This window comes from Silurus meridionalis, chromosome 26 (assembly GCF_014805685.1).
Source record: "Silurus meridionalis isolate SWU-2019-XX chromosome 26, ASM1480568v1, whole genome shotgun sequence".
In the NCBI taxonomy this organism is placed as follows: domain Eukaryota; kingdom Metazoa; phylum Chordata; class Actinopteri; order Siluriformes; family Siluridae; genus Silurus; species Silurus meridionalis.
Genome location: NC_060909.1, coordinates 11,547,746 through 11,619,834, shown reverse-complemented (window position 1 = coordinate 11,619,834; position 72,089 = coordinate 11,547,746). Strand labels below are relative to the sequence as shown.

The window sequence follows — 72,089 nt, the reverse complement described above, 5'->3', positions numbered from 1 at the left end:
TGTAGTTTCTCAAATCATCCACAAACATAATCAGCACAATATCACATAATATGCTTTTAGATTTTATAAAAAGAAATACCTTGAATCATTTTGATGGTGAAACCCAGCCCAGTTACTCGATGCGCAGTGAATCAGCTGAAATGATGCAAACACAGAGGAGGAATGAGGGAGGAGTCTCTGTTCCTTTTACTTTCACTTTCAGCTCTCTGACTGCAGTTGTGCTCTCAGGGGCAAAATAAATAAATAAATAAATAAATCTATAACTGGCTACAACTACAGCCTTCCAGAATGTTACGAGACTCAACCTCTGTTTCTCTTATTTAACAAAATCATAATATATTTATATATATATATATATATATATATATATATATATATATATATATATATATATATATATATATATATATATAATATAATATAGCGTAAAATGATTTTTATATTAGAATAGACATTAGAAATTTCAGGGATTTTCAAGATTTATATTTTGTAATTTGTATTTGCCAAGTGTGCTTCTTAAAATTGTGTGATTCATCAATGATCACTAGCTAGAATTTCCATTTAAGGGTACTATAGCAATTATAAAAAATAGATCAAAACCATATAAAACCATTTTAATGTTTTATTTTAGACTGTAGTTGTTTTATCACTCTGTATTGTATTAATCATGATTTTGAAAATGATTGTCTATACTGGGTATATAGTTTGAGCAAGTGCTGATGTGCATCTGACATTGGTCTTACATTAGTTGCACAGTAAACATTTTGTCCCCCCCCCCTGGTTTCTTCAAAATCAATACCACTCGTAAATACTCAACACCATCCTGTACAGCTGCCGAAGCAGTCAAGTGATTTACACAGACAGCACGTAAATGATCAATAGTCAGTACATTGAAGGGAACGAGAAATGTATTTATTTTTTTTTACTTTTTTTCGAGATGCATTTAAAAGAATGCAAACATTAACATGCAAAAATATTTTAAATTAAATATATTTTTTAAGCAGCAATTCACATGAAATTTTGACAAACATTGGCATTAATCAAGAAATGTACACAAATCGTAATATAACAACCCAAAGATATATTTACTAAGGTACGTAAATTGGCTCTGAAAAAAAAAAAATTAAACATGCTAGAAAAAAGCAGTTAATTTTACTAAGTAGTTTTACCTTCTACTTGTGCAAATTAAAATCAATTTCTGAAAGTGCTTGTTTGTTTGCTTGTTTATTTATTTACATGCAGCAGACATTTTCACACACATTATTACACAGAACTTCAGAATTTGTTGTATATTTATGTACATTTTGAAATTTCATTATATCATGCCCAACGGTGAACTACTTAATGGATGCTGTGAGTCTGAAAAGTGGCATCAATCAGCTTTATAAACTCTCCTGGATGGGTAGCTTTTGTAAGATAGGGGGAAATGTTTTTAGTTTGTGACTATTAAGAACACTGTACAAAGACACAGGAAATAAAAATATGGAAATGGAAACTTTGACGTACCGCCATTGCCTTTCTTTTAACAAATCCAAAAAAAATCTGAATATTGTTACAACAGCCCAACAGCTCTATTCAGATAAATAAAATTTTTTTTCTAACCCTAACCTTTAGCCTTAACATATCCTTCTAACCCTAACCTCAAACCTTAACTTAAACCCTAAGTCTATGTTATTTTAAACATCCTGTCAGTGTTAAACAAGTGACATGTGACTCTCTGCATCCAGGTTTTAAAGTTGTCACAAATATAATCATTTAATAAAACTATGTTATGTTTTAGACAATTTAGATGGAGAAAAATTTAGAAAATAATATTAAAATTATTATGTATTAGATAAAGCGTGACACAAGCTTATTACGCAAACCGCTACACAGATAAATACTTGCAACAATGAGGGCAACAATACCCAATACAATAAACACTCCAATACCATTTCCAATACCTTGCCCAAAACCCACACTGATGCCCACAACAAAAACCACAACAATAAGCAGAATAATCACAGCAATTTCCATAGCTGTCCATGTGCGTCTGTTGGATGTAATCTGTAAAAAGAAAAGACACATTGTAGCTTACATATATTGTTTTCTAAAGAAAAAATCCTGTCTTATAAAAACATACTGCAAATTCAAAACAAAGTTATTATTTTAAATGTGAGCGACCTAGAGTCCTTTTTGGAAAAGTGTCAGGTACATTCCCTCGTCCTGTATTCAGCAACTTACTGAATGCAATATTGTTGCTGACCTGTGTTGTTTTCTTCTAATGTTATACTGTATTACACATTCTTGACTTTTGATTTGTATATGTCTGCTTTTTTTTTTTATTAAAGCTCCTGCATGTCCTGCATTTGCACATGTCTGTGAAATCATTGTATGACAATAAATATGTTTAAATAAATAAATAAATAAATGCTTTGGGAACGCTTCTGCTTTGTCCACGCTCTGAATAACGTGTGTAATCCGGCCAACGGAGAGATGCGATGTCACCGGCAGCCTGACGTCATGACCAGGAAACATAAAACCAGCATGTAGTGGAGCCGACACTAGCTTCTGTTTGTTCAGGAGTAAGTGAGTCTCCATATGTGTTCCATTTTAATGTAATCCATTTTAAAAGGATTACATTAAAAAATTTACCTCGAAGGAGTCATCTGCTCCAAGGTGTATCTTCACTGCTCTGATTGCATCGTCATTGCGCAGACATCTCAGCAGCTTATGATCTTTATGATAGAGACAGTCTACGGAAAACACATCTGTCCGGTTCACACAGTATTTGCTGTCTGGAACCATTTCATCTGGATTAAATGTGTGGTGGAGAGCCACAAGAATGACAGGTTTACCCTCTGAGAGAGTGAGAGAGAGAGAGTGAGAGAAAGAGAGAGAGAGAGAGAGAGAGAGAGAGAGAGAGAGAGAGATGTAATAACAGAATTAATAACTTTAAACAGATCAGAGGTTTGCTGAATACAAGTACATAATTGAATTCCCAGTTTAATTCTCAGTTATTTATATGAATAATTAAATGCTATAAAATAAGTTCAAAAGATAAAAAAAAAAAACAAGATGTGTCTATGCAACAGACATGTACATCCTAAACAATAACTTCTGAAAGTGCTTGTTTGTTTGCTTGTTTATTTATTTACATGCAGCAGACATTTTCACACACATTATTACACAGAACTTCAGAATTTGTTGTATATTTATGTACATTTTGAAATTGCATTATATCATGCCCAACGGTGAACTACTTAATGGATGCTGTGAGTCTGAAAAGTGGCATCAATCAGCTTTATAAACTCTCCTGGATGGGTAGCTTTTGTAAGATAGGGGGAAATGTTTTTAGTTTGTGACTATTAAGAACACTGTACAAAGACACAGGAAATAAAAATATGGAAATGGAAACGTTGACGTACCGCCATTGCCTTTCTTTTAACAAATCCAAAAAAAATCTGAATATTGTTACAACAGCCCAACAGCTCTATTCAGATAAATAAAAATTTTTTTCTAACCCTAACCTTTAGCCTTAACATATCCTTCTAACCCTAACCTCAAACCTTAACTTAAACCCTAAGTCTATGTTATTTTAAACATCCTGTCAGTGTTAAACAAGTGACATGTGACTCTCTGCATCCAGGTTTTAAAGTTGTCACAAATATAATCATTTAATAAAACTATGTTATGTTTTAGACAATTTAGATGGAGAAAAATTTAGAAAATAATATTAAAATTATTATGTATTAGATAAAGCGTGACACAAGCTTATTACGCAAACCGCTACACAGATAAATACTTGCAACAATGAGGGCAACAATACCCAATACAATAAACACTCCAATACCATTTCCAATACCTTGCCCAAAACCCACACTGATGCCCACAACAAAAACCACAACAATAAGCAGAATAATCACAGCAATTTCCATAGCTGTCCATGTGCGTCTGTTGGATGTAATCTGTAAAAAGAAAAGACACATTGTAGCTTACATATATTGTTTTCTAAAGAAAAAATCCTGTCTTATAAAAACATACTGCAAATTCAAAACAAAGTTATTATTTTAAATGTGAGCGACCTAGAGTCCTTTTTGGAAAAGTGTCAGGTACATTCCCTCGTCCTGTATTCAGCAACTTACTGAATGCAATATTGTTGCTGACCTGTGTTGTTTTCTTCTAATGTTATACTGTATTACATTCTTGACTTTTGATTTGTATATGTCTGCTTTTTTTTATTAAAGCTCCTGCATGTCCTGCATTTGCACATGTCTGTGAAATCATTGTATGACAATAAATATGTTTAAATAAATAAATAAATAAATAAATAAATAAATGCTTTGGGAACGCTTCTGCTTTGTCCACGCTCTGAATAACGTGTGTAATCCGGCCAACGGAGAGATGCGATGTCACCGGCAGCCTGACGTCATGACCAGGAAACATAAAACCAGCATGTAGTGGAGCCGACACTAGCTTCTGTTTGTTCAGGAGTAAGTGAGTCTCCATATGTGTTCCATTTTAATGTAATCCATTTTAAAAGGATTACATTAAAAATTACCTCGAAGGAGTCATCTGCTCCAAGGTGTATCTTCACTGCTCTGATTGCATCGTCATTGCGCAGACATCTCAGCAGCTTATGATCTTTATGATAGAGACAGTCTACGGAAAACACATCTGTCCGGTTCACACAGTATTTGCTGTCTGGAACCATTTCATCTGGATTAAATGTGGTGGAGAGCCACAAGAATGACAGGTTTACCCTCTGAGAGAGTGAGAGAAAGAGAGAGAGAGATGTAATAACAGAATTAATAACTTTAAACAGATCAGAGGTTTGCTGAATACAAGTACATAATTGAATTCCCAGTTTAATTCTCAGTTATTTATATGAATAATTAAATGCTATAAAATAAGTTCAAAAAGATAAAAAAAAAAAAAAAACAAGATGTGTCTATGCAACAGACATGTACATCCTAAACAATAACTCCTAAAAGTGTACATGTGTATATATAGTATTGTTATTTGCACTTACCAGGAATTCCCTCCATTGCAGCTGAAATGTCAGTTCCAGCATGAGATTGAATTGAGACAAAAGCAATGATGACATCACTGTCCTTTACTGATTGTACTTCACGAATTTTATTTGAAATTGTTAGTTGATCCAGAAAGGTCTTGTGGGAATCCATGGTGTTCCCAAAGACTATGACAAAAATTCTCTTTTCTGAAACACAAGTTAAAAAACTAAATATAAATAAGAATGAGGTTTATGTAAAAGATTTATACAGTGCATGAAACTTACATAAAATTCTATATCATGAAATGATTCCTAATTATTTAATTTCATCCTTTTGTTAAATGTAAATTGCCAAGGGTGAATGACTAAATGGATAAAGCTAAAGGTATATCTGGCTAAGCAAATGCAAATGGTTAAACACAAATCAGCACAATATTATATAATATCCTTTCAAATTTAATAAAACAAATACCTGGAATCATTTTGATGGTGAAACCCAGCCCAGTTTCTTGATGTGCAGTGAATCAGCTGAAATGATGCAAACACAGAGGAGGAATAAGGGAGGAGGAGTCTCTGTTCCTTTTACTTTCGCCCTCAGCTTTCAGACTGCACTCTTGGATAAAAATATAAAATGACATAATAATAAATTAATAAATAAACAAATAAATACACACATACATACTGTCAGGGAACCACCAGTCACGCCTCCCTCCAATGCTCACACTCTCACTTAGCCTCTCCTTCCTACAAATCACCTACACCTGTCCTCCTCCTACTAATCACCTATTCCTCCATTTACCTTATAAGGTCCCCGTTTCCCTTCACTGATGGTCCGATCTACAGGTTACTCCATAGATCATTACGGACTACCTATTGATCTGTGTGTTTCCATGCTCCTGGCTCCACTTCACTGGAAGCACTCAGTTAAGTGTACCTTTTGCTAATAAAGAACATTCTGTACATTACTCCCAGTTTCTGATGCTTGGTCTATCCGTGACAGAAGATTGGACCTTAAAAAGTTACGCAGTGTCTGCCGCTAGCACCAGACCATCCTCGAGCACCAGATTTTGCATGCCTTTCCAAGACTACTCTAAAAAAATCTAATTCCCACTAGGATAAATCCCAAAAACGCATCCCTGTAGCATATTATATTGACACATTTAATACTGTAGTAATCAAAATGAAAGTTGTCTGACTTGAATGATAACTTGTGGAAACTGTTTCACAATAAATTAAAATATAATAAACTATAAACATACAGTCAAGATAACATTTAGAGAATAATTTATGAACACTTGAGCAAAGCAAAGCTAAGTTGAAGGACCAAGGGGCCAGGTTGTAAAACTGGACAAAGGTCAGTGGGGTGGACCAGCCCACAGCGTTGCAGATGTCATGGAGGGGCACTCCAGAGGACCAAGCTTTAAAAGCTGACACACTCCAAGTCAAGCAAGCTCTGACCTCGAATGATCAGTGATCTATTTGCTTAAAGTCTGCTGATTAGCAGAAAGCCTCTCCTCGGAGGGCTATAGCAGACGAGCAGTTGGTTGTACTTCCTCCAGGGACCCGTCCTGTAAACATAAATGTCCAGTGCTCACACCGGGCACAGCCGCATCAGCTTCTACTGGTCTGGGGCCTGAAACGGAAGAGGGTAGAATGCCTGTAACTTTACAGGGAGTGGGACAACCAAGGGCACCTTGGGGATGTAAACCTTTTTGGGTATAAAAGGCACTAGCCATATCTGGAGTAAACTCCAGAAAAGAGAAGACCACAGAGAGGGCCTGCAGATCTCCGACTCTCTTGAGATAGCAAATGGCAAATAAGAACACGGTCTTAATAGAAAGGTGCCTTCAAGATGCCTCGGTCAGAGATTTGAAGGGGGGCTCAGACAGAACCACCAACACGACAGCCAGGTCCCACCCAGGCACTTTAGGTTACACCGGGGGCCTCAGCCTCCAGGTGCCGTGGAAAAAGCGCCATACGCATAATATGCCAAAATTGCGGACACATTGACAAAAGACACAAAGCAGGATAGCACCTTAGCCCCTCTGGCTGACTTCAAAGGGAACTTCAAGCCCAAAAACAATTCACTCTCGAAACTCGGCTCCAGTATGTCCAAACAAGGTTGCATTTTATATGCCAGAATATAACTCTGTATTAACACAAGTTACCCTTTAAAAGCTTATGTCCCGGTATATTAATGTACCTCTTCTATAATGCTCTTTTCTTTTAATGCTCAATATCAAAATGATCTCAAAATTATCTGTTCTTTATTTTTCAAACAGCGGTGCAAATTATATGCCAGGATATAACATTGTATTAACATAGTTACCCTTTAAAGGCTTATGTCCTGGTATGTTACAGTTTTTCTCAAATGCTAAAACACATTTCACAAATGTTTCCTCCATGTTCCCCAATGTCTAAACACAACACCCTTTTCTAAAGCTACATAAACACAACCACACCTTCTCACTTCAAAACTCAAACTTTCACACCAAAAGAGCAGCTCGAAGCTTTCAAAAAAGTAAACACTATACACATCATTACACACTACAGCAAAACAAATGAAAACACAATGCTCAATTTGTGAGAAGGTTCTTTGTTTCATAACTGCCAATGCATATTTTTGAAACTTTACAGTAATGGATGTTCTTAGATCTCTGCAGAAGATTAGGCATTTAGATTTGAGAGTTTCATATGAAGAGTATAAATCTATAGTAAATTCTGCATGTACACTACTGTAACACAACTCAATGCAAAAACAGAATCTATTGCACACAACAGTACTCTTGAAAACATGATCAGGGTGTGAAGTTTTTTTATTTACTTTATTCACACCACACACACCACAATCACTGTGCGGCATCATGTCGCTGAGCTGCATCGGGCCACATCACCTTATCCACATCGCAGGCTATATTGTCTCTTGTCAGGCACTGCGGGAAAAACGCCCTGGAATGGCGAATCCATCCTTGGAAGACCTCCACTGGGATGTCAACACAGGCCAGCTCCATTGCCTTAGGAGGTTCTCTCTAGTGTATGGTTGTCTGTCATAAACCTTCCATCTCCATGATGAGAAGAACTCCTCTATAGGGTTCAGGAAAGTGGAGTAGGGTGGCAGACAGACGTTTAAAAAGTGGTTACTGTTGGTGGTGAACCACTCTCTGATTTGGTTTGTTTTGTGGAAGCGTACATTGTCCCAAATTATCACATAAATTTGATGTGCGGGCCCAGGATGGTGTTGTTGGCGGTCCAGGAGGATGTCTTTTAGCTCCTCTAGGAAGGTGAGGAGACGTTGGGTGTTGTAAGACCCAAGGACAGCATGCCTGTGGACAAGCCCCTCCAAACCCGTGGCCGCACAAAGAGTAATATTACCCCCCCGTTGGCCAGGAACCTCAGTGATGGCTCTTTGGCCAATGATGTTACGGCCTCTTTGCCTTCGTTTCTGCAGGTTGAAGCCAGCCTCATCCAGGAAGAGGTACTCATGAGGCCATCATGTCTAACTGTAATATCCTCTGTGAAAATGTGAAAGTGCACAGGTGTTCAGAACAACAGTCCATCAGGTAGCACAGTATTGTCCAGAAGTAATGTAGGCCACTGAGCAACACAGTATGTCCACTAACTGTACTGTGAACATGGATGTATACTTACTTGCACATACTCGTAACGTAGGTCTTTGTGTCGCGCAGAGTTGCGCTCAAAGGGAACCCGATAGACCTGTTTCATCCGCATCTTTTGGCGCGGAGAACTCGGCCTATTGTGGCCAAGCTGACATCATCAATGCTCTCAAAGTTGACATTATCGGCAATGAGTTTGTCTCTGATCTCCCGGAGTCTGATGAGGTTGTTCTCACGAACCATATCCACAATGAGGGTTTCTTGTGCCGCTGTAAATATGGCAACCCTCCCACCTCTATGTGGCATTCTTTCAACTCTAAAGAAAGAAACATGTGTTGTCAGATTTACAATACAGTAACAACTGATTTGAAACCAATAGACTACTTTCACAGGCTTGTAAAATTGTATTGTGACAAAGAAAGCAATAGAGTACAATACCTGTTGTGTTGTCTGAATGCCCTGATAATGGTGGCCACGGTGAACCTACTCAGGTTTGGCGGACTCGTAGTCCTGCTTCAGCCATTGTCATGCCATGGACAATGACATGGTCAATGACTGTTGCTCGCATCTCGTCCGTAATGATGGTGCAAGGTTGTCTTGCTCTCCCTCCTGTACCTTCTCCTCTCCATTGTTGGCCTGCTCCTCTTCCTCCTCTGATTTGAACTCCTCTTCCTCATTGGCCTGCTCCTCTTCCTCCTCTGATTTGAACTCCTCTTCCTCGTTGGCCTGCTCCTCTTCCTCCTCTGAATTGAACTCCTCTTCCTCGTTGGTCTGCTCCTCTTCCTCCACTGATTTGAACTCCTCTTCCTCGTTGGCCTGCTCCTCTTCTTCCATGGCCAGCTCTTCTCCCTCCTCTGACTCGAATTCCTCTTCCCCTGACTCTGCCTTTATCCATTGTGTTTGTTTGGAATCTTCAGCAAACTGTGCACTCTGAACTTGCATTTGTACATGTGGTCATTAGCAACAAGTTTCTTCAATTTTGAGTCGTTGTGTGTAATAAATGATGCCAGGTGTGTTCATTGTGTTCAAATATTGCTGACTATGGCAAGCATTTTGCATCACATGAGCTTTCATTTGAGAATATGAGTTCTTTTGCAACTTGTGTTTTAGCAAAAAAAAAATGTGTTAAGATTTATGAGAACGGAGGATTGTGTTTTGTGAATTGTGTCTTCATGTGAAATGTGTTTATGATATTGGAAAATGATGGCTAGATTTAGTAAATGTGTTTAGATAACTGGTCATTTGGTTTAGAGGATTGGCTTTTGTGTTTTAGCATTTGAGAAAAACTGTAATGTATCTCTGCTTTAATGGTGTCTTTTTTTAATGCTTAATATCAAATTATCTGCTCTCTATTCCTCAAATAATGGTGCACGTTGGATGATCATGAAGTGCACTATACTGTTTTTAATACACTTTGGTTAAAATTTCATTATTTCTCCAAACCAAGCAGAAACAGGTAATCTCCACAAACACAAGGACAAAGGAAGTTTCTCCCTCTGAAGGTTCATGCCTGGCATTGGCCATTCCACCAAAGATGGGTGTGGCTCAGGGACCATTAAATGTCCTGAACCCCCACCAATTGTGGCTCTTCGAGACGGGACTCAAACCCTTTGAGGCAGATCTTCCAGCAAGCTTTACCTTCAAAACTTCTCCTACTCTGATCTTCAGGAGAACCTGGAAGAACATCTAACTCCCTCCTAACGGACTCTTCAAGAATCTCCTTTGTCTACCGCATCCGGACTCTTGTTCAGCAACAAAGCCAATGCAGGTAACCATTTTACCAACCATTTAAATGCGTGATTAAGCTGGAGCCACTTTATTAAGGTGAATTTGAATTTCTTGATGAGTCTGATTTAGGTTGTGGTTATTTTGAAGTTAAGCTTGCCTTTCTTTTTCTTCCTTTCTCTCTCTTTCATTTTTTTTCCTTCTCTTCCTCCTTCTTTTCTTTTCTTTTTTTTTCATTTTATGTATGTTTGTGTAGTTAGTTCCACAGTCCCTGACAAAAGTCTTGTCGCTTATCTATTTTGTAGAAACACCTGCTATTAACCTGACTTTTAATTCATTAATTTGTGTTAGAAATAGCTCATATGAAAAGCTAAAACCCTCCCAAATGATGTTTAATGCACTGAAATAAATTAGTTTCAATGAAAAAAGATTTATCATTTAATCAAGACAGAAAGGTCAAATTTTGGCAAGACAAAAGTTTTGTCGCTTATACAGAAATTAAACAAATTTACTGCAAATATAAAAATATGTCAGCAAATTAAGTAGTGGTGCTGTGAGATCCAAATTTAATATCTTGTATGACTTCCATGAGCTTGAAGGACTGCATCCATGCGGTTTGGCAAGGATTCATACAATTTATTGATGAAGTCATCAGGAATAGCAAAGAAAGCAGTCTTGCATGCTTCCCAGAGTTCATCAATATTCTTTGGTTTCGTCTTCCATGATACTTCTTTCATCCTACCCCACATATGCTCAATGATGTTCATGTCTGGTGACTGGGCTGGCCAATCCTGGAGTATCTTGATCTTCTTCGCCTTGAGGAACTTTGATGTGGAGATGGAAGTATGAGACGGAGCACCATCCTGCTGCAGAATTTGGCCTCTTTCCTGGTTGGGAATATAAGAGGAAGATTTCTTGGTATTTTAGACTATTGATGTTGCCTTCCACCCTGCAGATCTCCCGCACGGGAGAAGGCTCAGGGAGCTCCCTGACAGCAGGAAACCTGAGTACCTTTTTTTTTTTTTTCAATTCATACATGAAGTTTTGAAAGACATTTGTATGAAATCACTAAATCTACACATATTAAAAAAACTAATTTTCAAGCCAAAGTTATATTTACTAAGGTGGAACTGCAGGAAAAAAAATATTAAACATGCTAAGAAAAAGCAGTACACCAATTTTATATGTTTGCTTGTTTGTTTATTCACATGCAGCAGACATTTTCAGAGACTTTATTATACAGTACTTCAGAATTTGTTGTATATTTATATATATTGAGAAATTCTATTATATCATGCCCTACAGTTAACTACTTAATGGATGCTGTAAATCGGAGCAGTGGCATTAAACAGCTTTGTAAACTCTCCTGGATGGGTAGCTTTTGATGTAAATTAGCTAACAATTCCTGGGGGAACTGGGAACAGTGTGTGACTATTAGGAACACTACAATAAGACACAGGAACAAATCAAATATAGACATGGAAATAGAAATATTGAGATATTTTCATACACATTTTCACAAATCATGAAAAAACTCTGGATATTGTTACAGCAGCCATACACACTTATTCATTGAAGGTAAAAATGTATTTAGTTTTCCAACACTAACCTTTAGCCTAACACTTTTCTCTAAATCTAACCTCAACCCTAAACTTAGTCCTATTGAACATGTAACATATGAATCTCTGTATCACAGTTTCCATTGAGGAGAGGAAACAAACCTGTTCTGGGTTTTAAAGTTGTCCCATATATTGCATATATTAACACTATAGGTAACATTGTTTTTTTTCTCATAAGTTAATTGCCAGCTTAAGCTGAATAACAATTTAGAAAAGAATATTGCAAAATTGTTATATATTAGAAACATGTGACAAGCTTGTTATACAGTTTGCTACAAACGTTCCTGTTTGCTACACAATTATTGCTCTAATATCTTCTCAAATATTCACCACAAAACCTAAGACAATACCCACAACAACAAGCAAAATAATCACAGCAATTCTGAAGCAATCCATTTGCAACTGTTGTAATTCTTCTGCAAATAAACACATACAAAGAAATAAATAAATAATAATTATTATTATTATTAATACTAATAATAATAATAATAATAATAGTAATGACAATAATTTCCTTTTAAAACATACTGCAAAAAACATACCACTATGCACAACACAGCTATTGATTTGACTAATGTAGTTTCTGACCAGTAGAGTAGAGTTTATGTTCTTTAATCAACACCCAAACCAAGCAAGCAAGAACTACATGGTTCAGGTGCACAGAGATGTACATGTTTGGAAAAGGTTTGGTTTACTAACTAAATAAACTCAATAGCTATAGACAAGGACATTTATTTCATGGATCATCCCTCCGTGACGGATCATACCCGCATTACGGACCACAATCACATGACAGTCCGTAACGCTCCATAACCTGTGTTAGTGTGCATATTTACTCATTAAACAATGATTGAGTTACTTCCCCATCCGACTTGTGGTCCGTACCGTGACAACGGGCAAAAGACATTAGAAATGAACCTGACAATAAAATTTCAGGATAAATGAAAAGACGCTCCAATGGGAAGGTTCAACGATATCAAGCATTCAAGCATTCAAGCATTCTTGGCAAGATGGCGTCGGTGAGGTCGGCTGCCGTCACGACTGCTCTGGCTACGTTTTCTCTTTTTTGTTTATTTTATACTTTTATTTACTTAGTTACCATTCCATCTACACAAGATGGACATCATTAGATTTGACAGAGACACTCTTATTTCTATTGTTGTACAATGCACTCACCTTTCGCCATTTTTAAACCCAGACCCATGCTGGCCGAGCGAGATCCTGAGGAAGAACAAGGGAGGCGACCCATACCAGCGGCCATGAGGGAAACAAGCCAGCGTCAGGAACAGGCTGAGGGCACGTGCACCGCGCTCCCTAGAATCCTGTTAGCCAACGTCCAGTCACTAAAACTACTGACCATCAAATGTCAGCCCTTTTATCTACCTTGGGAATTCAGCTCGGTTATAGTCAATGCCATTTATATTCCACCACAAGTGGACACAGACACTACAGTATGGGATTTACACAAGATGCCAACACTTCACCAAACACAGCATCGGGACGCTGCGCTCATTGTGGTAGGAGATTTCAACAGTGCCAACCTCAAGTGCGCACTAAGAAACTTTTATCATCACATCACCTGCCCCACCAGTGGCGAAAGGACACTGGACCACTGTTACACACTATTCAAGAACAGCTACAAGGCACAATCACTTCATAGGGAGGCCGTGCGCTGGACTGACCAATCAGTGGCCACTCTGCAGGATGCTTTAGATGACGCAGACTGGGACATGTTCAGGCGCAGCTTTGATGACGTCAACATGTTTACGGAAGCGGTTGTGGGATTCATTGATAAAACTATTACCAGGAAAGCAGCAGGACGAGATAACATCACAGGTCGGGTTCTGAATGCCTGCACTGACCAGCTAGCACTGGTGTTCACTGATCTATTCAACCTTTCACTGGAACAGTCTGTTGTCCCCTCACTATTGTTCCTGTCCCGAAAAAAACCCAGCCTGCCTGCCTTAATGACAATGGCCCTGTAGCCTTGACCTCAGTAATGATAAAGTGCTTTTAAGAGACTGGTCAGAGACTTCATCACTGCCTCACTACCAGACACACTGGATCCTCTACAGTTTGCGTACCGCCAGAACCATTCTACTTAGGACGCCATTGCTCATATCCTCCACACTACAATGAGCCACCTGGACTACAGAAAAGGGAATTACAGGTAGTCGTCGACTTACGACCACGATTGGGACCGACAGACCAGTCGTAACACGATTTGGTCATAAGCAGAGTAGACTATATGTACAGTACTGTGAAATTATGCCGGAAGCTGGTACGCACTGTCGTACGCCGCGGCTAGCGATTCTGGTCGTAAAGTTAAATGGTCATAAGTTGAATAGGTCATAAATCGACGACCACCTGTATACAAAGATGCTGTTTGTGGACTACAGTTCAGCATTTAACACCATAATTCCCTCCACACTCACCTCTAAGTTGGAGGTCCTGGGACTCAGCCTGCCGTTGTGCCAATGGATCTCTAACTTCCTGACAGACAGACCACAAGCTGTATGGGTGGGAAATCACACCTCATTCACCCTCACCCTCAGCACCGGAGCTCCCCAGGATTGTGTTCTGAGCCCCCTGCTGTACTCACTGTACACATACAACTGTGTGGCCACCTCCAACTCCACCACCATCATCAAGTTTGCTATTGACACTGTTGTGGTGGGCCTGATCTCCAACAACGACGAGACGGCCTACCTACAGGAGGTTAAAAACCTAGAGAGATGGTACCAGGAGAACAACCTTCTCCTGAACGTCAGCAAGACTAAGGAGTTGATAGCAGACTTTAGCACAAAGCAGGAGCGGTCATACCAACTGCTAAACATCAACGGGACCCCAGTGGAGAGAGTGGACAGTTTCCGGTACCTCGGTGTTTACATCACACAGGACCTGTCTTGGTCCTGTCACACCAACACCCTGGTGAAGAAGGCCCGGCAGCGTCTTTACCATCTGAGATGCTTAAGGGACTTTAAACTACCCTTTCAGGTGCTAAAGACTTTTTACACTTGTACCATTGAGAGTGTTCTGACTGGTAGTGTCATTTCCTGGTTCGGGAACAGCACCATGCAGGACAGGCGAGCCCTCCAGAGGGTGGTACGTTCAGCTGAACGAACCATCCACACCGAGCTCCTTAACCTGCAGGACATCTACAGCACACGGTGCTGGACCAGAGCCAGGATGATTATGAAGGACCTCAGTCATTCCAACAATGGACTCTTTTTCTTTGTTGCGTTCAGGGAAACGCTTCCGCTCCCTGAAAGCAAACAGAGAGAGAATGAGGAGGAGCTTCTTCCCGCAGGCCATTCGGAGTTGGAACCAGTAAACACCCAGGATCTAAAAGCTGGACACTCTTCATCATCACACTTCTACAAATATTTTTTTTTTTTGCACTACAACACTTTAAACTCTGGACTGTCATTTTAACTGTGGACTTGCACAGCACAGTGCACTTTATACCACACCACACCGCACATGGTCACTTTAGGGACAATCACATCAACCACCTTATGTGATTACTGTTTACTGTACATAAGCATACCTTGTATACCTTGTATACCTTATATTTTACATAGTTTTTATTACTTCTCCCCATCCTATTTCCTCATCCCGGACAGTCGCACAAAGCATTTCACTGCATGTCGTACTCTGTATGTACGTGTATGTGACAAATAAAATTTGAGATATTTTGATTTGATTTGAATCACATTTTGTGTCATTTTATTTAAATGTTGTGTTGTTTGTCCGTAACACTGACCTGTGTTAATCAATATATATAAAAAAAAAAATACAGTGGAACCTCGGGTTACGAATTTAATTCGTTCGGTACTTTATTCGTAACCTGAAAAGTTCGTATCCCGATACAAATTTCCCCATAATAATGAACAGAAACTTCGGTAATTCGTTCTGGACAACCAAAAATATTACTTAAATTAAAAAAATAAAGCCAATATTCACTAACATGTTTTTTACTTTTAACATGTTATATTAAAATCATACCACATAAAAACATACAAAAGAGGAAAAGATCTTTACTGGGTACTTTCCTTTGAGAAGACTCGCTGCAGGAGACGACGTCAGAGAAGGGGAGGAGGGAGAGTTATTGTTTGAAGGAGAATCTTATTATATTATATTATTTATATATTATTATATATTATATTATAGAATATTAAAGACAGTGTTATTAACACGAACGCTGAGACAATTGTTGCATTAGAGGGAAAATGAGAGCTGTTTCTTTAAGGCTACTATCAGTTGGTATTGAAGTCCAGAGTGAAATTCATTATGGGTATTGTACTGGAAAAGACTGTAACCCTGCTAATCTATCTTCATAAAAACAAGTAAAGTGGTTATGCATCGCCTAAAGTGGTTAGGCTAATGTTGTCCATCTCATCATTCCACGAGCATCACCAACGAGTTGTTACGCTGCCGCCGGGAAAAGTTCAAGCGGATAAGTAACACGATGCTCTCGCTAGGGACACAGGACGCTAACTGATGTAACGAGCTGCGTGGATAGAGCAAAAACAACCAACTTGCCTGCGATTTTTTGGTGAGCGACGTTCGTATCCCGATATATTGTTCGTAACCAGGGGCAAAAATTTTGATGAACTGCGATTCGTAACCTGAATTATACGTATGCCGGGGCGTTCGTAACCCGAGGTTCCACTGTATTGGGTAATAGATTATATACAGGTGCATCGCTATAAATTAGAATAGCATTAAAAAGTTGATTTATTTTAGTAATTTAATACAAAAAGTGAAACTTGTTTATTATATAAATTAATCACACACAGAGTGATATATTACTAGTGTTTAAATCTTAATATGTTGATGATTTTGGCTCACATTTAACAAAAACACTAATCTCAAAAACTTATATGGTGTTTATACTAAATACTTCATAAGACCAATAAAAAAAATGTTTTTAGTGAATTGTTGGCCTTCTGGAAAATATGTTCATATACTGTATATGTACTCAATACTTGGTAGGGGACCGTTTTGCTTTAATTACTGCCTCAATTCAGCGTGGCATGGAGGTGATCAGTCTGTGGCATTGCTGAGGTGGTATGGAAGCCCAGGTTTCTTTGACAGTGGCCTTCAGCTCATTTGCATTGTGTGGTATCTTGTTTCTCATTTTCCTCTTGACAATACCCCATAGATTCTCTATGGGTTTCAGGTCTGGTGAGTTTGCTGGCCAGTCAAGCACACCAACACCATGGTCATTTAACCAACTTTTGGTGCTTTTGGCAGTGTGGGCAGGTGCCAATTTCTGCTGGAAAATGAAATCAGCATCTGTTCTGTCGTTTAATAGGTACAACATAAACCTTTCATAAATGGACCACGCGACAGCCAGCCATGACTTCTTACCAGAACTTTTATTCTTCTTTCAACAGTACTGTAACACACCCAGTGTAGGTTCCTAAGCATACTTATTGTCTCATAACATTACCTTAAGGAACATAATACTACAGCATCTCCATAAAGCTGGTCAGCAGAGGGAAGCATAAAGTGCTCTAGAACTTCCTGGTAGATGGCTATGATGACCTCTACCACCTCTACTACCAATCTTCTGAACCAGAGACAACATCAGAGGTGTCTGGTTCAGAAGTGGCTTGACACAAGGAATGTGTCAGTTGTGTGTATGGATCTTGAAGCACTGACTCCAGCTGCAGTCCACTCTTTGTGAATCTCCTCCAATTTCTTGAATGGGCTTCGTTTCACCTTTTTCTACCACATTTTTCCCTTCCATTCAACTTTCCATTAATGTGCTTGGATACAGCACTCTGTGAACAGGCAGCTTCTTTAGCGATGACCTTTTGTGTCTTACCCTCCATGTGCAGGGTGTCAATGATCGTCTTCTGGACAACTGTCAAGTCAGTAGTCTTCCCCATCATTGTGTAGCCTGAACCAGACTGGGACACCATTTAAAGGCTCAAAAAACCTTTGCAGGTGTTTGGATTTATTTAGCTGATTAGAGTGTTATACCATGAGTCTCCAATATTGAACTTTTGTACAATATTCTATTTTTCTAAAATACTGAATGTTGGGTTTTCATTAGCTGTACGCCATAATCAGCAAAATTTAAAGAAATAAATACTTGAAATATATCAGTCTGTGTGTGATGAATGTATATAATATACGACTCACTTTGTATTGAATTACTAAAGTAAATCAACTTTTTAATGATATTCTTATTTATTGAGATACACCTGTATATGTGTGTGTGTGTGTGTATATATATATATATATATATATATATATATATATATATATATATATATATATATATATATATATATACACACAGAGAGAGCGAGAGAAAGCAAGAGAGCGAGAGATTAAGCCAGTGCTGATGTAAGTCTGATGTTGTTAAATAATAACATAATGGGCCAAACTTCCAGCAACAGTGTGTAAAAACCTTGTGGAGACTTACAGAAAACTTTTGATCTCTGTCATTGCCAACAAAGGGTATATAACAAAGTATTGAGCTGAACTTTTGTTATTGACCAAATACTTCTTTTCCACCATAATTTGCAAATAGATTCTTTAATAATCAGACACTGATTTTTTTCCTCATTTTGTCTCTCATAGTTGAAGTGTACCTATGATGAAAATTACAGGTCTCTCTCATCTTTTTAAGTGGGAGAATTTGCACAATTGGTGGCTGACTAAATACTTTTTTGCCCCACTGTATAATATACACTCACCGGCCACTTTATTAGGTACACCTGTCCAACTGCTCGTTAACGCAAATTTCTAATCAGCCAATCACAAGGCAGCAAATCAATGCATTTAGGCATGTAGACATGGTCAAGATGATCTGCTGCAGTTCAAACCGAGCGTCAGAATAGGGAAGAAAGGTGATTTAAGTGACTTTGAACGTGGCATGGTTGTTGGTGCCAGACGGGCTGGTCTGAGTATTTCAGAAACTGCTGATCTACTGGGATTTTCACGCACAACCATCTCTAGGGTTTACATGGTCCGAAAAGTGAAAATATCCAGTGAGCAGCAGTTCTGTGGGCGCAAATGCCTTGTTGATGTCAGAGGTCAGAGGAGAATGGCCAGACTGGTTCGAGCTGATAGAAAGGCAACAGTAACTCAAATAGCCACTCGTTACAACCGAGGTATGCAGAAGAGCATCTCTGAACGCACAACACGCAGAAGACAACACCGGATGCCACTCCTGACAGCTAAGAACAGGAAACTGAGGCTACAATTCGAACAGGCTCACCAAAATTGGACAATAGAAGATTGGAAAAACGTTGCCTGGTCTGATGAGTCTCAATTTCTGCTGGACATTCAGATTGTAGGGTCAGAATTTAGCGTCAACAACATTAAAGCATGGATCCATCCTGCCTTGTATCAACGGTTCAGGTTGGTGGTGGTGGTGTAATGGTGTGAGGGATTATTCTTGGCACACTTTGGGCCCATTAGTACCAATTGAGCATCATGTCAACGCCACTATGAAAATTGTAGAGTCACACTGAAGGCATCAAAACTATGAATTAACACGTGGAATTCTATACATAACAAAAAAGTGAACTAAAAATATGTCATATTGTAGGTTCTTCAAAGTAGGCATCAAGAGAATGCCAAGAGTGTGCAAAGCAGTAATCTAAGCAAAAGGTGGCTACTTTGAAGAACCTACAATATGACATATTTTCAGTTCACTTTTTTGTTATGTATAGAATTCCACATGTGTTAATTCATAGTTTTGATGCCTTCAGTGTGAATCTACAATTTTCATAGTCATGAAAATAAAGAAAACTCTTTGAATGAGAAGGTGTGTCCAAACTTTTGGTCTGTACTTTATATATAGCTGACATGATCAACAAAGTCTGTACATTGAAGGGAACGAGAATTATTTTTCACATTTTCACTTCAACCAAACAAAACAGAGACCTACTGTATATAGACAGCTATTTTGTTCAAAATACAGTAAAGAAATTAAGTTTTTAACATTTAGAACTTTTTTTTATTAAAATTCAGTTCCAATGCAGCAAATCACATGACATTCACAGGACATTTTTTACAGACATTTGTATTAACTGAAAAAATATACACAGAATTCTTTTTTTTTTTTACATCAAAGTCAAAGTTATATCCAAGTTGAAATGACAGGAATTTAACATTCTTAAAAATTCATCATGGCTATCCCCTAATCTCAACCCTAAACTTAGACCTAACCCTAAGTCTATGTTAATTTAAATATCCTTTCAGTATAAACAAAGTAACACAAGACTCTCTCTATCTAAGTTTTCAATTTAAGAGAGGAAACAAACCTGTTTTGGATTTTAAAGTTTATAATTTGTTTGTTTTCTTGTTTTCTTCTGCATAAACTTTTTTCTCCTCAATTTGAAGTTTGCAGCAATAAAAATGCAAATATACCCTCCCAAAATGCCTGCAACAAATAACAAAAAAAATGATATACCTGCAGTAACAGCCACAATAATACCCACACCACTAATCCCAATAGCAGTACATATGTTGGATTCCATCTGCAAAAAAACAAACAAACAAAAAAACGCTGAGTTACATAAATTATTCTCTGTGAAAAAATTCCAGTTATAAAAATGCAAAACACAGCTAATATTTTTCCAACAATATAGTTTCTGACCAGAAAATGACAGTAGAGAAAGCAAGGACATTTAGTACATGGTTCAGGCATACAGAGAGCTGTGAGAAAGAAAATGTAGACTTGGAGTCCTCGTTTGGAAAATGTTTGGTTTGCTAAATAATAGGCACATATGATAATTGGCAAAACAAGATAGTTGTACATATCTGTCTGTTGTATCTCTTGTCCCTGGTGCACATCCATATTTATCACATCCTCCTTGTTTAGGGCAGAACACAAGGCTTTGCAGGATTATATACAGGAAAAGGGGGCCCCTGAATGGAGTGGCCTCAGAACTGGTTTTGATTATAGGGGCCTTAACCACTATAAACAAAAGTGCCTTTACACTCTCCCCGTGGTTACTTTGGCAGTAGAAAAACTCTGCCATGCTAAGATGTACACTAAGCTAAACCTGCGTAGTGTCAAAAGCTTATTTAGTGAAGGGGATGAAGAAAAGACAGACTTCAGCACTATGAAGAATCGCCCTGAATCTCCAGAATGCTTTCAAAAACTTTTTAAGCTAAATCTTCATCTTCAGGAAGATGAGACAAATCGGGCGAGCAGGGTGGTTGAGGAAGTGAGATCATGTTGATTCTGACAAGAAACTCACATGTAAATAAAAGTCGGTGACAGGGAGTAATGTCTTGCTGTAACATTGACCATGATAAAAGTGCAGATGTTGCAGCTGTGCAGCCTTGTGCTTCCATCTGCTGGCATGTAAGAAACTAGTCCTGAAACTTTTTGACCACCTCATACTATGCCTTTTGTATCTAGAACATGGTTTGATCTGTGCCAGCTGTTGCAGGTCTCTTGATGTCTGTCTATCATTTGCAAACTTATGGTCTGGTAGAAAGGTTTAACCAGACAGTCAAAAGTTTAAGCATGAAGAACCTTCTGTTTTTAAATAGTTTTCTATGAGTTTCTTGCCTGTGTTGGCATTACAACTACATAGTTTTTTCATCAAATATTTCTTGTTTGTTTTTTGCTTGTGGTTTGTATGTAGCTTTTTCTGCTCTTGCATGACTGAGCTAGGTTAAAATAAGTAAACAAATCTTTAAACTAGATTCAATATTTTATATAACAAACTTTCAGCTTGTTTAGTGCTGAGTGTGTAATGTTTGTCATTCTTCCCCTGTATGTAATGTTTTAGTAGTTTATTTGTGATAAGTTTATATTTAGGTAGCTTTCTACATGTGAAGATAATAGTATTAGAAGGGCACATCCAGATGCTAGATAGGATTATCAAGACCCAGCAATGCCCCAGCCCTCATAGTGGAGCAAATAGATGATGACTTGGTGGCATAAGTGCAAAGCTTGCCCACAGGAGCAAGTCTCTTACTATCAAAGGGTTTAAAAAAAAAAAGAATTAATAATAATATTTGATACAATAAAATGTAATAAAACATTTGATCAAGAAATTGTGGTATAAGGAGAAAAATCAATTGTAGACTTGGGCTTATAGGAAAACCAACTAAATCAAATAAATTGTGGTAACAGCTTTATTTCATTGCTTTTTTTTTATTGTTATTAACTCCATTTCTGTAACAGCAGCACACAAAGTATTTTATGAGTTACATAAAAAAACAAGTTGTAATGTCGGATGTAATTTATAATGATTTAATTTGTATTTTGAAAGAATCTTTATAAGGGAGATGCTGCTAATATACTGCTAAAATGCTGTTAGGGTTCTCACTGTAATCCCCACTCCGCACCACCAGAGGGAACCATCTCCCATCTGTGTTTCAGACTCTTACACCATGCTAACGCTGTATTATTATTGTGTGAAGTGTTGTGTCTTCACGGTCATTTATTGTGTACTGACCTCTTTATTGTTTTAAACCCCGGTTATTCTTTGTTGTTTGTCGGATTTGCCTCGCTTACTGCCTTTATTATGTACTGGACCTGTGCTCTTCTGCTTGACTACGTTTCGGATTTTGCGCGTGGATTATTTGTGCTGTCTATTAATAAAACCGTGCATGGACTCAACACAGCCTGGGTCTGAGTTAACCTCACAGCTACCTTATTTTACTTTTTAGCTCCAGTCCAGCAATAAGAATATACAATATATCTATTAAAAGGCGTTTTTCTCCTACCTCAGCACAGTTAATACGACTGTTGTCCACATTGTGTTCGTCGATTTCCAGGTGCTTCTTCACCGCTCTGATCGCATCATCATTCCTCGGACATCTCAGCAGCCCTTCGTCTTCATGACAGAGACAATCTACTGCAAATACTGTGTTCTTGTTTACACAGAGTCTGCTGTCTGGAGCAATATAATTCGGATCAAATGTGTGGTGAAGCACAATTAGAATAACAGGCTTTCCCACTGAGAGAGAGAGAGAAAGAGAGAGAGAGTTAATAAATTACAGAGCTTTATACAAGATGCTTATTCCTCCTTTCTTCTATTAGTTGTCTAATCACTAATAGAACAGGTGTGCATGAGAACAGTGTATATGTCTGAAGTGACTGAAGGCAACTGAATGTTTAAAGATGTAAACACTTGATTGTTCAAGTACATTTTATTTGACCATTTACAGACATATTTAATTTCAATGATTTCTAAATGTAAATGTTAGTCTATAAGTTTGTTTATTTAGATTTTTACAAGTTGTTCGCACTTACCAGGGATCTTCTCCATAGCAGATAAAATGTCAGTACCAGATCGAGACACAATTGGGACAAAAGCAATGATGACATCACTCTCCTCCACCAAAAACACTTCACTAAGTTTTGATGAAATTGTCAGTTCATCCAGAATGGTCTTGTGAGAATCCATGGTGTTCCCAATGACCATTACAAAAAAATTGATAAATGATGTAAAGACTGTACAGGGAAAAAAAGCTTTTACGTTAATAATTATGTACATTAGGGGGTAATGGAATATGGCTGCACAAATGCTAATGCTAAATAAAGCATATGGTTGAACAGGAAGAGAACAATATCACAATATCGTACAGTAAAATTTTATTATGAACACATACCTGCCATTTTGAAACCAGATCTCAGCTGAGGTACCTGTGATGGAGTGACTTGGAAGACAAATGATATCCAAGCAACAGGGTGGACTGCTATGGTTTTAGATGATACTTTTACTTTCAGTTTTAAGACTCAGAGTCCTTGATCATAATGTTTATAAATAGTATCTCATGGAGCTCCACCTCTTCTTGCAAAGTGTGCAAATCATGAACATGATATGTGTAAGGCAATAGGAAAGACTGTTGAGTTCACTGTGGCGCTTCTGTTATTAGAAGTTATAGAATTTATAGAATTATATTTTTGTCAGCTGTCTCTTTTGTGTTTACTGAATATTGATGTCATTATGGATTTCCATGTAGTATAATAAGATCACCTAATACTATCATTCAGTATTTCTATTTCTTATAGTCTTTGTCAACTTTTTAAATGGTTAGCCAAAGGTGAGGAAATGGTTTCAGTAATTGTACCTGTAAATTGATTTGCTTGTGTTTTTGCAGTTTGCAATGCAGCGCTGAGAGACAGACAGTAGAGACATGTATAGTGCTTCTGGCTGTTCATAATTACTGTTCTTCAGTTCTTTATTACTGTGTTTTGTTTTTATTTATCTACATCCTAGTTCTAGTTCTTTATCTCTACTGTTCCTAAGGCAAAGTACATTTTAGATCATTTTGCCTACTGACCTTGACTGCTTCCTGCACTTCCATTTTTTATACTGATGAGAGGTTTGTTCCCTTGTTTTGTATTAAATCTGTTAATTTTTTAAAATCCCTGAACTTGGATCAGGTTTTGCCTGTCTCACATTCATTGAAGGATAAAGTCACTCTTTGATTCAACACATTGTCAATGTTATTAAGTAATTGATCACAAATAGCTGTACAATACTTTTTTTTTCCAAAGCAGTTGAGTTTTGTAAGTGCTTAAGTGCTTTGTACTAGCCTGAGCATTTGTGTGCAAATATAAAATAAGTAGCCTCTTGGGATGCTCACACTGCAACCCTTGTTACTTGTTACTTTTAAACTTGCTCTCTAACTTATTTATTATCAACTATAATGATGATGAAATAAAGTGTGGTGTTACTCCGGTGATGAGAAGGCCAAGCTTAATTAGTTGGGAGTGGTAAAAATGCACTTGTCATTTGATAAAATTTTTCTAAACAGTTTTCTAAAGTAGATAGCAACATCTTTTTCCTATAAAAAAAACCCCAAAACACTAAGAGTGTGCGTGTATTTACTTGGAATCATTTCAAGAGCAGCTAGAATGTCTGTTCCAGCTCGAGACACAATTGATATAAAAGCAATGAAGACATTATAATAATAATTTGTTACATTTATATAGCGCTTTTCTGCAGCACTCAAAGCGCTTTACATATGAAAGGGGGATTCTCCTCAACCACCACCAATGTGCAGCATCCACCTGGATGATGCGACGGCAGCCATATTGCGCCAGAACGCCCACCACACACTAGCATATTAGTGGAGAGGAGAGTGATATAGCCAATTAATATGAGGGGATGATTAAGTAGGCCAGCGGGCAAGGTTTTTTGGCCAGGATGCCGGGGCACACCCCTACTCGTTTTCGAAAGACATCCTGGGATTTTTTAATGACCACAGAGAGTCAGGACCTCGGTTTAACGTCTCATCCGAAGGACGGTGCTTTTATTTTATTTTATTTTTTTTTTTACAGTATAGTGTCCCCGTCACTATAGTGGGGTGTTAGGACCCACACAGACCACAGGGTGAGCACCCCCTGCTGGTCTCACTAACACCTCTACCAGCAGCAACCTGGTTTTTCCCAGGTGGTCTCCCATCCAAGTACTGGCCAGGCTCAACCCTGCTTAGCTTCAGTGGGCAAGCTGTCTTGGGCTACAGGGTGATATGGCTGCTGATCATTAGTTGAGTCTGTGTACTTTAGCTTCATTTCAGATTTGAGACGTTCTATAAAGAGCTTGTGGGAGTTCCTAGTGTTCCCAATAACTATGGAGATTATACTGGAGATTGTATACTGGAGATTAGAAAACAGAAAAAGAATGTAAGAAGCATACTTACTTTTACTTTTATTTTTACATTTACTACGATACAACATGCAAAAGATACACATGCACAGCGATACAAATGTATTAGCCATGCAATAGTATTTATGAGCTAAGAAAACATACCGTCAGACATTTCAAAGTCAAATTGAAGCCGAGGTTTGTGCTCTGTTTAGGATCAGTTTGAGACGCAGCTGCAGTTGGAGGAAGACAGGAAGTCTGCTGAATGCACTTTCACTTTTACTCTGTCCTGGCTTTCTGTTAAGTTATGAATTTACAGGAAAGCAAGTTTAACACTTAAACCTTTAAAGAAGCAACATGTTTTATTCATTGAATACATATTTATATATGCAGATCAACAAATCTTTCCTTTTTTATTTTATATATTTTTCTATATTTTCTGTTTTTATTTAATCTCAAAACAAATATTTCTTTAAATTCAGAAAATTCAAACTGAAAAAAAACGTTCTTTCAGCTTCTTCCGTTAGGGGTCACCACAGCAGATCCTCGGCATGTTTGATTGGGCACATGTTTTTATGCTGGATGCCCTTCCTAACGCAACCCTGCCCATTTATCCGGGCTTGGGACCGGCACTAAGAGTGGCACAATTCTTAGTGCATTTTTTTAACCCTTTTGTTGTGTTTTTGTGCAAATCCTACAGTAATGAAAATGCAAAAGTATAAATGGATCATGACAAAACAACTGTTTTCAAATATTTTAGCTAACCTTTCCTCACGATGTCCAACTGTTCTCAAAGAGAACAATGTTGCTTACTTTTGCTATTCTGTTACCACGCCTGCGATTTCATCATGGACAGCAAGTTATTACGAGCATACAAGAGCATACATGAAATTCTCATGAACTTTGTCAAATCTGTGACACAGATGTTTGACATGACATACCTTTGACATATGGTAATGCTACAATGAGTTGTTTGCGGTGTTTTAAGTGGCATGCACGCTTCAAGAGCAGGAGAACATCACTGAAAGATGACAAGCGATCAGAAAGGCCTTCAACATGCTCAACCCCCAAAAGCATTCAACAACTTGTGCATGATGATCATCGAACAAGCAACATGATTTCACTTCAGCACCCGCCCCACTCACCAGAGGTCAGCTCAAAGGTCACAGTTTTGATACCATTGTGGAGATTCAGCATCACAGAAGGTGCTTCACATGCTTTGAAAAGAAGACTTCCAGGACATTTTCCAGAAGTGGCAGGAAAACTGAGAGTACTGTTTAGCTGTGCAAGGGGACAATTTTGAAGGTGATAAATTAAGTACTTTCTTGTAAACAGAGCTAGTCTCGAGACTTTCTGATACCATAATTGTATCTGCAACTATATCAATTTCTTCTCTTCTGTCAGCCATCATGGAATGGAAAAACCACTACTGTATTAAATTCATACAAATATATTTAAGTCTATGCAGTTTGCTACATATGCTGTTTTTTAACTTTGACCATATAATCAAAGGATATGAAAATGCCGACGTGATTGGATGCCTTCTAGTTGGCACAGATGAGGTCAACTCGCAATATGATTGATCCAAGCAACAGCTTCATTCTCATTAATTTTATGCCACCAGCCGTGTACAGCGCTGATTTCTAGAAGCCTTATGGCAGATAGATACCTTTGACCCTGGCAACACATGATGTGGTGGCTAAAATCTAATTGGATAGAAACTCCAACATACACAAACACTTCTTTCAGCATTGCACTGAAAAGAAAAAAATCTATGAAATTAAGAGAATAGACTATTGGGAATAATTTAATACATATTAATGGATAAAAATGTATTACAATGAGTAATTTTTCAGAGACGTCCTTGATGACATGTGAGATTAAAAAGAATTCAAAGTCTTAATTTAAAGTGATGAAGTTTAAAATTATTCTTGCACCCTAATTGACTATGCTCATTGTGATCCATCTTTCGGTTATATACCCATGTTTTCTAATTCCTACCCACCAGCTACCAAAAATCTGTTTGTTATTGCCCACACTGATCAGGGGAAGGGAATGTGCATATAGTGATTGTTTTAAACATGTTAACTATAAAGATTTACAGTACAAATAAAAGTACATATGATGGCTGTAGCATTTATTGTGGTATTAGTGACTGTAATCATGGATGTTGTACATTTTACTTTCACTTATCCAGCTTTGCTCAAAGAATTATTTTAATAGTTTGTCTTTTTCTAGATGCTTTGTTACTTGTTTCAGTGCTTCAGTGACTCACGACTGTGTACAACGCACAGCTCGAATCATATCAGCAAGTTCGCCAATGACACGACCGTGGTGGGTCTCATCAGCAAGAATGACATGTCAGCATACAGAGAGGAGGTGCAACGGTTAACAGCCTGGTGTGGAGCAAAAAACCTGTCTCTGAACATGGACAAAACTAAAGAGATGGTTGTTGACTTCAGGAGAACACAGAGTGACCATTCTCCACTGATCATCGATGGATCCTCAGTGGAGATCGTCAAGAGCACCAAATTCCTTTGTCTTTTTATAGATGCTTTGTTAGTCATTTCAGTGCTTAATTATTGGAAGGGGATAATTTAAATAACAAACAAATAATAGCTTATTAATAATAGTAAACTTTTCTCACAGGTATTTAGACTTATAAAGTAGACTTTGGATGTTATATTGCTTTAGTTTAGTTATTTATCATGTAAATGCTATTAAATTCTAATTTCAAATGGTAAAGTAGCAGCAAGATAGTTTACTTAAACAAAACTGAAATTATATTTGCTAGTTTTGTTTGTTTTCCCAATATCATTTCAGTTTTTATGTCATACTTATGTTCATTCATCTGTTCCTCCCACAGTGTTTCATACTCCTTATCTTGTCCTCCTTTATTATAGTACTTTATAGTGCAATGGCAAAGGTCTCCTGCTTCTCTACAGTCTTCTGGTTCAAGCAGTAACTAATACTGTAATGCGTTACTTTTAAAAATTAAGTAACTCCGTTACCGTATGGTGCGTTACCCATTACTTTTATAAATGAATTAATTTCAGCTGAAGTGTAGACTACAGCCTAACTTGCTTACAGCAGCGTCGCATTGTAGGATTGATGGATAAACCACTGTAAACACGAAGAAGACGCACTGTGGGTGTGTCTCCGTTTATTCAGGTCTGTGCGGCAGTAATGGCGAGTCGAGGTGAGAGCAAGACGAGTTTCTCAAAGTGAAAATATGCTCATTATTTCACTTTAGTTGAGCATAAAGACAAAAACTTTTAAGTCAAATGTAAGCTGTGTCTTTCTGGTTCGAAGGTCGTATCTACTGCGATAAACAGCAACTCCAATCTGTTGAAGCTGCTCCAGGACCTCTGTGCTAGAAGCTAACCCGGTGTTCTCTTCTACATTGTTGATAGTTTTTATATTTCAGATGTGAAAGGAAAATTTTTAAGAGCTCAACACAACAGCAGAAGCCACTTTAGTTTTTGATTGTGAATATATCATTCAGCTTGTTTTGTTATTTATTTCAGAAATCCTTGTGATATTTTCAGTTTGTGCTGGTCTGACTTCAATAAAATAGTGTTTAAAAATTACTTTGTGTTTAAGTCAGTTTTGTGTTTGTATAGATCATAACGCATAAAAGGGCATTAATGGGAACATTAAAGAAGGTTCTTTAAAAAAAATAACTAAAAGGTTACTTTTAACAGTAACGCATTACTTTTTGGTGTAAGTAATCAACAAAGTAACAGAGTTACTTTTTGAATGAAGTAACGAGTAACTGTAACTAGTTACTATTTTTTAGTAACGAGCACAACACTGGATATCACCGTAGTAGGACTGCCATTTTTTTCCTTGATTTTCCAGAATAAAAAAGTAAATATAAAAGAAACAATAAAACAAAAGCAAAGACAGCTATATAGATCAAACATCTCTGTCTTTGCTGTGGTTGTGGAGTATCTCATATCTGTTGGAACAAAGGGAAATAAAATAAACACAAAAGGCACTGGATACATAAATCAAGAGCATTTACTAAAATACTACTTCATCATCTTCTTCTTTCGGCTTCTTACGTTATGGGTCACCACAGCGGCTCGTCCGTCTCCATTCACCCCTATCCTCTACTACCTGCATGCATTCCCTCACCACATCCGTTAGCCTAGTCCTTGGCCTTCCTCTTTTCCTCCTTACTGGCAGCTCCATCCTCAGCATGTCCTGCACCACCCTCACATACTTCTTTCACACCTGCCTTCCTCATACAATACCACAACTTCTCTCTCAGCACCCTGTTGTATGCTTTATCTAAAGCCAAAATCACACAATTCCTTCACGACTCCTTCTGACATACTTTTGCTCACAGACGGTCACCTCTTCTCTCAGCCTGGCTTCCACTACTCTTTCCCATAACTTCATGGTGTGACTGGTCAACTTTATACCCCTTTAGTTACTGCAGGTCTGCACATATCCCTTATTCATAAAAACTGGTACCAACACACTCCTTCTCCATTCCTCAGGCATCCTCTCACCTTCCACAATCTTGTTGAACAATCTGGTCAAATACTCCACTGCCATCTCCTCTAAACATCTCTAGGCTTCTACCGGTATCTGGTCCTACCGACTTTCCACTCTTCATCCTTATAATCTCTGCACTCACTTCCTCCTTACTAATCCTATCCACTTCCTGCTTTACCATCTCCACATCATCCAACTTTCTCTCTTTCATTTTCCTCATTCATCAGCTGCTCACAATACATCCTTCACCTTCTCAACACATTCTCCTCGCTAGTCAACACATTTCCATCTCCATTCTTTATTGTTCTAACTTTGAGCACATCCTTCAAAGCTCGGTTCCTCTGCCTGACCAATTGGTACAAATCCTTTTCTCCTTCCTTAGTGTCCAACTCCTCATACAGCTCCTCATATGCCTTTTCATAGGCTTTCACCACATCCCTATTCACCTGCTGTCACATCTTGTACCTCTGCCTACTTTTTTCATCACTTTGTTGATCCCAATTCTGTTTTGCCAACCTCTTTCTCCTTATGCTCTCCTGCACTTCCTCATACCACAACCTCATCTCTTTGTCTTCTCTTCTTATTCCGAAATTCACACCAAGTACCTTTTCAGCTGTCTCCCTTATCACTTCTGCAGTAGTTGCCCAATCATCCAGCACCTCTTCACCACCGACCGAGCCCCTGTCTGACCTCTTCCCTGAATCTCACACTACAGTCTTTCTCCTTCAGTTTCCACCAACTTATTCTTTTTTCAGTCCTCGATCTTCTACTCTTCTTTTTTTTTATTCCAAAACCATCCTACAGAACACTGTGCTATACTGTCTAGCTACACTGTCCCCTGCCAACACCTTACAGTCTCCAATCTCTATCAGGTTGCATCTCCTACATAGAACACAGTCCACCTGTATGCACCTTCCTCCACTATTATACGTCACGCTATACTCCTTCTTCTTAAAATACATATTCACCACCTCCATTTCCATCCTTTTAGCAAAATCTACCACCATCTGCCCTTCCACATTCCTCTCCTTAAGGCCATACCTACCCATCACTGCCTCATCACCTCTTTTCCCTTCACCCACATGGCCATTAAAGTCTACTCCAATCACCAATCATTCATTCCTAGGTACACTCTCCATCACATCATCTCACTACAGAATTTTTCTTTCTCCTCCATCTCACAGCCCACTTGTGGAGCATCAGCACAAATTAAATTTAGCATCACCCCTTCAACTTCCAGCTTTATGTTCATCACCCTATCAGAAACTCTCTTCACCCTCTACACTCTTACTGTACTCTCTTCCTCCTCTCCTTCTCCTCCTTTGGCCAACAGTAGCCCAATTTACACCGGTACCCTGTTGGCTAATAATACCTGTGGCGGTTGTTGGTAACCCGGGCCTTGACCGATCTGGTATGAAATTCTGGTTTGTGCCATGAAAGATTATTTGCTTTTATTGCACATTTGTCACGCTTAAATGATTCGGATCGTTTAAAAATGTGGTTACTTACAGTTTGAACAGCTTTTCTCCCTTAATAAATAAAATGATAACTTTTGTATTTACTATGGATATCTTTGTTTTATATAAAAATTAGCTTGATGATCTGTATTGTTTAAGTGTGACAAATATTAATAAAATAGGAGTTATTATGGAGGAAAGGGAGTTTCCAAACTCATCAATTCTAATAATAATTATATTGAATACCTGAATGGTAAATATACAATAAGTAATATAAATTATGAACTTAGTCATTTCTGGATGTAAAATGTGAAATTCTGTTCACACCAAAGTTTTGTTGATTGTGCTGTCTGATCTGAACTTTTGATCTCTCTTTTAACTATTTGTCTTTTGCCACAAATAGAATTTCACTTCCTGGGTCAAAAACTGAGAACTTCTTTTATAAAATGACAATAAAACACAATATATTTTGACCCAACATGTGAATTTTCTTTACCCATTTCCTTATTGTGGTCTGTATATGGGTAAATTGCACCACATGAAAGGAACTGAAATCATTAAAGCACAAAAATGACAATCTGCATATCTTTATTTGGTTTTACAAAAAGGATAGATAGATAGATAGATAGATAGATAGATAGATAGATAGATAGATAGATAGATAGATAGATAGATAGATAGATAGATAGATAGCAAGCAAAAGCAAGCTTTTGTCCTCAAAGTTGATGTGTTAATAGCAGAAAAAATGGGCAAGTGTAACAATATGTGCGAGATTGACAAGGGTCAAATTGTGATGGCTAGATAACTGGGTCAGAGCATCTCCAAACTGCAGCTCTTGTGGGGTGTATCTTGTGGTCAGTATCTACCAAAAGTGGTCCAAGGAACTGTGGTGAACCAGCAAATGGGTCATGGCACATTGATGCACATGGTGAGCAAAAACTGGCCCATGTGGTCCGATCCAACAGATGAGCTACTGTAGCTCAAATTGCTGAAGAAGTTAATGATGTTAATTCTTGAATAGTCAAGGCTGTTTTGTAGCAAAAGCGAGACCAACACAATATTATGCAGGTGGCCATAGTGTTATGCCTGATTGTACAAAATCCCTGACTTTGTGTGTGCAAGTGTAAGAATTGAAAGCCAAAGTGTGGTAAATATTGATTTGTTTTGGATTTATTTTTTGTTCATTTACTTTGCATTTTGTTAACTGATAAATAATTAACACTTTTTATGTATTGTCACTTTACAGTTTTCTTATTTCTAAAGTGCCTAAAACATTTTGCACAGTACTATAATCTATAATCTCTTGTAATGTGTAGATTAATACAATACTTGCAATAATGCTGATATTCTACAACTGTCAAACATAACCAATTTAAATATATTTAGGGCTACTACTTTTACTTTAACTCTATTATGCCTTGCTGTTAACTTATGCATTGATGGGAAAACAAAACTGGAAGTAAATTTCCAACTGATATCAGATTAGTCACATAATTATTATTCAGTTTATTGTTCTGTTCTGTTTCATCATTGTTACATGTATTGTACCATTCTGCTATAGAATGTTACAATACATGTTGGAGAAGCAGACCTTCCAGTTCTGCAACCTCTAAAGCAATGTTGGCAGTACTCATGCAGCTGTTTTTTTTTCAAGCCAGCTTCTGCACGTTGCACACAGCACAAAGACTCATTTTCTTTGTTCGACTCTTGCGAGGCCTGTTCTGAGTCAAACCTGTTTTGGAAAACCTCTGTATGACCCTGGTCACTGTACTGTAACTCAGTTTCAGGGTGTTACTGATCTTCTTATAGCCTAGGCCATCTTTGTCTAGAGCAACAATTTTAATTCTCAAATCCTCAGAGACTTCTTTGCCATGAGGTACCGTGTTGAAAATCCAGTGGTCAGTATGAGAGAATTGTACTCATAGTGCCAAATTTTCCCTGCTCTAATACAAGATACACATATTTGTATGGTCCTGCCAAGCAGACAAAAACATGATGAATAGGACATTTGACTTTGCATGGGTAAGCGCCGTACAGCTATCATTCAGGGTGTACTTACTTTTGTTGCCAGTTATTTCGACAATAATGGCTGTATGTTATTTTCAGAGGAGAGTAAATCTGTACTGCTTTACAAGCTGCACATACTCTAAAATATATCCAAGTTTTATTACAATAGTATTGTATTTTGAGAAGATATGCTAAAATGCAATTCTCTCACAGTCCTATAAACTTTCCCTTTCAATCTTGCAGATACCATTCTTTCACAAATCACTCCTGCCACTCCTCTCCACCCACTCCACCCTGCCTGCATTCTTTTCTTTACTTTTCTAGCACACTCTCCATTACTTTGCACTGTTGACACGGGTACCTAAACTCCTACACCTTCTCCACCTCTTCTCCCTGCAACCGCACCCCTCCACTGTACTTTGTCTTACTCCTACTGACTTTTATTCCCCTTCTCTCCAGCATGTACCTCCACCTGCTCCTTACTCCCATCACAAATCACAATATCATCTGCAAATATCATGGTCCATGGAGATTCCTGTCTGACCCTGTCTGTCAATCTGTCCATCACCAAACTGGAAAGGGCTCAGAGCCGATCCTTGATGCAGTCCCACCTCCACCTTGAACCAGTCTGTCGTTCCTTCTGCACACTTCACTGCTGTCAGACTGTCCTCATACATGTCCTGCACCACCCTCACATACTATACTGCCACACCACACTTATACAACACAATACCACACCTTCTCTATACTTCTCCATCAGGATTCTTAAAGCAAATATTGCATCAATACTGCTCATCTTCTGCATGAAACCATTTTGTTGCTTGCAGATGGTCACCTCTTGCCTCTGCCTGGCTTTTACTACTCCATCCCATAACTTCATGGTGTGATAGATCAAATTTATTCCCTCTGTAGTTAGTGCAGGTCTGCACAACTCCCTTATTCTTAAAAATCGGTACCAGCATACACATTCATCATGCCTCAGGCATCCTCTCACCTTCCAGGATCTTGTTGAACAAGCTGGTTAAAAAACTCAACTGCCATCTCTCCTAAACATCTACATGCTACCGAAATGCATTTGGGCCAACTGACTTTCCATTCTTCATCCTCTTAATTGCTGACTTACTAATACTATCTATTTCCTACTTCACATCATCCAACTTTCTCTCTCTCTCATTTTCCTCATTCATCAAATGCTAATAATACTCATAAAACTCTTATCACTAGTCAACACATTCATATCTGCATCCTTTATTGCTCTAACAGGTAGCATATCCTTCCCAGCTCGGTCCCCCTGCCTGGCCAGGTGGTACAAATCCTTTTCTCCTTCCTTACTGTCCAACTTCTCATACAGCTCCTCATATGCATTTTCTTCAGCTTATGCCACGATGTGAAAGTAGACAGTAAGTCACTTATGGTTTGATCAATAAAATACTAAAACTTTTTACATTTGTTATCTCGAACGCCAAGATAGAGGTTGGTTGCATTTGAAACACTGTTCACTGTGTAACATAAAATAAAATGAATATAAAAAAAATCTTTATTTACAAGTTATTTTGTCAAGGCTGCAGGGAACCACAGCAGGGTGGCTATAGAGCTGAATGCATCTGCAGACCCATGGGTTGGCGAACCTCAGCCTAGCCCTCCCTTCCCAGTGTTGTTTTTTTTTTATTTTTGTTAGCTCTGCATTTGCATTCACCTCCTGTTCTCATGGATCTACATTGTGGCAGAATTCCTCAATAAAGTCAGGATGCAGTGAAACTGTATCTGGCAGACTTTGGCCATTTCCTTATGCTGAGCCAACCCCAACTGGCAAAAGCAATTGCTGTCAGGAATCCACCTGCCACGCCTCCTTCAGAGGCTGCCTTTGCCGCTGCAAATCACACACAGCTGAAGCGCATTATGAACTCTCTCCCTGCCTCCATATAAACCACTCACTCACCCACACTCGGGGTCCGTTATTGTAGGTTCATGTGTGTGTTCGCGCTTCCGCTGCTTCCGCTGCTTCCGCTGCATACTCTCTCCTCCCGGACTCCGCGTCCTTTCCACTGCCGCGTTTGGCTTTCCCAGCGCACCTCGGACTAGAGACGCTTCCCCGTCGCTTCACCCCGTGCCGCGCTTCCTTCTTCACACACCGTGGTTGTATTCTTTTGAACTGCCGTTTGCCGGATTATCCCGAGTCTGCACGGGTATTTTGTGTTGGCTCTGCCTTTGCTGAATAAAGTTTATGTTTGCCGTTACTCCGGCTTCCGCCTCCGTACCTCGCATAACAATTGCTGACTTGGACAAGTATATCAGACAGTGGCAGGAGAGGTCCCAAGTCCTGATCAAGGATGTCATGTCCAACCTTATCCAGCTTATGACCCTATCCATGTCCACCTCCCCCAGCTATGTCATTTATAGCTCGGATATATTCCCTACAAATAAGACTGTTTTTTTTTTTTTTTTTTAACGTTAAGTAGCTACAGATATCTTTAAAGGTGGCTTCACAAACTCATTGCATTCTCTTATGAGATTTATGAAGTAGACACCTGGAATGGTGTTCAATTCACAGGTATTTCTTGTTAATTTATGATATTTCTTTCCTTTTTAATGTGCTTTATTTAGACCACTAGTGAAGGTCATTTGATCCAAAATAAATCTCAAGAACTAAATGTATCCCCAATTGCAAGTTAAAGTTACCTTTGCTGCAGAGGATAAGTTCATTAACAGCCTCACAAACAAAAAAAAAAACTTAAAAAAGACATTTCAACATTCACTGTTCAGAGGAGACTGCATGAGTTAGGCCTTCCTTATCTAAATGTGGCAAGGAAACCATTACTTCAGAAAAACAAAAAGCAGAAGAGACTTGCTTGGGCCAAGAAACATGTTCCTGAATGTATAGTTCCTATTGAGAAGCATGAAGTAGGTGGTGTGATGGTTTGGGGTGCTTTGATGGTGACACTGTGATTTAGTAAAAAGTGAAGGCACAATTAACTAGTATGGCTACCACAGCATTTTGCACCAACATGCTGTGGCAGCGGGGGCATGGCTGAGCTCCGGTTTGTGAGGGCAAGGCTGGAAAAGGACAAGCTGTAAGAATCACACACCTGTTGGGAATTTGTCTAATGAGCAGGGGAAAAGGATAGAAGGAGTGAGAGAAGGACGAGACAGGAAAAACGTGTGTGTGCCTGAGTCAAAGAAAGAGCAAAAGATTTAAAGAAATACAGCTGGTTCTGCCAAAACTGTCGCTCTTGGGCACCAAGACCAATCTCCAGTCTTCAAAGCACAGAGTGGACTAGCAGTACTAGGGCATAGGTATCTAAGTCCAAACCCCAGTCAGCACCAAATACAGTTGTTTGTCCCCTTCAGGTAAGTGGTAAATGTCTAAAAAAGAAAAAGCAAGAGATCGTACTGACTGCACACATTCAGCGCATATTTTCGAATATTCTGCGCACATTGCACCACGCACTTTGTGCTCACGTCTATGCCTCTCCCAATTAGTGCTCTTTGATGAGGGCCCACTACCTAGCAGCTATGGTCCCGCTGTTGCTGAGGCAAGGCGGCATCAGATGTCATCGGGCTCGCAGGCGGATCTGGAAGAGGGCTTGGAGACGACCCGCCTCACCTGCTGAGCCTAGCGCTTGCTCTCTGGTTCGAAGCACGCCATTTGTCCTCACGCTCCCTTCGGGGTCAAGGCTTACTCCACTCAGAGTGTGGCGGCCTCTACAGCATGGTCCTCTGGAGTCCCACTCCAGGACATTTGCAGCACTGCGGGCTGGTCCACCCCACTGAGTTTGGTTAGGTTCTATAACCATGACCTCAGACTCACCCATGGCTCCTCTGTCCTGGTCAGCGTGGCGTAATTGGCCTCTTACAAAAGCGGTGCAATGCTGCTTGAGTTCCTGAAAGGGAACGTCTCTAGGTTATGTAAATATAACCCCCAAGCCAAACTTTCTGCATCCCTGCCAGGCTTTATTCTCCTTTCTCTAAGCATAAACAGGTAATCCCCACAAAAGCAAGAAGAAAGGAAGTTTCACCCTCCTAAAGTTCATGCCTGGCATTGGCCATTAAAGGCAAATATGGATGCAGACCCTTAAAATGTCCCGAACCCCACCAATTGTGGCTTAAGAACTCGAGACAGGACTCAAACTCTTTGAGGCAGCTCTTCCAGCAAGCTTTACCTTCAAGAACTTCTCCTACTCTGATCTTCAGGAGAACCTGGAAGAACTTCTAACTGCCTCCTAACAGACTCTTCAAGAAAGACACTTTAAACACCATTTGAATGCGTGATTAAGCTTGAGCCCCTTTATAAAGGTGAATTTCTTGATGAATCTCATTTAGGTTTTGGTTATTTTGTGAGTTAAGCTTGCCATTCCTTTTCTTCCTCTCTCTTTCTTCCTTTTTCCTTCTCCCCCCTTTTACATATTTTTAACTCCTTTTCCTCTTTAATGTATGTTTGTGTAGTTAGTTTTATGTTGTGTTTGTCTCATTCATTAAACACAGTATTTTTCATAAGTGATTGTCTCTGAGTGTCGCTCACATTTCAAAGTTACTGCAATATTTGAACGTAATATATGCTCTATTACTTGTACGGTATAAAGTAAAAGGGGGGGGGGGGTGTCGTGATTTTCTTCGGCGATAAAAGATTATATGTTATATATAGATATATATGTTTGGTGGACGAACAGACCAAATAATTGTAACACTAATTCCATAACCGTAATTGAAAAACTTAATTTAAATATTTGAGTAATTTAACCTGTTATAATTACTTATAAATATTCAACAACTTAATTTAAATATTTATTAGTAATTATAACCTGTTATAATTACTTATAAATATTTCCCTTTTTGCGAGCTAAATTCGCTACACTGCTATGATTTTTTTAATCAGTACAAGTAAAGTTACCGGTCAAAAAAAATCTCCTCAATTAAAAGTAAAAAGTAGCTTTTTTTTATTTACTCAAAGTAAAATTCACTAAGTTTATTTTTTAACAGGAGGAGTGGGGTGGGTGATTTTATAATAATAAAAATAATATAATTTAATAATAAATATAAATAAAAAAGACGACAAATAAATCTTGAAGTAGTTGTTTTTAATTGAAGGAACACCTTTGCCGATTAAAATGCAAGTTCTAAAATGGGCTTGTATGAGGTATTTATGCCTAACCAGTGTATTACTTGCAGCACATAGTGCTCTGCACTATCCCTGTTTGAAAGAGCATAGAGATACATTGAGCATGTAGACAGCAACAAACTAGAAATTTTTTTAACATAAAATAAGTCTTTTTGCTGTGTTGCTGTCCCTGTGCATAGCACTGTAGCTCTCCAGCTATGTCCCTAGACTGCATTCTGGTCCTGCAGACTAGAATAGTGCAGAGAGTCTTCTATGGGTAACACACTGAATAGGAACAAGTATCTCATACAACCCTGCTTTAAATAACCGAACTATCACCTTAACATTCACATAGTAAAATTTTATTTAACAGCATTTTCCGCAGTCACAAACCAACCCGCTTTAATTGGACACTGCATTCTCAACAAAGGTTTGTGGTTGGTTACAGTAATGCTCAAATCTAATGCAACATCAGCAGATCTACTCTAAAATATAACACGCTTCATTCAGTTCATATTAAATCATGGCACTGGTAATAGAGATAGCTTAATTGTGCATTGACAGTTTCCCCCATTCCCCAGTGATTTCCAAATCGCAACCACAACTGTGCCACCTACATCATCTGGAGCATTTCCGAAACAATATTGTCTATTAACATGAAAAAATGTTAAATATTTACATAAAATACAATCTACTAACCATAGATGCATACTCAGAGGCTGTGTATCCAGCGGCTGAGATACGGTCCTCAGAGGCTGTGTATCCAGCGGTACCGCTCGTATTCACTGGTCTGGAAGTGGAGAACAAACCCTTTCCCGGGCTGAGACAACTTAGCTAGCTTCGGGGTTGGCCGAATTCTCCTCATGATGTCTAGCATTTTTTCAAAATGGATTTTTATGTATGTAAAAGTCTAGCTCAGATGTATTCATGTGTGCAGCACGCTACACACGTGCTTTGCCAGTCGACCTTGGCAATCAGAGGATGCGAATTGCCAAGTTCGCTGACGCTATTCTTGGCCAGGTAGAGGCGAATATGAAATCTGATTGGTTGAAGAAACAAAGCTATTTCTAAGACTATTAAAAAAAAAAAAAAAAGGCCAGCAGAATAGACTTTGCAGGCCCTGGGCAGATTAGATTGACATGGCAGCACATAGAGGCTGAAATTTAATTGGACAAAAAAATCTAACATTTGCATACATGTACTGGAAGCAAAATGAAGAGGATAAATTAATATATTAATTATAATTATAATAATAAATTTATAATAAATTAATACAATTTCATGAAATAAATATTAGAATTTAGGTTGTAAATGTAGGTCAGTGCATCTGATATTGTTTAGGCCACCAGGGTGGCCCTGACCGCCCCCCACTGAAAGAACTAAATTAAAACAGTATATTAATTCACTGAAATTATGCATATCTTATACAGTAAAGCAATTGACACCACTGTATCATCTCTCTCACACACAGATAACTAAAACACTGTTTGAATTATTATAATTAGAGTGATAATATGATAATAATAGTGAATAGTGAACAATAGTGAACATATTTTGTGTGAATATGTTTCACACAAAAGCAGCTCCAAAAAGAAATGCAGACATTAGCTTAAACAGCTACTGGATAGTTGAACCAGAATATTATTTTAAGAACCAAATCATTCTATTTGTGAATCATTTAGGATGGTTCTCTTTCAAACATTCATTTAGTATCTCACTTGGGGAATTGCCTTGGGCTGACCAATCCTGGAAGCACCAAATACACCACGTCTGTTGGATGACAGACCAATCACGATGCAGTCCCGCCTGTCTATATTCACTGCTGCTGATGGTCCCTACCTCATTCTCATTCTCTTTCCCATTAAGATCCTTTTAAAAATTATCCTCAGCAGATTCTCGTAGTAGTGTCTGCTAAACTATACACGGATGAGCCATTTTTAGGTACATCACTGAACAACTTCTTTGAGGGAAATACTCAAAAAGTTTGTTTTTTCTGCTCTCCTTGTTTTTCTTGAGCAGTTACAGCTCCTTTCCTCAATTATATTTGTTAAAAAACATTAACTAGTTAAATAAAATAGTCTGCCACTATTTTAACCAAAAACAAAAAGAGGGCACTCAAATGAATTAATACGACTCTCTCTTTCTCAGCAAAGCCTGGTATGGGAACTTAAAATTTATTAACTCTTTAAATCAAAATATACATAAAACCAGATGTTCATTTTAGTAAAAACATTTTAAGCAAAACAAATGTAAATTAATTTAATGTTTATTTAAGATTACCATAACAAATATAAAAATGGATTTTAAAAGTATATAATATCGGACTTAGCTATATGCGACCTTGTGTCCTCACTACTGTGAAATGTGTGCTAAAATTTGGGGCTTCTAGACCTATGTAAGAAAATCATTTTATATACTTTGAAATGTTTTCACGGGCAAAAGACATTTGAAATAAACCTAACACTAAAATTTCAGGATGAATGGAAGGTTCAACGATATGTACCACATTTTGCGTCATTTTATTTAAATGTTGTGTTGTTTGTCTGTAACACTGTCCTGTGTTAATCAAGATTTAAAAAAAAAAAGTGCATATAGATTATATACAGATATATAGATTATCTTTTTGCCGCTACCGGCATTAACCACCGGCACCAGTTCCTCGTTTCCGTGCCCCTTTATAAGCTCCCGTTCCGGTTACGGATCGTAACTCATCTAAACTCCTGTCTTGCTTCTCAAGGTTAATAAAAGATAATAGAGTTACTTCCACTTATTTCGCGTGGTCACTACCCTGACAGCATTTTTTAGAATATTGATTTATTTTAGTAATTTAATAGAAAAAGTGAAACTTGTATATTATATAGATTCATCACACACAGACTGATATATTTCTAGTGTTAATATCTTAAAATTCTGATGATTTTGGCTCACATTTAACAAAAACACACACTGTAAAAAATTATTTTGGTGGGCGGTAAATATTAATAGTGTTAATTGCCAATAGTGTACCGTTGACTTAATATGTAAGTCAGCACGTTTAATTATATAATAATTAAACCCACACTACCTAATTATTTATAGTAATAACTGCAAACTAAAAAAACTTATAATATATACCCAAAAACGTTGGCCTGTCTGTTAGAGCAAGAGCTATTTGGGGCACATGTTCGTTGGGCGAGCTGGATTGTGGAAGTTGACTACATTGTCAAGCTTCAGTGCTGACGGTAAGATAACTTTTTAGCCTGCATATTTATCATGTAATAAAAGAAAACAGGCACTTAGTTAGTTTTATCTGTCATAAGATTGTGGTCATTGTTCTATGTTAGACGAGGAAGCTTTAGCTACAGCATTTAAAATATAATTTTAAAGTTGTGCTTAGGAAATGACGTTTGTCACGACAACAAATGTTATTTTAATGTTAAAAAAAATAGACAAATGGATGTGAATGTCAGTTATTTAATGTCATAGCTGTTTAATTTTTAATTCAGCAATTGTGCATAAATTAAGCCTACAATTGTCCACTCCATTATACAAAAATCCTGAGTAGGCTTAATTTATGCACAATTGCTGAATACACTATAGTGTTGAAATCTAAAACACAGGGATTGCCACTAGCCTCCTTAACATGATTAAAATGTCCAGGGCCAGAGTTTAAATATATATATATATATATATATATATATATATATATATATATATATATATATATATATAAACCTTTAATATGAACTTCAGTGGTACTGATTCTCTAGAAAGTGGTTGTATATTTAAAAAAATAAATCAATAAAAAAAGATGAAATGATCAACAAAGTCTGTACATTGGAGAAAACGAGAATTATTTTTCATATTTTTCACTTCAACCAAACAAAACAGAGACCTACTATTTTGTTCAAAATACATTTAAGAAATTAAGTTTTTTACAGTTACAAAATGTTTTTATTAAAATTCAGTTCCAATGCAGCAAATCACATGACATTTTTTTCAGACATTTGTATTAACTAAAAAGATATACACAGAATTCTTTTTTTTTTTTTTTTTACATATTACAAGTCAAAGTTATATCTAAGATGAATGACAGAAAAAAAGTATTTAACATGCTAAAAAAAGTACATCATGGCAAGGCAGCAGCTGATTTTTCTATAGCAAATGTATAAGTACGAGTATATATAAGTAGTTCAACCTCCTACCTTCACAAATTAGAATCAATTATCCTTAAGGTTAGAACCTAAGCCTCACCCTATCCCATAATCTCAACCCTAAACCTAGACCTAAACCTACATCTATGTTAATTTAAACATTCTTTCAGTATTAAATAAGTAACACAAGACTCTCTCTATCCAAGTTTTCCATTAAAGAGAGGAAACAAACCTGTTCTGGATTTTAAAGTTTATAATTTAATAATGATACTATGTTTTCTTCTACATAAAGTTTTTTCTCCTATGTAATTGCAGGATTTATCTGGAGAAAAAAATATATATATAAAAAAAAATTTAAATTGCTAAATATTTGGTTGAATCTGCATGTACATGTGAATTATTATCCTCACTGCTACACGGATAAATACGTGTAACAATACATGCAGGAATAAGTAAAAAAATAAATGCTACAATACCTAAAACAACATTAACACCAATACCCACACCAGTACACACACCAGTGAGCAGAATCAACATAGCTATTCTCACAGCAGTACATCTGTTGGATTTCATCTGCAAAAAAATAAAATATAAAAACATTGTGAGTTACATAAATAATTCTTTGTGAAAAAAATTCCAGTTATAAAAATGCAAAACACAGCTATTATTTTTCCAACAATATAGTTTCTGACCAGAAAATGAAAGTAGGGAAAGCAAGGACATTTAGTACATGGTTCGGGCATACAGAGAGCTGTGAGAAAGAAAATGTAGACTTGGAGTCCTCGTTTGGAAAAGGTTTGGTTTGCTAAGTAATAAGCACATGTGCTAATTAGCAAAACAAGATAGTTGTACATATCTGGGGTATATCTGGTGTCCCGGGTGCACATCAATATTTATCACATCCTCCTTGTTTAGGGCAGAACACAAGGCTTTGCAGGATTACATACAGGAAAAGGGGGCCCCTTAATGGAGTGGCCTCAGAACCGTTTTTATTATAGGGGCCTTAACCACTATAGACAAAAGTGCCTTTACAAAAGACTCAAAAGTCTGAATTCCATGTGTTATTAGCCAAAATGGTATGACCATGGAATAGAACATTGTTTCTGCCATTGTCAGTTGGCCCATTTCTAAAGGCAAAATGTTTAAGCGATTCCTAGGGTGTTGATTATGGACCTTTAAAGAAGTAGATGCCGAACTCGCAAACATCCTGAAAAATCTAGGGACGTACCAGTGCCAATTGGATCCCACTACATGTGTGGGGTTTTGACATTGGACCTCCTGAAGTGTTTAAAGGCTCTGGCATGGAGAAGCTGGTGTTGGATCTGTGATGATCACAAATGTTGAGCTATTTTATGAGTTGCTCAGTAGCTCCTAGTTTTATAACCATAAAGACTGTATAAGACTGTAGAAAGATCATTACTTATAATCTTATACTCCAGTGCTCATGTTAGTTCTCTCTCTCCAGTGTTCTTTATTGTTTTGAGATTTATGATCACACTCTTGATGTCACCCAAATGAGGATGGGTTCCCTTCTGAGTCTGGTTCCTCTCAAGGTTTCTTCCTCATAACATCTAAGGGAGTTTTTCCTTGCCACAGTCGCCACGGCTGCTCATCAGGGATAAATGCACACTATTCACTTGACTGTTGATTTTTGTAAAGCTGCTTTGAGACAATCTCTGTCTGTTGTGAAAAGCGCTATAGAAATAAACTTGACTTGACGTGTGCCAACTCTTATTGACACTCATTTCTTCAGCCAAATTGCCCACCCACTTATCACTTTAATAAAGGGTCAGCCCAAAACCCTTACATAGAGGAGTGAGGCTATTTAGAATATTTAGAAATTGCATTGATGAGTTATGAATCTTGATATTCCACACCTGTAAAGGTGGATGGATTATCTCGGCAAAGGAGAAGTGCTCACTAACACAGATTTAGTCTTAGATCTTTGAGTTCAGCTCATGAAAAATAGGGGCAAAAACAAAAGTGTTGCATTTCTAATTTTGTTCAGTTTACCGTATTTTTCGGACTATAAGCTGCTACTTTTTTCCCAAGTTTTGAAACCTGCGTCTTAAACAACGAAGCGGCTTATTTATGGATTTTTCCTGGGTTTTTCCCGGATTCACAAACTTCAAGCCAAAAAAACTGAGCACCATAACATTAGACCAACAGAAACGAAAAAACGCACCTCACCTCACCATTCCAGCACGACGATGCCAAAAGATAAACTCCCCAGAGAAATACAGTGGTACCTTGACCTACGAGTTTAATACATTCCGTGGACGAACTCGTATCTCAATTTGCTTGCACATCAAATCAGTTTTCCATATTGAAAATACTTAAAATGGCATTAATCCGTTCCAACCGACAAAATGACACCCCGTTTTTATGTTTCATGTTATTAAATTGGAAAATACATTTCTAAATAACAAATATGTATAAAAACATAATAGAAAGAGTATGTAAAGATATAATAAGGTTTTATTCAGTGTATTTTCCTTGGAGATGAGACGACTAAGGAAAGCGCCGGTGTGTGTGTGTGTGTGGAGGCGGGGTAGAGGCGATAAGCAGAGGCGGAGGGAAAACTCACTTGATATCACTTCTGTACACTACGTATCCCTAAACTTTAACATTTTTACTTTTTCTTCTTTGCTTATCTTAACTTTCGTCACAATCTCCGCTTTCTGGCGTCGCTTCGCCATCTAGCAGCGGCGTCTCGAGCTCGTACCTCAATTTTTTGCTCGCGTAACAACCAAGGTGTTGGTATATTGTGTTAATATAATATATATATATATATATATATATATATATATATATATATATATATATATATATATATATATATATATATATATATACATATATATATATATATATATATATATATATATATATATATATATATATATATATAGTACAGACCAAAGTTTGGACACACCTTCTCATTCAAAGAGTTTTCTTTATTTTCATGACTATGAAAATTGTAGATTCACACTGAAGGCATCAAAACTATGAATTAACACGTGGAATTATATAAATAACAAAAAAGTGTAAAAATATGTCATATTGTAGGTTCTTCAAAGTAGCCACCTTTTGCTTAGATTACTGCTTTGCACACTCTTGGCATTCTCTTGATGCCTACTTTGAAGAACCTACAATATGACATATTTTCAGTTCACTTTTTTGTTATGTATATAATTCCACATGTGTTAATTCATAGTTTTGATGCCTTCAGTGTGACTCTACAATTTTCATAGTCATGAAAATAAAGAAAACTCTTTGAATGAGCAGGTGTGTCCAAACTTTTGGTCTGTACTGTATATATAATATATATAAACTTTTGGTCTGTACTGTATATATAATATATATAAACTTTTGGTCTGTACTGTATATATATAATTGTGTTAACAATATACCAACACATTTTAAAGATGCACCAAGTATCGAGGTAGGCCAAAATCTACCAGAGCAATGGAACATGCTTGTCATCATGGAATAGGCCACCTGGTATCTTGATGTTGTCATACAACAGAAAGCCATCTCCCAGAACATCTACAGAGAATTCTAGGCCTATATCAAAAGGTTTCATGACTAGCTCTGTTTACAAAAAAAGTACTTTATTTATTTATGTTTACACACTATCACCTTAAAAATAGTCCCCTTGCACAGCAATACAGCACTCACAGCATTCCTGCCACTTTTAGATCATGTCCTGGAAGTTTATTTTCGAAGTGGGTCAAGTGCCTTCTGCGAATCACCCTGAATCTCCACAATGCTTTTAAAAGATCTAAAAGATCATGTTGATTCCAGCAAGAAACTCACATGTAAGTAAAAGTCGGTGGCAGGGTGTATTGTCTTGCTGTAACATGTTGTCCATGATAAAAGCGCAGATGTGGCAGCTGTGCAGCCTTGTGCGTCCATCTGCTGGCATGTAAGAAACTATTCTTGAAACTTTTTGACCACCTCATACTATGCCTTTTGTACCTAAAACATGGTTTGATCTGTGCCAGCTGTTGCAGGTCTCTTGATGTCTGTCTAGCATTTGCAAACTTATGGTCTGGTAGAAAGGTTTAACCAGACACACAAGAGTCTGTTAAGCATGAAAAACGATTCTGTTTTAAAATAGTTTTTTTAGGAGTTTATTGCCTGTGTTGGCATTTGAACTACCGGTACATAGATTTTAATCAAATATTTCTTGTTTGTTTTTTGCTTGTGGTTTGTATGTAGCTTTTCTGCTCTTGCATGACTAAGCTAGGTTAAAATAAGTAAACAAATATTTAAACTATGATAGATTCAATATTTTATATAGCAAACTTTCAGCTTGTTTAGTACTGAGTGTGTAATGTTTGTCATTCTTCACTTGTATGTAATGTTTTAGTAGTTTATTTGTGATTTGTGGTAAGATTATATTTAGGTAGCTTTCTAAATAGTATTAGAAGGGCACATCCAGATGCTAGATAGGGTTATCAAGACCCAGCAATGCCCCAGCCCTCATAGTGGAGCAAATAGATGATGACTTAGTGGCATAATTGCAAAGCTTGCCCACAGGAGCAAGTCTCTAACTATTAATGGGTTAAAAAAAATAAATATAATATATAAATATAATAAAAATAATAATAATTTTAAATACGATAAAATGTAATAAATTATTTGATCAAGAAATTGTGGTATAAGGAGAAAAATCAATTGTAGACTTGGGCTTATAGGAAAACCAACTAAATCACTAAATTGTGGTAACAGCTTTATTTCACTGCACTGTTTTGATTGCATTTCTGTAACAGCAGCACACAAAGTGTTTTATGAGTTACATAAAAAAACAAGTTGTAAATTCGGATGTAATTTATAATGATTTAATTTGTATTTTGAAAGAATCTTTATAAGGGAGATGCTGCTAATATACTGCTAAAATGCTGTTAGGGTTCTCACTGTAATCCCCACTCCGCACCACCAGAGGGAACCATCTCCCATCTGTGTTTCAGACTCTTACACCATGCTAACGCTGTATTATTATTGTGTGAAGTGTTGTGTCTTCACGGTCATTTATTGTGTACTGACCTCTTTATTGTTTTAAACCCCGGTTATTCTTTGTTGTTTGTCGGATTTGCCTCGCTTACTGCCTTTATTATGTACTGGACCTGTGCTCTTCTGCTTGACTACGTTTCGGATTTTGCGCGTGGATTATTTGTGCTGTCTATTAATAAAACCGTGCATGGACTCAACACAGCCTGGGTCTGAGTTAACCTCACAGCTACCTTATTTTACTTTTTAGCTTCAGTCCAGCTATAAAAATATACAGTATATCTATTAAAAGGCGTTTTTCTCCTACCTCAGCACAGTTAATACGACTGTTGTCCACATTGTGTTCGTCGATTTTCAGGTGCTTCTTCACCGCTCTGATCGCATCATCATTCCTCGGACATCTCAGCAGCCCTTCGTCTTCATGATAGAGACAATCTACTGCAAATACTGTGTTCTTGTTTACACAGAGTCTGCTGTCTGGAGCAATATAATTCGGATCAAATGTGTGGTGAAGCACAATTAGAATGGCAGGCTTTCCCACTGAGAGAGAGAGAGAAAGAGAGAGAGAGAGAGTTAATAAATTACAGAGCTTTATACAAGATGCTTATTCCTCCTTTCTTCTATTAGTTGTCTAATCACTAATAGAACAGGTGTGCATGAGAACAGTGTATATGTCTGAAGTGACTGAAGGCAACTGAATGTTTAAAGATGTGAACATTTGATTGTTCAAATACATTTTTTTGACCATTTACAGACATAAAATTACATTTAAATGAATTTGAAATGTAAATGTTAGTCTAAAAGTTTGTTTATTTAGATTTTTACAAGTTGTTCGCACTTACCAGGGATCTTCTCCATAGCAGATGAAATGTCAGTACCAGATCGAGACACAATTGTGACAAAAGCAATGATGACATCACTCTCCTCCACCAAAAACACTTCACTAAGTTTTGATGAAATTGTCAGTTCATCCAGAATGGTCCTGTGAGAATCCATCGTGTTCCCAATGACCATTACAAAAAAATTGATAAATGATGTAAGGACTGTACAGGGAAAAAAAGCTTTTACGTTAATAATTATGTACATTAGAGGGTAATGGAATATGGCTGCACAAATGCAAATGCTAAATAAACCATATGGTTGAACAGGAAGAGAACAATATCACATAATATCGTACAGTAAAATTTTATTATGAACACATACCTGCCATTTTGAAACCAGATCTCAGCTGAGGTACCTGTGATGGAGTGACTGTTGGAAGACAAATGATATGCAAGCAACAGGGTGGACTGCTATGGTTTTAGATGGTACTTTTACTTTCAGTTTTAAGACTGAGTCCTTGAATATAATGTTTATAAATAGTATCTATTTCCATGGAGCTCCACCTCTTCTTGCAAAGTGTGCAAATCATGAACATGATGTGTGTAAGGCAATAGAAAGTTCACTGTGGTGCTTCTGTTATCACCCTGAAGTTGATAAATGTCTATTTTGTTTTATCATTTTATATTTTAAACAGTAACATATAAAATGACATACTTTATGCTTTGTACTTTATCCATGGAACAGTGAGATCGAAACATTGTGTTTTGTCAGGAAAGATTTAAAAGATGTGATTTTTAGTCATTATTTTATTTTGTATTTTCATTTTACTTTTAAAAAGTTAAATCATGGTGGGGATCAACTCATTATCTGATTCAAAATTCCTGTAGATTTTGAACATTTAATTTACTTCTAATTAATTTTAATATTATTCTTGTTTTGTTTTGAAGTTCTTTTTTTTTTCATTTTATGTAAATAAACATTTGTTCTAGCCATTGCTTGATTTGGATATACTTGCTGAGAGAGGAGATGAGAACTCCAGACTTTCTTTTACAATTTTCTTTTATTACTTTTTGGTTTTGTTACTTTCAAACCCCAACCATGGATGGGAAAGAATAAGGAAGATGATGAATAAGCAATATATTCCTCTGAAGCATACACAAATGTTTATTAAATTCCTCATTAATGAAAAGTATATAGTTCACACAGTTTTAAATACATTAATGAAACAATTCAGAATCTCTCAGTTCTGCACAAACATCTGTTTCCAGCTTGTGCTAACTGGCCTTTGTTTGCACAAAAAAAAAAAAGAATGAGAATTTTCATAAAATTTTAAATATAAACTCATGAGACATGTGGCTTTCAACCCAGTACTTTTCTGGATTGCTCCAGGACTGATTTCATGTATTTATATATGAAAAAAATTATGTTCAATGCAGGAAATGTATATCCATGGCACTTTATCATCTATAACGTAATATCTTTTTGAGCAATAACAACTTTCAATAATGGACAGTGAAGCTCAAAGTGTCTTCTTTTCAAAGATATATAAATTGTGTATGCAGCCCACTGTTATCAGGAACTGTTAACATTTAAATTTACAGTAGGTAGGGCATTTTCAGATGTGAGTCCCAAAAGCTGTGGCTGTTTGTCCAAATATCTTTTGTTTTTGTTTCATAATTTCTCCATGAGTTTGATCTTACAAAACCCCATAATCAGTGTCAACACAGTCTTGCTCCACTGTTCTGTTTTATTTGGTTCTCAGATTTGCAGTTTTTAAGCAAAGGGTAAGTCTAATTTAAATATTGATATTTTTAATTTAAAATAATATTTTTGTCAGCTGTCTCTTTTGCGTATACTGAATATTGACGTCATTATGGATTTTCATGTTGTATATTAAAATCACCTAATAATATAGCCAAAGGTGGGAAAATGGTTTCAGTAATTGTACCTGTAAATTGATTTGCTTGTGTTTTTGCAGTTTGCAATACAGCCCTGAGAGACAGACAGTAGAGACATGTATAGTGCTTCTGGCTGTTTATAATTTCTCTTCTTCAGTTTTTTATTTGTGTTTTATTTTTTTCTACCTACATCCTAGTTCTAGTTCTTTCAAAGTACATTTAAGATCATTTTGGTGGTCCCTGGTGGTCTAGTGGTTAGGATGAGGCGCTCTCACCGTTGCGGCCCGGGTTCGAGCCCTGGTCAGGGAACCCAGCCACTTCAAGAAATTTCCCCCACTGTGGGACGAATAAAGGTATATCTTATCTTATCTTATTTTGCCTTCTGACCTTGAATGTTCCCTGCACTTTCATTTTTATACTGATGAGAGGTTTGTTCCCTTATTTGTATTAAATCTGTTAATTTTAATAAGCCCTGAACTTGGATCAGGTTTTGCCTGTCTCACATTCATTGAAGAATAAAGCCACTCTTTTATTCAACACATTGTCAATGTTATTAAGTAATTGATCACAAATGGCTGTACAATACTTTTTTTCCAAAGCAGTTGAGTTTCTTAAGGACTGTTTATTTTAGCATTTTAAATATAGAGTTGATTCTGTGCTCTTATCGATTACCAAACAGATCAAATAACAGATATCCAAAGAGCTGCACTTATCTGTTATCTTCACATTGTCTTCACATTGTGTTTATATTGCCTAATCTGCAGCTAAAATCTAATCACTAATGGTTAAGGATGAATCCTGTGAGGAATTTTGTATACAGGACCCTTAATTTAATCCCATTAATATTGCAACATTGTTTTGGTTTTTCAAACCAAATATTACTTTAAATTCTGAAAATTCTAAATGAAAACAAAACCACAAACAAACATGTTTTACCCCAAATGCCTATAGTTTATTATTTAATTGGGAAATGTTTATTTAATCATACATACATTTTATATTTTATATCATTTGATTATGTTCATTTACATTAGCATATGCAGTAATTAACAGATGCAGGGTTATAGCAATTATTGATCATGCACAGATAATTTACTGCTCATTTTTTAAGGATCTGACCATGTGTTATAAATGAAAAATAACAATATGTGTAACGATACAAATCCCTAGAATATTGTTGCTGTAGCTTTGACTCTTTGGATGAAAAGCTATGATAGTCTGTAGAATTAGCTCAAATATTATGATGGCATTTATGATGTACCCTTTTGGCAGATCTGAATAAACAAGAAAAATGCTTAGCACAGCCAAAATCCAAACAATCAGTCTTTTGTTGTCCACACCCTGCAAGGAAAGATAGTAAAATTAGCTTGTTTACAAACCAGCAGATGAGATTCCTGTATGACACACTAGCTCAGGGGTGTCAAACTCAATCATATCAAATGTGTATTAGAGCTGGCCCGCCAGTATATAGCACATACACCGCTAATTCCAGAATGCTTTGTTAGTGTGTTGTCGCGTCAGTCGAGACCGCTGAAAAATTCTGCGTACTCAGCGCTGAATTTACCCGGCGATTTGCCAACTTTGAAGCCCAGAAATGCAGATTTGAAGTGTGTCCTCCTCGACACACTTCGCAACTGTTCTCTTTGATGAAGATGAACAAAACACCACTCATTAGTCGTCTCCCTGATGAACACCTTCAATTAATCCTGAGGATTTCCTCAGCTCAGAGCCTAACCCCAGACACTGATGCACTTGCATCTAAGAAGAGATGCAGGTATCTGCCTTCAACAAATCAGAGTTAATCAGAGTGTAGAAAACTGAGCTTGAATGTTATCTCTATTCACTTTTTATACTCCAAGATTTGGACTGTTAATGGTTGAAAGATTGCTCTTTTTTAATTGAAGGAAATGATTATTATTTTTGGTTGTTTTGTTGTTGCCCTGTGAAAAAAGGTTTACATTAAAAAGGAATTTGAAAGGCTACAGATAAAGAGATAGAGACATAATAAGAAACAAATACCACTGATGTGATTTATTTCAAATTTAATTTCTTATGTGTTCATGCACAATTGCAGTAAATGTTTCAATAAATATTAAGTTCATCCCAGTTTTTAATTTTGGCCCACTTTGACTTTGAGTTTGACACCCCTGCACTAGCTGATCAAAATATAAACATATATATATTTTTTCTTTTTTCAATATTTTTAATTACAAAATACACAAATGACAGTAAAATTGATGTCTGTAGCATTTATATTGGTGTTCGTGACTGAAGTCATGGCTGTTTCACATTTTACTTACACTTATCCAGCTCTGCTCAAAGACCTGATTCGATGGCTTGTCTCCTATAAGATGCTTTGTGATTCTTTTCAGTGCCTCATCATTGCATGAAGAGTTCAGCAGCCCCAATCTTCATGATAGAGACAGTCCACAGCAAACACATCATTCCTGTTAACGCTGTGTCTGCTGTCTGGAGGGATGTTATCAAGATCAAATGTGTGGTGAAGTGACACCAGAATGAGTTTCTTGTATGGATGCTCTGTCGAAAGAGGGAGAGAGAGAGAGAGAGAGAGAGAGAGAGAGAGAGAGAGAGAGAGAGAGAGAGAGGCTCACATAACATTTAATTCATAAATACTGTATATTATATTTAAGTTTTAAAGTATTATGCTATTTGTGCTAGCCGGAGCATTTTTGTGCTCATATAAAATAAGTAGCCTCTTGGGATGCTCACACTGCAACCCTTGTTACTTGTTACTTTTAAACTTGCTCTCTAACTTATTTATTATCAAATATAATTATGATTATGAAATAAAGTGTGGTGTTACTCCGGTGAGGAGAAGGCCAAGCTTGATTAGTTGGGAGTGGTAAAAATGCACTTGTCATTTAACTACATTTTTCTAAACAGTTTTCTAAAGTAAATAGCAACATCTTTTCCTATAAAAAAAACCCCACTAAGTGTGAAAGCAGCCGTATGTGTATATTGTATTTGTGTATATTGTATATGTGTGTATATTGTATTTACTTGGAATCTTTTCAAGAGCAGCTTTAATGTCCGTTCCAGCTCGAGACACAATGGATACAAAAGCAATGATGACATTACAATCATTATCTAAGTCTGTGTACTTTAGCTTCACTTTAGATTTGAGACGTTCCATAAAGAGCTTGTGTGAGTTCATAGTGTTCCCAATAACCATGGGAAAGACATTGTATACTGGAGATTAGAAAACAAAACAAAAAAAATGTAAGAGGCATACAAGAACATTATCAATGCAATAATTTATAATGCAATGTTTAATTGTTCATAAATTCTCAATAAAAAAAAACTATTTTAATCATAAAATACTTAGACACATTACATCTTTACAGCATTAAAGTTGTGTCTTATAAGTGTGGGCAGTATAATATGTAATAATAATGCACAATATAATTTTTTCAGATCTCAGGTGACAAATGTCTTAAACATATTTTCATTGACACTGACATTAGGTTTAATTTTATTTCCTATATAAATGTAAAAGATAGGCAGCATTCCTATTTTGCAAGAGCAACAGCGCCACCAATGGCCGTTAAAAATAAGTACACCACAAAACTCACACAACAACGGAAGAAACAACACACTCTTAAATGCATAATTATTTGCACAGAATCATAATATAGCGTCAAAACTGTAAAATAATGTCTTTAAGCATTTAACAATTAACAAGTCCAGATATATAACTGATCATTCTACTAATTTTTCACTTACAGATTAATTTTACTTTTATTTTTACATTTACTTTTTAATTTACTACGATACAACATGTAAAAGACACACATGCACAGCGATACAAATGTATTTTTTTAAGAAATATTTATATATGCAAATCAACAAATCTTTCCTTTTTTATTTGATATATTTTTTAGGATGGCGTTGTGGTGTACCCTTCTGGCAGAACTAGATAAAAAAAGAAAAATGCTCAGCACAGCCAAAATCCAACCAAATAGTTTGTTGTTCACACCCTGCAAGGGAAGATAGTGAAATTAGCTTGTTTACAAACCAGCAGATGAGATTCCTGTATAACACACAAGCTGTTTTGTTTATTGAATAAATATTTATATATTATATATGCAAATCAAGAAATTATCTTTAATTTTTTATGATTAATATATATATATATTTGTGTGTGTGTGTGTGTGTGTGTGTGTGTGTGTGCGTTTCTGTGTGTGTGTATACAATTTGGTGCCTACCTGAAATTGAAACCGAAACGATTGCTTATACCCTCAAAAATGTTTTTGATAAATCTTATAACAAATCAATTGAACAAAACCAAAATTCATGTTTAAATGAGCTGAACCGATGAGTCATAAAATATTATTCATTTATAGTTACATTCGATATTGTGTAATGCAGTGGAGGGTCATGCATTTTACACTTACAGTGTCTCAAAAAAGTGAGAACAATCCTCACATTTTAGCAACCATTTGTTCTCAATGGACAATATTATAAAAATTGTAAATGTATATACTTTAGTGTAGTCAATGTGCAGCTTGTATAGCATTACAGATTTACTTAATGTAAAATAACTTACAAAACATACAGCCATTTTTGTCTAAATAACTGACAACAAAAGTAAGTACACCCTAAGTGAACATGTCAAAACTATGCGTAAAGTGGTCTTAATTCATGTCCTACCAGAATCAATACACCTATTAATACCATTGCTATAAGGCTATAGCAATCATCAATATTATACAGAAACACAGTTTGACAGAGTGCTGCATCACAAACAGGTATCACATGAAGCGAGAATGAATGCCATTCCTTAGCCAGAAACCCAATGAACAAAATTAACACAATTCTCAAATTTGTGCATTTTTCCATGCATTACGTTTATCCTGGAGATTTCAAATTAAAGCACGTTGTGTGTTTTTGTGCAAATTCTACAGTAATGAAAACTATTATTAATAGATCATGACAAAACTGTTACTGATAACTGATAACAACTGTTTTTAAATATTTTGTCTGACCTTTCCTAAAGATGTCCAGCTGTTCTCAAAATATCTGTCTTCGAAATATCCTTGTAAGTATACGAGGTGGTTAAAAAAAGTTTAGAGACTAATGTTGCTAATTGTTGCTATTCTGTTAACACGGCTGCGATTTCATCATGGACAGGTTAGTATGAAGAACATACATGAAATTTTGCAGAAACTGCAGAACAATGAGTTGTTCGAGGTGTTTTAAGTGGCATGCACGCTTCAAGAGCAGGAGAACATCACTGAAAGATGACAAACGATCAGAAAGGCCTTCAACATGCTCAACCCCCAAAAGCATTCAGCAAATTTTGCATGATGATCGTCGAACAAGACACATGATTTTACTTCAGCACCTGGCCTACTCACCAGAGGTCAGCTCAAAGGTCACAGTTTTGATAGCATTGTGGAGATGCATAAATCCAGCATGAACCACAGAAGGTGCTTCGCATGCTTTGAAAAGAAGACTTCCAGGACATATTGCAGAAGTGGCAGGAAAACTGAGAGTACTGTTTAGCTGTGCAAGGGGACTATTTTGAAGGTGATAAATGAAGTACTTTCTTGTAAACAGAGCTAGTCTCGAGACTTTCTGATACCATAATATATCTGCAACTATATCAATTTCTTCTCTTCTGTCAGCCATCATGGAATGGAAAAAAATGCTACTGTATTTAATTAATACAAATATATTTAAATCTATGCAGTTTGCTAAATATGCTGTTTTTTAACTTTGACTATACAATCAAAGGATATGAAAATGCCGACGTGATTGGATGCCTTCTAGTTGGCCCGGATGAGGTCAACTCGCAATATGATTGGTTCAACAGCTTCATTCTCATTTATTTTATGCCACCAGCCGTGTACAGCGCTGATTTCTAGAAGCCTTATGGCAGATAATTACCTTTGACCCTGGCAACACATGATGTGGTGGCTAAAATCTAATTGGAAAGAAACTCCAACATACACAAACACTTCTTTCAGCATTGCACCGAAAAGAAAAAAATCGATGAAATTAAGAGAATATTGGGAATAATTGAATACATATTAATGGATAAAAATATATTACAATATAAGTTATTTTTCAGAGAAGGCCTTGATGACATGTGAGATAAAAAAAAAATTGAAGTCTTAATTCAAAGTGATGAAGTTTAAAATTATCCTTGCACCCTAATCGACTATGCTCATTTTACCATGTTTCATTTAGTTAGTCACTGCATTTACATTTCTTTGTTTGTGATCCATCTTTCGGGTAATATACCCATGTTTTCGAATTCCTACCCACCAGCTACCAAAAATCTGTTTGTTATTGCCCACACTGATCAGGGAAAGGGAATGTGCATATACTGATTGTTTTAAACATGTTAACTATAAAGATTTACAGTACAAATAAAAGTACATATGATGGTTGTAGCATTTATTATGGTATTAGAGACTGTAATCATGGATGTTGTACATTTTACTTTCACTTATCCAGCTTTGCTCAGAGAATTATTTTAATAGTTTGTCTGTTTCTAGAGGCTTTGTTAGTCGTTTCAGTGCTTCATTATTGAATGGGGAGTTTGTCGGAACAGACACATTTGCAGGGTGGCTTTCACTCCTTTTTCTCTCAAATTTAAATAACAAACAAATAATAACTTATTAATAACAGTAAACTTTTCCCCCAGGTATTTAGACTTATAAAGTAGACTTTGGATTTGTTAAATTGCTTTAGTTTAGTTATTTATCATGTAAATGCTAATAAATTCTAATTTCAAATGGTAAAGTAGCAGCAAGTTAGTTTACTTAAACAAAACTGAAATTATATTTGCTAGTTTTGTTTGTTTTCCCAATATCATTTCAGTTTTTATGTTATACTTATGTTCATTCATCTGTTCCTCCCACAGTGTTTCATACTCATCTTGTCCTCCTATATTATAGTACTTTACAGTGCAATGGCAAAGGTTTCTTCTGCTTCTCTACAGTTTTTTTGTTTTTATTTCCAGCCAATACACTTTATTCATCTGGTTTAAGCATTACATATGGGTATGCTAAAGGCTCAGGAAGTGTGACTCAACCTCCTGTAGGACCGCAATGTACTTTTTGCACCAAATTAGCAAAAATGTCTCTTGCAAATTTGCTGGACTGTCTGGTGAGCAGGAGTACTTGTGGGTCCTTTCACTTTCATGACAGGAGGTTTGTTGTATGGCAGTGATCTGTTCTGTTCCACATGTACCACTAATAGTGGGGCTGTTCCCTGGCTTGCTGTTTTTCTATTTGTCTTTTTTTCCACAGGAATTTTGATCCACTCATTTATGTAGAATTGTTGTAATTCAGCCACATTGGAAGGTTTTGAAAGGTCATGACACAGCATTTCAATAGGATTCAGGTGAGGACTTTGACTAGGCTACTCCAAAGTCTTTATTTTGGTTTTCTTCAGCCATTCAGAGGTGTACTTTTGGTGTGTTTTGGATCATTGTCCTGCTGCAGAACCCAAGTTCGCTTCAGCTTGAGGTCACGAACAGATGGCCAGACATTCTCGTTCAGGATTTTTTGGTAAACAGCAGAATTCATGGTTCTATTTATCACAGCAAGTCTTCCAGGTCCTGAAGCAGCAAAACAGCCCCAGACCACCACACTACCACCACCATATTTTACTCTTGGTATGATGTTTTTTTCTGAAATGCGGTGTTACTTTTACACCAGACGTAATGGGACACACACACCTTTCAAAAGGTTCAACTTTTGTCTTGTCAGTATTCCCAAAAGTATTTTCACAAAAGTCTTTGGGATCATCAAGATGTTTTCTGGCAAAACTGAGACAAGCCTTTATGTTCTTTTTGCTCAGCTGTGGTTTTCATCTTGGAACCATTTTTGCCCAGTCTCTTTCTTATGGTGGAGCCATGAACACTGACCTTAACTAAGGTAAGTGATGCCTGCAGTTCTTTGGATGTTGTTGTGGGGTCTTTTGTGAACTCTTGGATGAGTTGTCGCTGTGCTCAGGTGTGATAAACCACAGTTTTAACAGGTGGCAAACACTTTTTCACACAGGGCCATGTTTGATTGTGTTTTCCCTCAATAATAAAAATGTTTATTTAAAAACATCATGTTGTGTTCACTTGTGTTATTTTTCACTAATATTTAAATTAGTTTGCTGATCTGAAATATTAAAGTGTGACAAACATGCAAAAATATAAGAAATCAGGAAGGGGCAAACCCCATTGTTCAGAGCAAAAATGTTTATAATTTTTCTTTATGTAAGTAGAATTAGGGGTATCTAAAGATTTTTATCAAGGACTGAATGGATAGTGAATGGGTAAAATTAATGAATTAATAACTATGGTGTGCATAGCATAAATGGAAACATTTAAAATATATTGAAATAATTTGAACAGTTAAACAGTACCTGTCAGGGATTTCCCTGCCATGCCCCCTTTGGCGGCTGACATGCGGCCGCTATCTCGGCCACTCCTGGCCTTGATCTAAGACACCTGGGACTCGTTAATCACGCACCTTCATAAACTCCCGTTCTCGAGTCTTTCGCTGTCCGTTATTGCACGTTATACGGGTGGGACTTGAGACTCTATCTCTCCTCGTGTGGACCGCGCCTCTTTCCAGGCGCACTTTGGATTTACTTTCGTGCTTCGGATTCCGATACGGATATTGTGGACCACGCCTGCAAAGCGCACCACGGATATACCTTTCCTGCTCTGGACTCCACCTCGGACATCATGGGCCTCACCTCTTTTCAGGCGTACCACGGATATCTCCTCTGCGTTTTGCTTCGGAGCATTCTCTTCACATCCTCACCTTTCCTGTATAAATCCCGTTTCTGTGACTATTGCTTCTGCCTCCGTTTTTCTCGCATAACAGAATAACGGACCCCTGAAAAGGAATAAAAGGACAAAGAAAAGGGGGACACAAAAAAAACCCCAAAAAACATAGAGATCCAAAGTTTCCCGGAGAGCTCCGTTCCGCTCCAGAGTTCCTCGGCAGAGAGTTTCGTTCCACTCCAGAGTGACCCCTAGGGCTCCTCTCCGCTCCAGAGTGCCCCCGAGGGCTCCTTTCTGTTCCAGAGTCCCCAAGGTAACTCAGCTCCACTCTAGAGTCCCCAGGAGAGCTTAGCTCTGCTCCAGAGTCCCTAGGAGAGCTTAGCTCTGCTCCAGAGATTCCCCGAGAGCTCCGTTCTGCTCCAGGACCGCAAAAGGGACGTCGAACCGCAGCCTGGCCGAGAAAGGGACGTTGAACCGCCGCCTGGCCGCGAAAGGGACGGCACACCGCCGCCTGGCCACAAGAGGGACATCAAACCGCCGCCTGGCCACGACAGGGACATCGAACCGCCACCAGACCGCAAGAAGGGGGTTGTACTGCTGCCCCCATCCCTCCAGATGCATATGACGATGGCGTGGCAGTCCCAAGGTCCTCAGAGGGTAAAGACACCAGCCCAGGTCTTGGTAAGGGTACCTTTACGCTGCTGGATCTCTCCAAGGGTTAAGCAGTGGGTGAAGACCCTGTGGGGAGCTCCATCGCTGTCCAAGGCCCCTCTGACAGCCACAGGCTGTTTCCAAAGCCACCCAATTGTGATGTCGTGCTCCCGAGCTCCTCAGTAGGCGACGTCTCGCTCCCGAGCTCCTCCATAGGCGACGTTTTGCTCCTGAGCTCCTCAGTAGGTGAAGTCTCGCTCCTGAGCTCCTTAGTAGGCGACGTCTTGCTCCCGAGCTCCCCAGTAGATGACGTCTTGCTCCCAAACTCCTCTAAAGGCAACGTCTTGCTCCCGAGCTCTTCTGAAGGCAACGTCCCACCTCAGAGTCCCTCTCAGGACAACGTCACACAACCAAACTCCACTCAAGGCGACTCCCGACTCCGCCTCCCAGTTCCCCGGAAGGTGATGTCTCGCCCTGAGCTCCTCTGAAGACAACGTCTTGCCCCTGAGCTCCCCGGAAGGTGATCTCGCACCTGTGAACCCCGCAGACGGCGTCACTCGGTCTCTGGTCTCCACCAAGGATGTCTTCCTGCTCCCAGTCTCCACCGAAAGCATCGCTCAGCCTCCGATCCCCGCTGAGGACGTTGTTTAGCCTCAGGACCAAGCTGAGGGCACGGCTCGGCCTCTGTCCTCCGTCATGGGCGTCGATACGTTTCCGGTCTCCGTCCAGAAGGTTTCCCAGACCATAAGCCCCGTTGAGTGCTCCACCCAGCCTCCAGATATCACCAAGGCCGACGTGCCAGTCCGGGTTTCTGTGGTAGTAGCGGCTCTGTTCCAGGCCTTTGTGGGGGACATCGATCCGCTCCTGACTTCCGTGATGGGCACCATTTTGTTCCAGACCTACGCAGGGGACATTGCTCCGCTCCCGGTCTCCATCAAGGACATTGCCCAGTGTCCTTTCCCTGCCAAGGGCGTCGATCCGTTCCTGGTCTCCGTGGAGGATGAGGCTCCATTCCAGACCTTCCTGGGGGAGGTCGCTCTGCTCCAGTCTTCTGGGGTGGGGCTCGCTTCTTTCCAGACCTCCTCAGAGGACATTGCTCGGCTCCAGTTCCCTGTGGTTCCCTCGTGTGGACCGCGCCTCTTTCCAGGCGCACCTTGGATTTACTTTCGCGCTTCGGATTCTGATTCGAATACTGTGGACCGTGCCCCTTTCCAGGCACACCACAGATATTACTTTCACGCCTCGGATTCCGATACGAATATTGTGGACCACGCCTCTTTTCAGGCGCACCACGGATATTCCTTTTCTGCTCCGGACTCCGCCTCGGACATCGTGGGCCTCGCCTCTTTCCAGGCGTACCACGGATATCTCCTCTGTATTTCTCTTCGGAGCATTCTCTTCACATCCTCACCTTTCCTGAATAAAACCCGTTTCTGTGACTATGGCTTCCGCCTCCGTTTCTCTCGTATAACAGTACCCCTTCCAAGAAATCTTATTTGAAATGTAATAGCATACCCACATTTATACACATTTAACTTACCCAAATAACTGAACAAATTAAAAATACATTATAAATACATATAATGTATATGTAAAATGTTATTTGTTTTGTTCTTATTTAATTAATGATTAATTATTAATAAAATCAGTTATTATTTGCTTACTTAATCAACATAATGTAATTACTAGATTTTTATAAAAAAAAAATATATATATATATATATATATATATATATATATTAAATATTCAGAGGTATTAACAGCAACATATAGCAATAACTAGCAAAAACAAGCAGAAAACAACAAAACCCAACACAGCACGGACTACACACATATCTTTATAAGACAGAAAAGGGGTTCAATTTGTATGTGCAGCAATTTTTTATTTGTTTGTTTATATATACTTACTTACTTACTTACTTACTTACTTACTTACTTACTTACTTACTCATCCACTCATGTACTTTTCCAAACAGTGCAGTTTTCACATGTCCAGCAAGTATACAGTGATATTATAGCTATTTACATTTTCACAATTGGCAAAGCTGAGCCTACATTATAACCTAGCTATAATACGACTTGAGTTACTTAAAACATACGATTTACAAGAATCGTAGAATTAAAGAATGTTTATCTGTATATTTTCGCTTCAACTAAGCAGTTTATATGAATGCATATTCCCATGCTTTCACTATTAATTAACCCTATTTGTTCTTACCCCACTAGTGTCTATATTTCACACACCTACATTCATATTTAAATCAAATTTTATTTTATTTAAATTAAAATTTAATTAACATTTTTGATTAATATAATTTAATGACAAGGATGAACAGGATTAGAAATGAGTTAATTAGAGGGACAACGCTTGTAGAACATTTTGGGAACAAAGTGAGAGAACCTGATTGAACAAGTGCATAGGAGGGGCATGTGGTATATCGGTAGGAGAATGCTGAGGATGGAGCCACCAGGAAGGAGGTAAAGATTAAGGCCAAGGAGGAGGTTTATGGATGTGGTGAGGAACGACATGCAGAAAGTTGGTTTGAAAGGGGCAGAGTAGTAGGGAGACAGATGAACCGTTGTGGCGACCCCTAACGGGAGCAGCCGAATGAAGAAGAAGAAGTTGAATATTAGTATTATGTATTCATCCTACCACTCTTACACTTCTCTTTTTCGCTATTTATAATAACACTGGTATACATATACCATCTTCACGTTTTTACACCTTATATCTTAAGGACACTATGTGTCTCACTATCTATGTGTATAGATATATAGGTAAACTATTTTTGCACGCATGCCAGCCTCTGCCCACAGGGAGAAAACTCACAACACACATACACATTCGGATACCAAGTCAAGTCAAGTCTAATCAAGTTTTCTATATTTCTATAGCTCTTTTCACAACGGACATTGTCTCAAAGCAGCTGTATAGAATTTAACAGTTCAGGTGATTGATGTGTATTTATCCCTGATGAGCAAGCCATGGTGACATGGCACTTACCAGCACTTGCTGCCACACACACCAATTTAATTTTGTAAAGTTTTCTTTAAGAATATTAAAAAAAAAAAGTCTCCAGTGTTACCATTTTATACCAGTGACATGTAAAGCTGTTACTCTAGGATGAAGGGCTCTTTTTGTTGTTTCTTGATCAGAAGAAGAATATAGTAATAAAATCACTAAAGCACGTTTCAATTTAGAAATCTTTCACTTGCTATACTCTGTTCAAATGTGTTTTCAGGGGTTTGTTTTTATTAGCTATCTAAAAATATTCTAATTAGAACTTTTAAAATGTAATAATTCAGAAAATCAAAAAAATAATAATTCAGAAAATCCGAAAATGAAAGAGTTTGATGTATCTGCCCATATCAGCTACAGTAAGACAAAAATGTGGTTTAGGGTGAACTCAGTGCTGTGACATACGGTAATGAATGAGTTCTAGCCCTGTGGTCTTGACCCTGACTTGGCTTTCTGTTAAATGATGCATTTAAAGGAAACTGTTAATGTTTACAAGAAGCTGAAAATATGCTTTCAGTTTCACTTTCCTTTAAATGCATCATTTAACAGAAATCCAAGTTAGAGTCAAGACCACAGGGCTGCTCCTAACACTTTGGAACTAATCAATTACCCTATGTCACAGCACTGAGTGAGATTTGTTTACCTTATCTTACATGGGGATAGATTTAGATTTTGCCTTGATTATCATTCTGATAAAGGAATATATTAATATTATAAGAAAATAAAAATAAAAGAATATGAAATGAAGGTTTTAGGCAGTAGTGAAAAAAATGCTGTAAAGTACGAATGCTTTAAAAAAACAATTAACAGCTGTTAGATTTTTATCATGCCCAAACGAAACTTAATTCTTGGAGAGGTTTTCCATACGACCTGCTATGCCCGTGGTGCCTTTTTGTTATCAGGGAAGAAGAAATACACAGCACACAGAATGCATGTTCTTCCTCTTCTGTTTATTGCAGGTAGCAGAGCGTATATATACACATACAGAGAAAAGGCTGTCCTAAACTTGTTTCCTGTTTAGACAAGAGGATATACTAGCCGGAGATGTGTGAGCCCAGAAAAGGCTCCCTGTTTACCTTACAGGCTAACATCGTAAATATTCTATAGAAACTGAACAGACAAAGAAATGTGTGTGAGATAGTGTGAGATACATCTTAACACTAACAACAGCCTAGCAAGTTAACAATTTATATCAATAATCAAAAAGGAAAGTAAAAAAATAGAAGTGAAATCCAAATTAAATCAATATTTAGTGTGACTACTCTTTACCTGCAAAACAGCTTACATGTTTTACACTTTGCACTTTTTTTGCACTACACTTTTTTGCAGAAATCCATCCCCATAAACTTGCAGGGAATGGCCACCATGCTTCACTGTTGCCTGCAGACAGTCATTATTGTAACACTTTTCAGCTCTTCAGAGACCAACATCTTGCTTCCTGCTACAGCAAAATGTTTTTTTTTTACCCATCAGTCCAGAGCACCTGCTGTCATTATTTTTGCACACCAGATTTTAGGTTTTCAGCTTAGTTGTGTTGCTTAACCTTGTTTCCATGTCAGAGGTATGGCCTTTTGTCTGCAATTCTTCTATTAAGACCACTTCTGGCCAGAATTCTCCAGTGAATTAGACATCAATGTTGAAGAGATGTAAGTATGATATGTCTTTCATCCACTACATTAAGTTTCCCTGGTTGACCACTGAGTACAGTGCTTGAACACCACATCTTGAAACCCGAGTCTGCTTTGAAATCTTTGCCTGGGAGAGACCTTGCTGATGCAATATACAGTGAGGAAAATAAGTATTTGAACACCCTGCTATTTTGCAAGTTCTCCCACTTAGAAATCATGGAGGGGTCTGAAATTGTCATTGTAGGTGCATGTCCACTGTGAGTGACATAATCTAAAAAAAAAATCCAGAAATCACAATATATGATTTTTAAACTATTTATTTGTATGATACAGCTGCAAATAAGTATTTGAACACCTGTCTATCAGCTAGAATTCTGACCCTCAAAGACCTGTTAGTCTGCCTTTAAAATGTCCACCTCCACTACATTTATTACCCTAATCTAGATTCACCTGTTTGAGGTCGTTAGCTGCATAAAGACACCTGTCCACCCCATACAATCAGTAAGAATCCAACTACTAACATGGCCAAGACCAAAGAGCTGTCAAAAGACACTAGAGACAAAATTGTACACCTCCACAAGGCTGGAAAGGGCTTGGTAAAAAAAGGTCCACTGTTGGAGCAATCATTAGAAAATGGAAGAAGCTAAACATGACTGTCAATCTCCCTCGGACTGGGGCTCCATGCAAGATCTCACCTCGTGGGGTCTCAATGATCCTAAGGAAGGTGAGAAATCAGCCCAGAACTACTAAGACGTCATGGTTTGAAATCATGCATGGCACGGAAGGTTCCCCTGCTTAAACCAGCACATGTCCAGGCACGTCTTAAATTGGCCAATGACCATTTAGATGATCCAGAGGAGTCATGGGAGAAAGTCATGTGGTCAGATGAGACCAAAATAGAACTTTTGGGTCTTAATTCCACTAAACGTGTTTGGAGGAAGAAGAATGATGAGTACCATCCCAAGAACACCATCCCTACTGTAAAGCATGGGGGTGGTAGCATCATGTTTGGGGGTGTTTTTCTGCACATGGGACAGAGCGACTGCACTGTATTAGGGAGAGGATGACCAGGGCCATGTATTGCGAGTTTTTGGGGAACAACCTCCTTCCCTCAGTTAGAGCATTGAAGATGGGTCGAGGCTGGGTCTTCCAACATGACAATGACCCAACGCACACGGTCAGGATAACCAAGGAGTGGCTCTGTAAGAAGCATATCAAGGTTCTGGCGTGGCCTAGCCAGTCTCCAGACCTGAACCCAATACAGAATCTTTGGAGCGAGCTCAAACTCCGTGTTTCTCAGCGACAGGCCAGAAACCTGACTGATCTAGAGAAGATCTGTGTGGAGGAGTGGGCCAAAATCCCACCTGCAGTGTGTGCAAACCTGGTGAAAAACTACAGGAAACGTTTGACCTCTGTAATTGCAAACAAAGGCTACTGTACCAAATATTAACATTGACTTTCTCAGGTGTTCAAATACTTATTTGCAACTGTATCATACAAATAAATAGTTACAAAATTCATACATTTTTTGCCCCCCACAGACACACACACATTTTTTTTTGGTACCTATGTCCACAATTCACAAATATGCAGATGTGTCATCAGGAAGTGAGACAAAGCGGAGACAAAGGAGGAGTGGACAACCTGGATAAGCTGACTGTCACCTACACTTGCCAGGGAATGACCAGGAGATGGCCAGTGGTTGTGTTTTATAACATCCTAGATGTGTCTGCATACAATGCATTTGTGTTGTGGCACCACATCCAGCTAGGGTGGACCTCAACCAAAAAAACAAGCGAAGAATGTTTCTTGAGGAGCTAGGAAGTTTCTTAGTCAAGACACCCATTGAGCGAAGCTGAGACCCAGCCATGGTTAGACAGCTGCAGAGTTCACCTAGCACTCTATCCATGCCATCAGCAACTCAAGGAGCATCAGCATCAGCATCCTTCTCAGCCAGCCCTGCCTCAACATCAACCAGCACAGCAACAGCCACAACCCCACTGAGGCCACCTGATTCTAAAAGAAAGAGAGGTCAGGTGTGCCCTAGCAATAAGGACAGAAAGACAAACATATTGTGCTTCTACTGAAAAAAATATCTCTGCAAGTTTTTGCCACACATGCATCTAAACACACACACATGTATGTTTTTGCAAACAAAGACTTTTTTGGGGGCTAGTACTTGATTTGCTTGATTGGTTGTTGTTTGTTTGACTGCAAATCTATATATTTTTATTATTACAAATTTTAATTTAGTATTTCTATTAAAGCTCTATTTAAAAATAAAATAATAATAATTTTGCTTCTTTTTTGGAGTAAAAATATATGGGTCAAAATTGACTCGAACACCATAGATGTTACTATAGTTAATAATATTAAAATAATTTTTTTATTTATTTATTTTTTTTATTTAGAGATGTTTTTTAATTCCCCCTCAGTATTAGTCAAGCAACATAACAATCTTTAATTTATTTATATAATTCTCTTGAGGTTCATTTTACACTTTTTTTAATTAAAAACGAGAGGTATGCTATCAAAAGAAAGGCCCAGGGGGCCACACCAAAAATATTAAAAGCAATATTTTCATGGGTAAGGAAACCTAACAAGTTAACCAAGAGGTAGGAAACAGATTGGATGATAAATAATAATTTAGATGGTATTTTATGACTGTTTTAAGACACGGGTCAAAACCGACCCGTTAACATAAGAGATAGTGACAGAAAGCTAACATAAGACGAAGGTTAAGACAACTGTGCCATTGTCTGCCCTCCTGCTCTTTTGCATATCATTACAGTTTATTTGTGTCCATCCTTACTCTAACAATTTTCTGTTAAATTTGAGCAGCAGTTATCTGAGTTCATCTCAGATGCTTATTTTGTGGTGAATAGCAGTCCAGCACTGCTGAATAGACGTTTACTGATGAATGTTGCCCGACTTGCTCTACCGGTGCCTCTGGCATCTGGTGTTGTTTTACACAGACCAGACCTGTTAAGTGACAACACAGAACAATGCATATTGAATATTTCTGATGATTACATATGCTGCCCTTAGTCACAATCCGAAGGCCGAGGTTTTGTTACTGATGATTATTACACGTAATGGACGTCAACACCAACATCGACAGTGACATCAACACCGACATCAACACCGCAGAACTAAATAAAAGGATAAATATACACAAATATATTCAGTTACAAAGAAAAACATGACTTTAAATTAATACATAAAACAGAAAATAAACCTACATACCACTTTGCCTGCGTGTGGACTAAGAATGGTAACTTAGGGGGTTTCTTGCACAAACTTATATTTTTATTGAAAACATCTTATTTTACAATAATCATTGAAGCTTTTAACAATCATCGTGGCTTTCCTTGCATGCGGTGAACCTGAAGTGACCTGTACCACCAAGTATGATGGGAATAATTAATAATATAACCCAAAACTTGTAATATTCCATAAATTTTGCAAAAGCAAAAACTTTTTTAGTGTACCAGTCAAATATACACATTCTGAAAATTGTTGAAATATAAAAATAAACAAGGTAAACTAACAAAAAATAACTGAAATAAATACACATTTAAGTGTGAAGGCGCCACCTTGTGGACATGACGTAGCATAAACGGAATTCTTAATGACTGCAGATACATTACATTTCGATTATAGTTTTTCTCAGTTGATTTGGAGCGTTTCTCAGATCAGAAATTAAATTCTCATAACTACTTGTTCAACCTCCACATCATTTAGTTATTTGTGCTTATCATAAGAAAATTTCTTGTTGCTTTGATCAAATTGCGAATGCTTTTGTACATCATTTAATCGATTGTGTACAAGTGTCTGCTGTTTCCTACATTATTAGTTGTTTATGTCATGTTGATCAAAATATATTATACTGGTTTCACCTGAATAGTTTTAACCCCCAAAACATCTCGGCATCAGTTCAATGCATAAGTCATTGAATGCAAAATGGTTAAACAAGTTGTCATCATCTGTCATCTAAAATTTCTATTGAACTTTTTTTTTGTTTGTAAATGTTACTTGAATTGCTGAATTGTGCAAATGAATCTTGAATGTTACTAATGAAGGCGAGTGAATTGCATCAGATCAACCAATAATCAACTAGTTCTCAAACAAGTCAAAGGTGAATCTTGTGAATGTTTAGTTGGAGAGTGTATACAGACAGAGCAAAACACAGAATTATAAATTCTGAAAATGGATGAACAACTAAGAAATAACGTGTTACAGTAATGTAGCAAAACGAGTTGATCATAATGCAGAAACTGCAAAGACAAATTTACTGTACTTACAACACTGTGTGTAGTAATAATAAAGTAGACAAAACTGGGGTTAATAATTAACAGCTGATTCTAACAACTGATTCCTTCACTACAGGTTTCATAATAGTGCAATACTCAGTCAGGAAAACAATTCCAGCTGGACTCAGCCTGTATGACATAAAAAACATGCCACCTTTAACAATTTTTGTAGGAAAACGGTGTGGAATGTGTAGCCAGGTATAAAAATGTATTTTAACAATTTTACACAAGTATGAAAAAAGAAAGAAATAAGCAGAGTAACTACAGGCATAGATTTTCACTTGTGTCAGTTCATACTTAAGAAATTTTACTGTTCTTAAGGCTGCATGTGATAGCTGTTTGTATGCGTCTTTGTTTTTTTCTGCCATGGTATCTATACTGAAAAAATGGCCAGAAGCTATGTTTGGTGGGCTCGACTACATTGCCAAATTGAATATTTAGCCCACACATGTTCTGTGTGTCAACAGATTCAGGGACAACCACAAGCAGCACCTTTACATGTGAGTAAATTTCCCACTGTGAGGTCTATTTTTGTGGTAAAGGCGATAAGCGGAGGCAGTTTTTTTTACTATCACTCCTGTACACTACGTATCCCTAAACTATAAAATTTTTACTTTTTCTTCTTTGCTTATCTTAATTTTCGTCACAATCTTCGCTTTCTGGCTTTCAATTTGCCATCTGGCACCGGCGTCTCGAGCTCGTATCTCAAGTTTTTGCTCACGTATCAAAGTAAAAAATCGACCGAGTGACTGCTCGTATCTCAAAAAACTTGTATGTTAGGGCACTCGTATGTCGAGGTACCACTGTACATCTAGGCTGGAGGAGAGGAATTGTTGAATATTAAATACCACATGTGCTTTTGTGCAAATTCTACAGGAAAAAACCCAAAAGTATAAATAGTTCATGAAAAAGCTTAACAAGTGTTTTAAACTGTTTTGGCCAACCTTTCAAATGGCCAACCTCACGCTTTTCTTGTAAAGTCTGTCTTGTAAATGTCCTTGTAAATATATCTGTGACCAAACGAATTTCCTCTGTCAGTCTTTTTAGAAAGGATCCACATGTATATGTGTAAGCTATCACACGCTCTGAACATCCTATCAAAGTTGTGAAATTGCTGATGTGTTCAGACTGTTAGATGGCTTCGGAGTGACCAAATCACAGTCTGATTGATAAAATGGACAGCTTCAGGCAACATACTACAGTATAGACTTTATGGTTAAAAATGCCCAAATAGATGTCAAAATAGATTTTTTGATTAATTGAATAAAAAATGTCAAATAGATAGCTAATAAAAATCAACAAGGTGTGGTTTAATGATAACATTTTAGTACATGTGATTTTTTTTGTGTGTGTGTTTTGTATGGTTTCCTTTAGGTTCCCTGGTGGTCTAGTAGTTAGGATGTGGCGCTCTCACTGCTGCGGCCCGAGTTTGATCCCCAGTCAGGGAACCAACCCCAGCCATTAGGGTTGCACACGCCAGTGCACTCTTAGTGCCGGTCCCAAGCCCGGATAAATGGGGAGGGTTGCGTTAGGAAGGGCATCCAGCATAAAAAATGTGCCAAATCAAACATATGGATGATCCGCTGTGGCAACCCCTAATGGGAGAAGCCAAAAGAAAGGTTTTTTTTGTGTATGGTTTCCTTTATTTAAAACAGTATTATTTGCAAACTTTTTACGTGTTTCTAATAATTAACCCCCAAGGGTCTACAAACATTATATGTTGATATGTCTTCCTTGGCTTTGTCCTTATTAGCTTTCATTTACCTTAGAATGAACATTTTGTTGTTTAAAATCCAGTAGAGACCTTGCTTCTTTCTGAATATTCTAATTCTAATATATTTCTTTCATAAATTGATCCTTTTTCATATTAAATGTATTGAATGATATTTGTCTTTTTTACTTTGGTTCGATAGATAGTCAAAAATAACCAATTTAAATATATTTAGTTCTACTACTTTCACTTTCACGCTCTTATGCCTTGCTGTTAACTTATGCATTTATGGGAAAACAAAACTGGAAGTAAATTTTCAACTGATATCAGATTAGTCACATAATTGTTAGTCAGTTTATTGTTCTGTTCTGTTTATCACAGACAATTAGTGACTCTGCCTGTCACCAAAGATTAGAACTAAGTTCCAAACTCCAAAGGCTAAGTGAAAGAACTTTTGGCCTTTGATTTAATGTTGACTGAATGGTTTATTTATTTTATTTTTTTTAACGGTGCCTCTTGTCTCAATACATCGTTACACATATCTACAATCTGTGTGAGATCTACTTGTCATCCATGTTGGTCCATGTTGGTCCATGTTGGTCCATTTTCTTAAGGGGGGAGGGGTCATGTTCTGCTTCAGAATGTTACAATACATTTTGGACAAGCAGGCCTTCCAGTTCTGCAACCTCTAAAGCAATGTTGGCAGCACTCATGCATCTATTTTTTTTTTCAAGCCAGCTTCTGCACCTGGCACACAGCACAAGGATTCATTTTCTTTGATCAACTCTTGCGAGGCCTGTTCTGAGTGGAACCTGTTTTGGAAAATCTTTGTGTGACCCTGGTCATTGTACTGTAACTCAGTTTTAGGGTGTTACTGATCTTCTCACATCCTCGGCCAACAATTTTAATTCTCAAATCCTCAGAGACTTCTTTGCCATAAGGTACCATGTTGAAAATCCAGTGGTCAGTATGAGTGAATTGTACTCATAGTGCCAAATTTTCCCTGCTCTAATACAAGATACACACATTTGTATGGTCCTGTCAAGCAGACAAAAACATGATGAATAGGACATTTGGCACTACATGGGTAAGCACCCTACAGCTATCATTCAGGGTGTACTTACTTTTGTTGCCAGTTTTTTCGATGAAAATGGCTGTATGTTATTTTCAGAGGAGAGTAAATCTGTACTGCTTTACAAGCTGCACATACTCTAAAATATATCCAAGTTACATTTCAATAGTATTGTATCTTAAGAAGATATACTAAAATGCAGGTCTCTCACAGTCTTATACACTTTCCCTTTCAATCTTGCAGATACCATTCTATCACAAATCACTCCTGCCACTCTTCTTCACCCACTCCACCCTGGCTGCATTCTTTTATTCACTTCTCTAGCACACTCTCCATTACTTGGCACTGTTGACCCCAGGTAGCTGAACTCCTCCACCTTCTCCACCTCTTCTCCCTGCAACCGCACCCCTCCACTGTACTTTGTCTTACTTCTACTGACTTTTATTCCCCTTCTCTCCAGCAT

The 72,089-nt window shown here is 37.6% G+C and overlaps 4 protein-coding genes across 9 annotated transcripts in view; all 4 read right to left on the bottom strand.

The window, feature by feature from the left end:
* The window catches only part of LOC124379643, a 3,235-nt gene extending 3,056 nt beyond the window's left edge, over window positions 1-179 (bottom strand). The window contains exon 1 of the mRNA XM_046840072.1: window positions 80-179. Within this exon, the coding sequence (XP_046696028.1) occupies window positions 80-89 (10 nt within the window). The 5' untranslated portion in view covers window positions 90-179. The remainder of the gene's footprint in view (window positions 1-79) is intronic.
* Window positions 180-1,007: 828 nt separating this feature from the next.
* LOC124379644 lies at window positions 1,008-5,713 on the bottom strand. Of its 2 annotated transcripts, XM_046840074.1 has the most exons (5): window positions 5,672-5,713; window positions 5,466-5,521; window positions 5,012-5,200; window positions 2,635-2,840; window positions 1,008-2,046 (listed from the first exon to the last, which is right to left on the bottom strand). In XM_046840074.1, the coding sequence occupies exons 2-5, from the start codon at window positions 5,473-5,475 to the stop codon at window positions 1,831-1,833; spliced, it is 621 nt and encodes a 206-aa protein (XP_046696030.1). In that variant the 5' UTR covers window positions 5,476-5,521; window positions 5,672-5,713; the 3' UTR covers window positions 1,008-1,830. The 2 variants fall into 2 exon arrangements, with proteins under 2 accessions (XP_046696030.1, XP_046696029.1); XM_046840073.1 differs by having other exon boundaries at window positions 5,466-5,692.
* A 14,250-nt stretch (window positions 5,714-19,963) lies between these two features.
* LOC124380229 lies at window positions 19,964-24,903 on the bottom strand. 2 transcript variants are annotated; one of them, XM_046841097.1, is made up of 4 exons: window positions 23,556-24,903; window positions 23,197-23,397; window positions 22,668-22,900; window positions 19,964-20,458 (listed from the first exon to the last, which is right to left on the bottom strand). In XM_046841097.1, the coding sequence occupies exons 1-4, from the start codon at window positions 23,560-23,562 to the stop codon at window positions 20,255-20,257; spliced, it is 645 nt and encodes a 214-aa protein (XP_046697053.1). In that variant the 5' UTR covers window positions 23,563-24,903; the 3' UTR covers window positions 19,964-20,254. The 2 variants fall into 2 exon arrangements, with proteins under 2 accessions (XP_046697053.1, XP_046697052.1); XM_046841096.1 differs by lacking the exon at window positions 23,556-24,903 and having other exon boundaries at window positions 23,197-23,527.
* A 282-nt stretch (window positions 24,904-25,185) lies between these two features.
* Window positions 25,186-49,478, bottom strand: LOC124380228. 4 transcript variants are annotated; one of them, XM_046841092.1, is made up of 5 exons: window positions 48,958-49,478; window positions 48,597-48,797; window positions 48,062-48,294; window positions 46,558-46,659; window positions 42,535-43,311 (listed from the first exon to the last, which is right to left on the bottom strand). In XM_046841092.1, the coding sequence occupies exons 1-5, from the start codon at window positions 48,962-48,964 to the stop codon at window positions 43,093-43,095; spliced, it is 762 nt and encodes a 253-aa protein (XP_046697048.1). In that variant the 5' UTR covers window positions 48,965-49,478; the 3' UTR covers window positions 42,535-43,092. The 4 variants fall into 4 exon arrangements, 3 of the variants coding, with proteins under 3 accessions (XP_046697051.1, XP_046697048.1, XP_046697049.1); XM_046841095.1 differs by lacking the exons at window positions 42,535-43,311; window positions 46,558-46,659 and adding an exon at window positions 25,186-25,837 and having other exon boundaries at window positions 48,958-49,462; XR_006924632.1 differs by lacking the exon at window positions 46,558-46,659 and having other exon boundaries at window positions 48,597-48,736; window positions 48,958-49,450.
* Between the last annotated feature and the right edge of the window lie 22,611 nt (window positions 49,479-72,089).

Excerpts from the sequence above, each read along its gene's own strand:
- LOC124379644 (XM_046840074.1), bottom strand. Across the intron at positions 2,841-5,011 it reads TGCAATGGAGGGAATTCCTG|AGGGTAAACCTGTCATTCTT; the intron begins GTAAGTGCAAAT and ends TCACTCTCTCAG. Across the intron at positions 2,047-2,634 it reads GAGCAGATGACTCCTTCGAG|ATTACATCCAACAGACGCAC; the intron begins GTAAATTTTTTA and ends TTCTTTTTACAG.
- LOC124380228 (XM_046841092.1), bottom strand. Across the intron at positions 48,295-48,596 it reads TGCTATGGAGAAGATCCCTG|TGGGAAAGCCTGCCATTCTA; the intron begins GTAAGTGCGAAC and ends TCTCTCTCTCAG. Across the intron at positions 46,660-48,061 it reads GTCGTATTAACTGTGCTGAG|CAGATGGACGCACAAGGCTG; the intron begins GTAGGAGAAAAA and ends CTTACATGCCAG.
- LOC124380229 (XM_046841096.1), bottom strand. The coding sequence starts at position 23,440 with ATGTACATAATTATTAACGTAAAAGCTTTTTTTCCCTGTACAGTCTTT. Across the intron at positions 22,901-23,196 it reads TGCTATGGAGAAGATCCCTG|TGGGAAAGCCTGTTATTCTA; the intron begins GTAAGTGCGAAC and ends TCTCTCTCTCAG. Across the intron at positions 20,459-22,667 it reads GTCGTATTAACTGTGCTGAG|ATGGAATCCAACATATGTAC; the intron begins GTAGGAGAAAAA and ends GTTTTTTTGCAG.